Source organism: Hoplias malabaricus, chromosome 13 (assembly GCF_029633855.1).
Source record: "Hoplias malabaricus isolate fHopMal1 chromosome 13, fHopMal1.hap1, whole genome shotgun sequence".
In the NCBI taxonomy this organism is placed as follows: domain Eukaryota; kingdom Metazoa; phylum Chordata; class Actinopteri; order Characiformes; family Erythrinidae; genus Hoplias; species Hoplias malabaricus.
In genome coordinates, this window is record NC_089812.1 from 28,366,716 (window position 1) to 28,418,204 (window position 51,489).

Here is a 51,489-nt window from a genome sequence, read left to right on the forward strand (position 1 = left end):
ATTTCTGAAGCATGGACCATAAAATTAGCCTCAGATTTAAGTGGTTCTTGGGTGAGTTACAGGGAGGGAGATATAAAACTAATGTATAATTAGTCAAAAAATGTTTGATTTTACTTAATCAAACCGCTAACATGCAGAGTGTTTCATTGCAGTCAACCAAGCATTGCATCTTTGGCTCATAAGTGATCATAAGTTTGAGGTAGTGCTGTTTAGACTGAAATTATGCGTGAAATGAAAGCTAAAGGTTGTATTTTATTACAAAGAGAGCTGAGCCAGGCAGAGGTGGATACAGTATCCTATACTGCAGTAACAACAGTGCGGGGGCCTTAAAGTTGTTATCACGCTGGAGGAATGTATAGAACAATTACATTAAGTAGCCTGCTTAAAAACGTGAAAAAAAATGCTACTGAGAACACACTGTATTTACTTTTTTTTTTTTGTTTTTGTTTACATACACATCAATAAAATATATTGTACCAGTCAAACTGAATAAATCACTGTTTTCGGTGTGTACTATAACAAGCCTCCAAAATATCTCACCCATCTCATTCCAGGTTACCATTTAGCAGATGGGTGTGATTCTAGAAGTGTTAATGACTACGCAAGAGACAATGCCTAACAATGTAGCAAAACATAAATTAATTACAACACAGAGGGTCCATCTTAAAAATGGGACCCTTTGATCAATTCATTCATTTTTGAATCACTCTGCTTTTAGGTCCAGTTTTAACTATTTCTAACATTATATGATTCTCTTGTGGGAGGCAATGGCTGTGAGCAGAGAGTGCTGTGATCTAGAAGAGCAAAACCCATATCCAATACTTTTTCCACATATTTTTAAACCAGGAGCATTAAATTAGCTTAAGATTTAAGCAGTTGTAGGGTGCATTAGAGGGAGAAACAAAAAAAATCATGGTTTGTTATTGGGATTTATTGGAAAATATGAAATTCCTTAACAATCAGTCAAAATAGTTTTAATTTATTCAACCATAAGACTAACACTCTGAGTGTTTCAATGCAGTCAACTAAACCATGACTGTTTAGCTCAAGGTTATCATACAGTTGAGGTGGTGATGCTAAGATTCATATAAATTATGTATGAAATGAAAGCTAAAGATGTTTTTTATTACGATGAGTTGAGGAGCAGAGGATTGTGCAGTATCCTACACTCAATTAAAAAAAACTGCTAAATGGCTAAGTGTTTTTGAAGCTAAGAACCCTATCATTCCTACACTATGTGCAAATGTTTTGACAACCCGAATTCAGGTACTTTAAAGTACAACTACACAGAATCATTCATTTTTGCAAACAAATCTTCTATAATCACCATAGAAAAGCATGAAACAACATAAGGCATTTTCTTAAGGCCAAATGTCAAACAGTAGAGCAGTGATGAAGCACTATTCAATAACAATGGCATGAGATGACATGAATGTATTATCCAACAAAATTATCCTCATAGCCCTAATTGTTCCTAAAAACAATGATCATATATCCATTCTAAAACATTCCCAGAACAACCAAAGCCATTCGGCTGTGAAAGAGGAAGTTCTTTCTTTGGAATAATGGAGCTCATCCAATACCTTAGGGATGAGTTAGAAGCGCTTTTGTGATCCAGAAATAATCAGCCAATATCTAAACATGGTCAGTGCCAAGAAGGGGCAAGAAGGCTATAAAGCCCATGAGCACTGAACTGAGGAGGCATGGAACTGTTTTCTGGAGTGATGAAATATGATTACATTTGGGAGGTGATCCAACATCAGTACCCTGACCTCATTAATCTTTATATGACTGAATTCTATCAAATCCTCACAGAAATTTCCTAGTATCTACAAACCACATTTTCAGAACAGTTGGCATATTTTGTAAAATACAACAAAAAAGTATCTGATGTCTGCATTTCTTGTCATGTACTTAACTGACAAAAGCACAAAGAAAAGATTTCAGAATTTGCGTATAGTAAATACAGGAGGTCCTCGGGTTAGGTCAGTACCGAGTTACGATGTTTCGTGGTTACGACACATCTTCCAATTATTGTATAAAGCCTTGTTTCGACTTAAGTGGTTTTGCGTCGTAAACGTCATAACGTGAACTTCGTGTTTGGTGTGCGCGGCGGAAGAATACACGGTTACACGGCTCGAGACCGAGGAAGATAGGTGTTAGGATAGGATGCTTACAGTATGTACGTATGTTCCGACTTATACCGAAAATCATTTTACGACGCGACGTAGGAACGGATCAACATCGTAAGTCGAGGACCCCCTGTATCAACAAGCACCACAGCATGGGTGACTTGCATCTGGTAGAAGTTTTTCGATGATGTGGAGGCAAATACTGGGTTTTTGGAGAGACGTATGCTTCCATCAAGACTACATGTTATCCTGGTAAGTCCATGGTTATTTCAGCAAGACAATGTCAGGCCTCATTCTGTACTTGATGCAGTGTGTGTGCGCTTGACCGACTGCTGTCCAGGCCTGTCTTGTGGCACATCTTGGAAAGGAGAATAGGGCAATGGCAATAATGAACTGTTGAGAAGCTGAAGCCTTGTATCAAGTCAGAATTCACAAAAATTCCACTGACAAAACTTTAACAATAAATATCCTCGGTTATCAAAAGATTAAACAGAAAGGTGATATGCACCCGAACGCAGCCTTACCACTGTGTTATGTTACTGAGTCTGTCCCAACTTTTTTTGGAGTGTGTTGTAGACATCAATTTCTAAATGTGTTTATAATTACAAACACATTCAAGCTGTTGGAAATCATGTCTTTATGCTTTGATGAGTTATAAAACTTCAAGAATTTTTTTTTTTTTTTGCATTTTACAAAATGTTCCAGCTTTTCTGAAAATGGGGTTTGTGGTCTAAAGCATTCCTAGTGGAAAAGTAGAAGCTGCTGTGGACGCATAGACAAACACATCCTATTAATATACTGCGGAATGCGATGAGCAGATGTCCTGAAACTTTTGTCTATAAGGTTGAATGCTTCAAAATATGTATTTCTAATACTAACACTGTGTTCTCTGTCTGCTGTGATTTAAAGACAGACACATGTTCAAATCATTATGCCTCACATTTCAAAAAGGATGAAGAAACATACCAACATTTTTTGGACAGATTTGTATCTCAGACTGATTTTAAACTGGGTCTTTTGGTCCTAAAACTTCACTATATCAGAGACATGCATTTTTATGTGCTGGAGGGTTCTGGAACTTGGCCTGTGGCTTGGGCCATCTATCAGGGAAGGTAAACAACGTTCAGGGAATATTACCCTCATATAATATTGTCATATGATGCAACACTGGCGTTGACACTGGAAGTCTTTTTTTTATTATTTTTTAAAAATGCTCTGGCAGATCAGCTGAGAAACTCCACACTCTGTAAATCCCTGTCTGAGGCTATTATACACTATAAATCAGGAAATAAAGGGAGCACAGACAGTCTGTAACATGATGGAGGATTTTAAGAATATGTAAGCCGTCAGATCTGTAATGAAAGCCATATTTCACCAAATAACACTTTTGAATCCTGACATGAATCTGCACTAAAATAACGAAAACAGCCTTGAGCTTTACGCAGATTTGTTGACACAACAGCTTACCTAAGCATTTCTGTCTTTAAAGCGGTCACAGTTTGAGTTTGCACAGGAAACAACATCCAGTGCAGGCTGGTCATCATTAATTTACAATGGAAAGTGCTGACACTAGTAGAAGTGGACAATACGATCGAATACAGGGATGTAAACAGTCAACTCAGTTCATTCTAAAGCTGCTTAAAAGGGACACTAGGTAATATCTTCACCTTAAAATTACAGTTTCAAAATCATTGTGATGATTCACTGACACGTAAGAGGGAGAATACAGCTACAGTCTTTGCTACTCAGGATTCAGCATTTCAGAAGCAGCACTGTGTAAATTTAAAAGGAGGGTAGGAAACCACTGCACCCCCCCTTCCACCTTGATTTCTCTCCTTTAAAAATTAATAACACTCTGCAATGGTAGAGGGAGCACAGGAGCAGAAACATCCAATCTTACATAGTATTCCTTTAAAAGAAGCAAAAAGTAATTTAAATACCCAAAAATTACTAAATATGTGTGTGTGTGTGTGTGTGTGTGTGTATTAAATACTCCACAGTAATAAATCTAGTTCTCTCGCATGCAACACATCTCTTAAATTATATATAAACTATGTGCCCTGAATTCATTTTTATGTTTTTTGATAATGCTATGAAATGAAAATGCAGCAGTGTTAATAAATACAAAGTTGCCATTTGCTGTTGTTTGTTAATTTCATTTGTTTTCTTGAAAAAAAAAACTACAAATCTGAAGTGTGAAAATAAATAAAAAAGAAAATAGAATTGGCCAAAAAATAAAACAAATTTCATAGGGCCCTTTAAATATGCATCCAAACTGAAATAAAATCACAGTAGGACTTCCCAAAATGTGCTGCAGCCCCTCTGACTTTACCACTGGCTCTTGGCAGTCATACTTCAGAAACTGCAGGCTCTCTGACTGCTTTCTGTTTGGTTGAGTTTTTTTCTGATATCTTCAGCCCAGCATTTGGTGCACTGGGGCAGTGTAGTGCGATGCCACTGTCAATCATTGTGCAATTTGACCCACATTCACAGCTCAGAGCATGAAGCAGATTTTGTTGTTGTTGGGTTTATTTTATTTTGTTTTGAGCTTTTAATGTTATTAAACTTACTATGAAAAATATATTCAACATATCATGGCTTTAAGTCTGCATTTTATGAAGATTTTTTGGAAACCAAGTGTCCATACATTTTTGGCCATGTATTATGAACATGAAAACCATGACAGGCAACAATCCCCTTTTGATCGTATACCACAGGGTTTCCACTAGAACACCACAGTTCAGCACAATGTGCTCTTTTCACACCTCAATTCTTTCTTTATTTTTTTTTAAATGCTCACTTTCTAATGAATGGCTAAATTACAACTCATTACACTGATAAGAATCCCCTTGCATTTTATCAAATTATTTTTAACGAAGAGTTTCACTTTATCAGGAGATGCATGATGCTCCAGATAAATGTATACTCCTACATAGTAAATTGTCCAGACACCTGATTGTAAACAGCTATACCATTTAAGGTGGAACAGTTTGAAGTGAAGTGAACAGTTTGAAGTGAACGAGTGAAGCTTATGCAATACTTGTCTTAATGTTATTGGTTTCTTATTCGCAAGTAGAGAAAACCTTAAAATGGTACAGAGGTTTGCTAAACAAATGTGAAAAGAAATCCTCAAGGAATATGGAGTGAAAACAGGCTAATTTATACTGTTTCCAATTTAAGGTGGAATGGAAACTTGGTGTGAGACGATTTGGCCTCATAAAGGATTATTCTCATAACTGACTTATGCACAGAGAACTTCAAACCTCCATTTAAGGCGTAGGAAAAGAGAATATTCTAGAATTTCAAGCAAAGCTATTGCTTACCGTTTGAACACTTTTTTGTTCTTGTGGGGTTTTTTTTGTTTGTTTGTTTTTTATTTGTATTTTTTTCTATGACGACTTTTAAAGTGAAACAGGAAATTCGAACATGACTTGAACTTAGGCCCCGTATAATTAACGGTATTTACAGAATAACTCCATTAAGCGTTTCGGTGTTTGCACATTAATAAAATATATCAGGCTGTTTTTTCTTCCGTTTAACTGCAGTTGTTAATAAATGTGCTAATGTAAATCAGCAGATTTCATTAATGTCAATGTTGTATAAATCTGAATCATCCCAATGCATATTTTTAAAAAGAATACTCTTAATAACCTTCAGACAATCTCAACCATTTTATCAGCCCAGGTTGCCTTTTAGCAGATGAGTTTGATTCCTGGAGTGTTAATGATTACACAAGCATCGTGAGCCATCAGCTATTTTTGAACAGTGGAACACAGTATTCTTCAGAGGAATCTGCAGTAGAAAAATACATGAAGCCTTTTTCATTTGTTTTGTTTTTGAATCATCCACAAAACCTGATGAGGAGATGCAGGCTCCTGAATCTCCAGAGCTTTCATCATCCCAAATGAATGCATGGCCTTTAGAGACTGTAAATTCCTAGTTGTAAGAAGGTTCACAGAGATAGGGAGAAGGTGCTTGTCTGTGTTATTGTGTGTTTCTGATCTGATAAGGCAGGCTGGGGCGGAGGGCAAGGCTTTGAATTATCCCTTAACTAAAGGAACCGAAGGAGCACAGCAATGTTGCCACCTTGTGAGAGGAGTTTGCAACAGCAGATTAACTCAATCTTGCTCCAAGTATTACTTGAGAATCATGGAAAATGTAGTTCTACCCCAACTGGAGGGTTTTTTTTAAATCTGAATTAAAACTGTCACATTGTTTGTTATTACATGACAAAATCTTTCATTCCTTGCAAAACTTGAACCTCACAGTTTCATGTCAAGGGGTTTTGTTCCCACGCATTTGCCCTTGAAATGCGTCAGCTGCCATACACTAATTGAATAAATCTCTTATGTTTGGCATCAGCTCGGGTAATGGCCATCAACACGCACTCAAGCATATTTTCTTGCCGCCTTTCAAAATAGCACCTATCTAATAAAGAGACTTTGGAAGGTTTGAGTGCTTCTGGCAGAGTGTGAAAGAAACTCAAGGTCAAATAACAGTGAGCACACTGCAGATATCTGCCAGTTCATTGTACACAGGGCTTCTTGAGGACTGAGTGATGTGCAGAATGCCATGGAGTGAAAACTGATGTGTCATCGCCTACGATCATCAGAGGAGGGGGTTGGGGGCGGGGGGAAGAGATGAGAGGGCATTTCAGTCATGATTGAAACTCCCATCTGTAGGTGTAATGTGGAGCGAGACGAGGTACACTCCCAGAAAAAATGTACGGTTAATTTACATTATTGTCACTAAAGGTACAAACAGTGCGACAGTGGTGTTAAAGCCCAGTTGTGTTCCCTAAAGGTACATTACATTCTCTTCTCCAGATGGAGGGCTGAATAATTGCTCTATAATATTTTAATATAATCTTTCATTATAGAAATGTATTAAATAAATAAACACAAAACATACATCCTGGAGATAAAATTGGGCGTATGGAACGAATAGAATTTAAAAATCTACAGTTATAATAGAACAAGGTGCAATTATGTTCCCTAGTTAAAGGTACGGAATATGAAATCCTGAGGGTACCACCCCAGTGGCAGTGTTTCTAACAGTGTAGCAGAATGCAAGGGAATCCAGTAAAGAAAAGCCAAAACAAGATAGCAATCAGACTCTCAATACTGACCAACCTCACCTCAGCTCTGTGTCAAGTTTTGAAGGGCACATATTTTGAAGGAGTATTTCAGGGGGGTGGTAAATGTCACATTATCACAAAAAAACAAGGCTTCAGAACCATTGGAATCACTGTCTTCCCTGTGTGATTGATACATTGTCCGAGTCCAGAGTGGGCAAGGTTTTCATTTCACTTCTGTAATCTTCTGTAATCAGCTCAAACCAGCCCCTGGGGTGACAGGGCAGTAGAAGCAAAATTCTGAAAAGGATTTATACTGTCTACACCTGAATTTGCCTTATCTGTCCATGTCAGTTCACTAATCTCAGAAGGGCTCACAGAATCACACAGAAGGGCTCAGCTCTACATTATATGATTGTTTATAAACTTATAGCTGTGTCTGTGTCTATAATCTAAAAACTATATTCTGAATTGTAATCATTCTTAATGATAAAAGTTGACTTAATAATGCCACCCAACTTTAAGATCTCGAGGGAATGAGTTTGAGACACTGTTTTTGAGGCGGTTGGTGTGTTCTCACAGTGTCTGCATGGTTTTCCTCCAGGTGCTCTAGTTTCTTCACACAGATCAAAAACACATCGGTGGATTGTCTCTGTGAAACTGTCCACAGATGTGAGTGTGTGAGTGACTGGGTGAGAGTGTGGAACTGTGCGAGTGTGTGAGTGTCACTCAAAGTGATTGAATGATCTAATAATTGTTATTATTAACTTGTGTCTATTTTTTATTCACTTTTATCTTTTTTAAAATGATTAGAAAAAGAAAATTCTAGGGGGGGGGCATTAATTTAGAGAATAATAAGTGCAAATAATAAATGCAAAACAAAAAACACAGATAGCACAGGACTAACAATAATAATGAAAACAAGAAAACAAAGCCAAGCAAAATATAGAAAACTGATTAGCCATAATATTAAAATGACATTTAATTTCTACCCTCGTCCATTTTGTCAGCTCCACTGACCATACAAGAGCAATTTGTAGTTCTATAATTACAGACTGTAGTCCATGTGTTGCTCAGCATACTTTGTTTCACTTTGTTCATCAATGGTCAGGACCACCACAGAGCAGGTATGACTTCGGTGGTGGATCATCTGCTGCAGTGACACTGACTTGGTGGTGGTGTGTTAGCATGTGTTGTGCTGGTACAAGTGGATCAGACACAGCAGTGCTGTTGGACTTTTTAAACCCCTCAGGGTCACTGCTGGACTGAGGATATTTGACAGATCTTCAGTTCTTTAATACTTTATTCCACACACACACACACACACACACAAAGAGAAGAAGATAAAGTTCCTCAGTTTCTTTAGTTCTTTCTTTAGTCACACAGCCTTGGCAGAACAGATATTAGCCTCTTCTTGGATTAATAATTCATAAAGCCGAAATACAAATCCTGAACATGCCCTCAGAAGATTTGGGCTAAGACATCGGTCACACAAAGCTCCAGATATTCTTACACAGACAGAACTGTCCAGAACCTATCCAACCTGAAATGGTAAGGTATAGCATGTTCCTGAGTGACACATCTATTACTGCATTGATCATGCTCTACATAAAAGCAGAGAGAACTAACAGTATTTTATTTATGGTTTTCTCACAGATGAAACAGATGGAGTTTTGAGATATTGGCTATATGTAATGGCTTTCGATCACTGCATGATTCATACCCATGCTTCTCATAGCCTGCTCATTTCAAACAATAAGCCACATGTGGCCTTCTCCTAAAACATTATATTGTGCTCTTTTGTTCAGGGAACAGCTTCGTTCGATCCTCAGCATGACTGACTTTAAGTCAAACTTCACACCATTTAATCACACAGGTTTTAGACTCAGTGAACAGTGACTATAACTGAAAATCAAAAATTGAATTTCAACCTCGATCTAATCAGACGTTATGCTCCCTCTGTATCTCCCTCGCCATTTCTGCGTTGCTTGAGGGAAGCGTAATCATCCAGTGCAGGCTGATTTCTTTTGATTAGAAATGAAATGACTCAGTACACCTCTGAGGCTGGTCCTGAACAAGAGGGAAAGTGTTGTGAATAAAGAGTCCGGCACATTACGGCCTGTTCGACTTGAATTATAACACTTAAAAATGGGGGTTTCTTCAGGGTTCTCATCTTAAACCTAAAGTTTGAGCACCCCTGGGTAGAAAGTTTGTGTGGAGTTGCTCTGAGGAACTCTCTCTGAACTTCTCTGAGAAAATGAAGGATGCCTTGAACAGAATGGAAGGTGAACTCACTAAATATTTGAGAGTCTGATAGGTTGTCTGGTTGTTGAGGCTCCATTGTGATTTTCTGACAGGTTCCTCCAATTCTGATCGGGTAAAACGACTTGTAACTTGTACCTGATTTCCATTTTGACAGGAAATTAACCCCTTGACTCCAAGGCATGGGCGATGCCATTTCTGCAGCTTTATTGATTATTCTCATTGATTGCTGCTTCATTGATTATTCTCTCTTAATAATGTGATTACATCTTAACAATGTAATGTTGTGAGTGTATCTAAAGGCTTGTGCGTCTTTGGTACAGAGAAAGAGCACATGGTAGCACTCAGAGCTTTGATTCCACTCTCATTTATTTCAGTCTGCGCAGGCTGATATCTTCTACTGCAGATTTAACGTACGCAAAAAACTTTACCTCCATCCCACCAGTGGTGTGGCCACTAGGGGCCCTGCAGAAGAAGGCGATATAAAAGAATGGTGGTTTGTAATATACTCTTGGGTCAAAATTAACATCCAGACCACTGTCTAACCCTGTTCTATGGCGTCTGTACAAAGAAGCCTTCTTGACATGTTTTACATTTAAGAATGTACAGTACCTCTTTGTTAAGGTGGACTGCAATAAGAGAAAAGGGCTAATGAGTGGGTTAATTATAGAGCACTGTCTGAGGTGAGGATCATGATCCTTTACTGCCGCTCAATAACAGCAGTGTTGTTTTCCAGAACTGTCTAAAAATATGGAGACTTTGAGGCAGAGTCGCTTAAACCTTCCACAAAGTTCTCCTTTCAATGTCAGACGGTTGCTCAGATGTCACTGACAGGCTCGTTTGGCTTTACCTGAGGGACATTTTGTTTTCTCTCTGGTGTGTAGGATAGATAGGCAGACATTAGCAGAAGGCGTCACATTTCCACAGTCTTCCCAGAAATGGGTCAATGCTTATAAATTGAAGACTGGAGAGAGCCACCCGCTTCTCCAGCATCTCCCTGAAGGACAGGCGCCTCCTCTGCTCCACAACAGGGTTTGTCTGAGGTGTTTACTCCTGTGTGTGTGTGTGTGTGTGTGTGACAGGAATATATTACATTTTCATCCTTATAGGGACCACCAACTGGTCCACACAATGTAAATCCATACATTTTAATGTTAAGACATTATTTAAGGTTAGGGTTAAGGTGAAAGTAGTAGTACTTATGGAAGTATGGTAAGTCTCCATAGAATAAATGGAAGTTTAGGTAATGTGTGCGTGTCTGTGTGTTTGTGTGTGTTTATTGTTATTATTTTGTGTGTGTGTGTGACCAGGCGTCCTCACAAGTATAGGAGAATCTCACATTTTATCATATTGTGTGGACATTTTGGTGGTCATCACAATTTGTGTGTGTGTTTGTAAGAGGAAATGCGGTTTCTTTTGTATGTCTTTTTTATACCACACCGAACAGCTACAAAATTATCCAGCGATAGGTGACATGTATAACATTCATTACCGAGGCACCTATTCAGGGGTGAGATATTTAGACAGTAGGTGAACACCAAATGAGCTACACTCTGTGATTGTAGAGCTACAAAATGCAAATATGAATTGGCTAATAAGTGTAGAGACAATGAAGCTATTTTATTGTTTTGGCTGATTGCTGAATGTGCACAAGTCAAAATATTTAGTACATTGTGAAATGTTTTGCCACACAGTACATTCATTCATCCTGAAGTTCTACCGTTCCATGAACCCCCACCTCATCCCTCACTGCTCCCTCCCAAACTATACATTGTAACCTTCTTGTGCCCTTCTTCCTCAACCTCTCTCATTCCCAGCCACTGAGAGGTAATATAATAGTCCCTAATCATCAGTTACCCCATATCAACACTGCAGATATCAACCTGGCTTTCTTTGTGTGACCTCTTTAGCGGTAGCAGCGTAGCTTCCTTTCAGCTGAATCTTGGACTGTGCGGCCATTGTTGAGTCTTGATTTGAGGGATTCTGATTTTCTCTTCATCTGTCTGTTTTTCTTTCCTGTGTTGAAAGATGCTGGTGCCCTCTAGCCCGCACAACCAATTAAGGTGGACTCAAGATGGAGGAAAACAATGATGCAACAGTAATACATGCTGTAAATGGTTTTCAAGCTTAAATCTATAAACATACAATGATTCTTGGCACTGAGACTTATTTTTAGATTTCAGATGAATGAAGCACCAAAGCTCCAGGGTCCTTGCGTCCTGGGTTTGATCCCACCCTCAGGTTTGGTGTGTTCTCCCTGTGTCAGTGTTGGTTTCCTTCAAGTGCTCCGGATTCCTCCCACAGTCCTAAAACTCATGCTGGCAGGTGGATTACCATTTGATAAAACTGTCCACAGGTGTTGGTTACTGGGTGAGTGTTAAATTGATCCCACTGTGACCTTAGTCAGGATGAAGCCATTAATGACAAGTAAGCTAATAAAATAAAGGCAAATTTGTTTGAGTATTTTTATAAATTACTAATTATTCTCATCCTTGTTAAGAATGTGTAAAAGATAGTTCATAGTGTGATGTTCGGGGAATTTCTTTTCGTCATAGGAGCCTGATGAGCTTGATTTTTTTGACCGTTAATTTGGTTTTGAGTCACTTGTTAAATATCAGCTCATTTTGCAGCCAAAGCCTGTAATTATCCCATGGCATTTGCAGAATGTGCAGCCGGCAACTGAGTCATGTGCCTGAGTGTTTTTTCTCCAGCGTTCAGCTCCATTGCTCTATTCATCGTCTTTCCTAGTCCAACACGTTATCTGTCCAACCCGATCTGAAGTGTTATACCAACTATGGCTCCACTCACAACTTTATCGCCTCGTGGGATCTTGTCTTTTTCAGTCCAAGCTAGTAAAGTGAACATTAGATGTTTGACACCTCTTAATCCTTCCCAAGCCTCATTATCTAACCAGAAAAGAGAGAGAGTGCTCTTTGATAATGGCAGTGAATTAGTAGGGGACCCTCTCCACTGGCCCAGTCGGTGATGAAAACCTGATAAGGATGCCGGTCGCTGATAGGGACAGAGAAACGGGGACGAGGAAATGGGACACCTGGTTCGACATTTAGCATACAGAGAGGGGTTTGACTGCTTGAGATGTGAAACATGCGCTGACTGGATTACCATCTTCTCCACCTCCGTTTAGCACCCATTTACAATGTTGCCTTTCTCCCACGTTGCCGGAAAGATCTGCTGCTTGGAAAAAAAGGAGGAAACTTACTGTCAGTATCAAAAGCGTCACCAGCTCAGAGGGCTTTATAAGCTTGCGATGTTGTAGCTCTGGCACAGTTTGAGAATCCGTAGCTCACAGAGATTTGCGCTTTAAAGTTCTACTACACAATCTTCAGCAAACGAGACAGACTCCCCGCCAAAAAAAGGAGAAAAAAAATATCATGAAGCTGTGGTCCACCTTTGGCCTCATCCTGAAAGACATGTGTTCTATCTCCACTTTGCGAGAGGTTTTCCGTGAGTTTGTAGGAACCACCCTTTTCCTCTTCACCAGCCTTGCTTCTGTGGTGCTGTGGCCACATTTGGGTTCTCAGTCATGGGATACGTTTACTGCAGACCCTCTGGTGACAATGGAACCACTACACCAGTGTGTCCCAGATCCTCTTCATGTATCTTTGGCTTTTGGAGCCTCTGTTGCCCTCGCCTGCGTGTGCCTGGATGGGGTGCATCTGAATCCAGCCGTGACTTTGGCTCTGGTTGGGGGACTCAGGGTAAGCCCATGGAAGGCAGTCTTCTATATTGGGGCACAGCTGCTGGGAGCACTCACTGCATGTGGCCTGCTGCTGGTCATAGCTCCTGCCCCACTGAGGAGCAATTTGGGAATCAATGAGGTGAGAGGCTGTGGAGATGTATGTGCACTATATGGCCAAACATTTGTGGACACCTAGTCTTCCAGAAGTTCTTGTGAATTTAAGCCTATTAAGGTGCAGTTGCAGCTTTGGTTCCTCAGGGAGAGCATACAATTAGAAGCTGGAATCTTTAAGTGAATATTTGATTGCATTCGACCATGTTGTTCTTAGTTAGCAAGTAAAAAAACTATATTTATCTATAAATCTAACTATTTATTTATTTATGTATTTATTCATTCATTCATTCATTCATTCATTCAGGCTCATCAATATAAATGGACTTGTACAAATACCCCTAAAACAGCCTACTTAAACAGCAATGCCACAGTTTGTCAGATTTGCACCTCCAATTACCTCCACAAAACTCAGTAAAATATTGTTTATATTCTGTATTGTTGCAAAAAACAAGAGGAATAGTGATGAACAACTTTTGAGTAAAAATTAAGATGCAAACAGAAGTAAAACTCCTTATGCTAACAGTGTGCTTATGCTAACAGCTAATCTCCCAGTATCCATTGCTATTTGCAGTTACTGCAATTAGGAATTGCTCAAATGGGGGTGATATATTTACAGCAAATATACCCATAATGTTTTTCAGTTCACAGCAAGAAAACAGTAGTTTACTGTAATTTACCTGTAAAAGTACACCAGTTTACAGTGTACTGACGCATGGGTGGTTTGTTTCTCATACCAAACTCATTTTAAATGTTTAAATGGGCTGACTAGTGGCTGACTAATGGCTGACTAGTATGGCTCTAGAACCTGGATCAAACTTCTGGATTTGAAGACCTCTGCTCTAAAAATGATGTTCTGCAGTTCTCTATTGAACATTGTGATATTAAGCTCATGTGCAGCTGCTTGAGAGCAGCCCACTTCATTTTAAGTTGTCTATGGGGATTACACAAGATGTTTACTCAGATAAATTGTCTGTGTCTGTGTTGAATTCACAGTAGCTGCATTTTCTAAATGACATTTCACAAACTTTCAGACTGATGATGTATATAAAACATCAGCTACACGTTTGTCTTGTAACGGACTGGCAACATGTTCAGTGTGTGTTCCAGCTTTGCACCTGATTTTCCACATGGACACACAGATGACCTTCATCAGGATGAAACGGTTACAGAAATTCTTTCATTCATTTTCTGCAACTGTTTCATCCAATTCAAGGTCACACTGGGACTGGAGCCTACCGAGAATCACTGGGCTCAAGGTAGGATTAGACAATACGAAGGCCGGAAGACCATCCCAGGATATCACACAAGCGCAAATCTAGACAATTTTGAACAAACCATATCTGTTTTTGAGGAAATCCAAACACCCAAGGGAAACCTAAGCAGACAAGGGGAGAACACACCCCTCACAACTCCTCACAGACAGTGACGCAAGGCAAGGTTTAAACCCACAGCCCCATGACACCAGACTGGTTACAGTGACATTACCTGTTCAGTTGTAGGAAAAGAATGAATGAATGGATGGATGGACAATTGTTTATCAAGAGAACTAAGAGAACGTAACCTACCACAGAAAAAATTGCTGTTAACACTAGAGATGATAGAATATTCCTAGTGAACCTGGTGCTGATAATATTCCCCAGCTGCTACTTAAAGAAGTCTCCTTTCTGAAAGAACTGTGCTCTGTTTACGACCTATCGATCAGTGAGTGGATGAGAGAAGAGAGCGAGGTCAGGCTGGAGGAGAGGAAAATGGTGGTCTTGCCAAAAGTAAGGAGAGGAGGGTGAAGGTGTGCAGTGTGCGAGAGGGTAAAACAGGTGATTGAGATAGACAGGTGGAGATGGGGGAAAAAGAGGCGGCGGCTGTCAAATTACTAGAGGGAGCGAGGCTTTGAGGAGGTGAGAAAAGATGGCAGACTGGAAAAGTGTGGGGAAAAAATGAGCATGTTCTTGAGTGAATAAAACTAGGCCTCTGACAGAGAGGGAAAGGAGAAGCAGTTACCTGCCAAATGAGTGGGAGGAATGTCTCGGAAAATTGAGTTGACGTGACTGAAGAGACTATTAAGTGTGTGTTGATGAAAAATAAAGCAAATCTCTCTCTCTCTCTCTCTCTCTCTCTCTCTCTCTCCCTCAGCTGACCTCAGGAGTGCAGCTGTATCAGGGCTTCTCAGTAGAGATGGCTGTGACTTTTCAGCTGGTGCTCTGTGTGCTTGCCGTCACTCATCCCAAGTCAACGATCCCCCCACTGACCCCCGCAGTGCTGGGCCTGTCTGTCACTCTGGGACACCTCATTGCAGTAAGAGTAATAAATAAATAAATATATATATAAAACTTGTATATACAGTAATGTAAATATGGTTGTACATTTGTGCAATTATGCATTATACAAAGGAGTGATTATAATACTGCAAAGAAGCTGGAGGTTCAAGTTCAAAGTTTAAACTACAAGGTGTCCACTGTAGTTAGTGATCTCTGAAACTGTGGGGAAGAAGCTGTTGGCATGTCAGGTTGTCCTGGTTTTGATGGTCATGAGGGATGTGGCTGGAAAAGGTGATGTCCAGAAGGAGAGGGGTCAGCTGTAATTTTGCCAGTGTGCTTCATCACTCTGCTGTTGTAGAAGAAGATGAAGTGTTGGCAGGCTACAAGCAATGATCCTCTCTGCTGTCATGATTATTCGCTGGAGTTTGGCTCGTTCTCATGAGGCAGGGGAGCCAAACCTGATGATTATGGATGATGTGAGGATGGTCTGAGGAAGAACATTCTTTGCTGTGCTTTCATGGCTATGGAGACAGATTGCTGGATGGATTTCTAGATAGAGCCAGAACGAGAAAAACTTTAGTCACCAATGGTAAATTAATCACATACACAGTTCAGCCATAATGTTGCTAATTAATAACCTCCTTTTTTCTATAATAATTTTCCCATCTTTTTGTGTGATGGGACTTTTACAGTGATTTTGAAGCCCATTTTACCCTGTTCCTCATAGGTTAGGACTCCCAGAGGACCACAACTGAGCAGGTATTATTTGGGTGTTGAATCATCCTCAGCGCTGATGTAGTGGCAGTGTGTTCAGATTTGAACAATGTTATTTGAGCATGGTAAATTTAACCAGTGACCACAGATGAAGAACAAGAGGACGACTAACACAAACTGTGCTGCAACACATGAGCTAATGTCTCTGTCTTTGGATCGATAAATGGGTGCGACAAATTAGATGTAGTGTGGCCACTGAGTGGACACAGTGTTTAAAAACTCCAGCAACACTAACAAACCACAGCCACATCAGTGCAGTGCTGAGAATGACCCACCACCCATAGTAATACCTGCTGTGGGGGGTCCTGACCATTGTAGAACTAAGCAAAAGAGGATTAATAAAGCATGCAGAGTGACAGATGGGCTGATATTACAGAACTACAGTGGAATTAATAAAATAGATATTGACTGTTGAATGGAGGTATTTTTAATGCTTTTGGCTGATTGGTGTACACACATGCACAGTGCAGGTATATCAGAACACAAGTAAGAGGTGAGTTTTGTGTGCGTGTGTGTGTAGGGGGTTGGGTGTGGTATTGTTGATAAGTGTGAAGACATCAATATGTGCCATAATGAATACATACATATGACATATTTTAAAACACATTAAAAATTGTTTGCAGTCAGGTTTTGCCAAACACACAGTTGGATTGGATTGTGGTTAAACCCGTCAAAACATCAGCACTGTCCGACACATCAGATTCGGGTGGCACAGTGGCTTGGTGGTTAGCACGTTCGCCTCCCAACGCTGGGATCTTGGGTTCAAGTCCTATCTGGGTTCCCATATTCTCCCTGTGTCTGCGTGGGTATCCTCCAGGGTCTCCAGTCCAGTCCAAAAACATGAAGGTTAGGTGAATTGGCTTCTGTAATAACTGCCCTGGTGTGTGAATGAATGTCTGTATTTCTGAGTGAATGTGTATGGGCCCAGATACGGATTGGCGCTCTGTCCTGGGTGAAGCCCTAGCGCCTTCAATGTGGACGGTCGTTCCTGGCCGAGAGTACGCTGTATGCTTTTGGCTGCTGCTTCTCACCAGTGTGTGTGTGGCTTGAGTGTTGAATGGAATGGCGTTCTGAGCAAAGTTGATTGTCTAGAAAGGTTCTATATAAGTGCAACATTGTGAACTGCTGATACTTGTAGACAGCCGAAACACTGACTGACATATATAAGGTTTGTCTTTTTAACAGCGGGAAAATGGACTCAGTTAATTTCTTTCTTTTTATGTCTCTCATTTTCTTTTACTTTGAGCAGATTGGGTTCACAGGCTGTGGAATGAACCCTGCCCGCTCATTTGGTCCTGCTGTGCTGACACTGAACTTTAAAAACCACTGGGTGAGTAATTGGCCCATGGCCTTGGTTTCTGTCATATGTAGAAAAATAATCAGCAAAAAAAATATTTTGATAATAAGGACATTTACATTACATTAGAGCAGAGCCGAATGAGTGTGTGTCGCTCTGTGAAGGACTGGCGCCCCCTTCAGTGTGTATTCCTGCTTTGCGCTCAATGATTCTGGGTAGGCTCTGGACCCACCGCGACCCTGAGCTGGATATGGGGTTACCGACACTGAATGAATGAATGAATGAATGAATGAATAAAGCAGAGCTTTCAAAAAGGTGGTCCTCGGCTCACCACAAACATTGACCTTTGGCCCTCCTTAATCTACGAAGTTTTTTATAGCATCAATATATAGTTTAGGCAGGTGGTTTTAATGTTATGTCTGAATAGTATATCAGAAACAGCAGAACCGATGTGTCTAAAACACATGAACCAGCGCAATACACCACCACCCCATGGTGTCCTGACCACTGAGGAATAAGGTAAAATGAGGCTAACAAAGTATGCAGAGCAACAGATGGACTATAGTCTGTAATTGTAGAACTACAAAGTGCACCATGGACAGTGAGTATAGCAACCAAGAGCCTCACTGGTGTAGTTTATCACCTAAAGTCTTAAAGTGTTCAGATGCATGTAACCAATGTGATTTTAGGTTGCTGCATTTTGCAGTGTGTACTTAAAGGATCAGTGTGTGAAGTGTAGTGTGTGCTCTTGGTGCAGGTGTATTGGGCAGGGCCGTGTGTTGGGGCGGTGCTGGCCTGGTTGCTGTATGATCTGCTGCTCTATCCTCGCTGGACTGGACCCAGAGACTGGATCAAAGAATTCAGACATGTTTTCCTCACGGCTCCATCCAAACAGGCCACAAGGCCTCAGAGCAACACTCACAACACTCACATCTGATCCGGAACCTGGATCCTCACTGCTCTGAAAAACACAACACATTAAATTTACTCCTTTCAAATGTGTATTTTATTCACACATGATTGAAGTTCATCAACTCTTTCAATGTCTGTACGTTGGCAGTAGTTGTGTTAATGTAGTGTATCACACTGGGAACTGTATACACACATATACAAATCAAGAAAATACATTACTTCTGTCACACTGGGCCATTGTGCTTGTGGTGGAACAGTGCCACCAGTCACAGGACTGTGCAGTTACACTGAGAGCAAGCAGACAACACCCTTGAACAGGGGTAATAAATTAAAATGAACATTATTATTAAGGTCCAGTTAGAAAAAAGTCCAGAATTTAATGTATAACCTGCATTATGATCAGTGCCTTATCCTCTACATTAAAGTTGCCTTATAATTATAGCAGAATTTTATGTAGTTAACCACTGAATATCAAATCAAATTACATTTTCAATTACATTTCGATTTAATTCAACAACATTCATTCATAATTCTAAATAATAAATACTCCTTATATTATAAATAAATAAATTATCAATAAAATGTCCTTTTCTCATTTCAATAAAATTTACAAATAAAACAATGATGTTGAAAAATAAACACATATTTTAAATAAAGTACCTAATGACATTTGTAAGTGCAGTTGACTTTACTGCTTTCCCATAAGCAGCAATCTGATTGGCTCTTAATGCTGAAGGGTGAGACTTTATCCGGCAACATCAAGCTGTTTGGCTCTTTGTGCAGAAGGACAGGACTTTTGGTTCAACTCGTTCTTCCGGCTCCGACTCCGTTCATGTGTTTTTTGTGTAATGTTAGATTTAGCCTTTCTACCCTTTCTGTGTTTTTGAACATAAATATAGCAGAACAACATATGTGTTCATTGTACGTGTTTAAAACCAACATTACTCTTAGAATTATGCACAATTAGTACATTATCATTTGATGTTTTACTGCTGATGGACTGTTCCACCATGTTGAAAACTGTTTACGTCACAACTCGGGCAGTTTGTGCTGCATTGAAAATTTCAATGTGTCTGACTTCAGAGAGTGTTTCATATGGTGCCTCCTGGTGGGAAACTCGTTTAAACCCCACTTGAATGCAGCATAAATCCGTAAATAATATCCATGTTCAGTGTTATGAGAATTTCAACCAGTAATTGAAACCCTACTTTTAAAATTCCTTAAAAATGTTTTACCTCTCACAACACTGTTGTCCCGAAAGTGTCCCGAAAGACCTTTTATCATGACCTTAGGCTATTCTTAGTGGGGCCAGGACAGCGGTGTCTGGAGCCCTGCCCTGTGTGTCACTTATTCTAGTCACGTGTGATATGCAGAAACGAATGCAATTAGTCTACGAGTTTCCTGGAGCGCTAAACCTGAACCGTAATAATTAGAAGAGTCACACTACTTCAAACAAACGCTCTTTTGTAAAGTTTATCAGGTCTATGACTGAATAGGACAGTGTCTGGGTCCGGACCTGGACTGCAGCTCACCTATTCGTGACCCCTGGTCTAGAGGATAAGCATTAAAGGGCCTGTATCTTTCATTTTCTTGTGTATTATTTTTCACTGAAGTCCACTATCCAATGATCCCATGTCTAAATATGTTTGTGGGGTTTTGTGAACCTGAGTAGGGGGATTTAAATATATAAAGAAGGTAAATGATCAGGGACTTAACATACTTAGAACGTAAAACCACACCAGTGCAGTTGTCTCCAAGTGGACATCAGGGTAAAACACAAGAAATATAATGATATGGGCTCTTTAAATCAAGTCTACTTTGTGTCATAGACTGCTGTTCCTCGGCTTTCAAATTTGTCATTCAACCAAGATGCTTTTGTTTTTTAAGTAGTGTAAGGAAAGTATATAAATGAGTTCATTCACCTGCTCTGACTCAGACATTAGTGGAAGTTGATATGCGTCACTCACTTGTCTCTGGACTGTGGATTTATGCCCTTTTGTTACAGAGTCTGTTGTTCTACGCTGACTGTTTCTGAGGAATTTTGGCTTAATTGCGAGTGCTTTTGCACATGGACATCATTTATATTTGTATGTTTCTTCAGTGTGACCTCAATCAGCCAAGCGGTACTGCATGTCACTCAGAGTATGGTTGCAGTAAACACATCACCACACATTAAGAATGCATACAATCCTTCATTTCAAATCAGCTGTAAGAGTAACTACAGGAAACAGACCACACAGACTTTTCATGGCTGACTCTTCGTGGGTTGACTGTTATGATCATATACAATGACATTTCTGTCATAAGCCTTAGTGTTTTCCACTGAACACTGCTGTTGTACTATCATGCAAATGTTTCTTTTCTTAGAATATAATGATTTAGGTTTAAACACACTGCAGCTGTGGCTGATTCGGAGATTTGCTTCTTATGTCAGTGTTCCCTTTGATTTTAAATGAAGGCTGTATCATATAAACAACATTTAATTAATCTAAGGGAGATTTATGACTTTCATGTTTATGTATATTCACCAGTCCTTGCATTCATAATTAGTATTGAGGTTTAACAATATCTTAAGTAGTTTTGGTATCTATCTATCTATCTATCTATCTATCTATCTATCTACCTACCTAGAAGACTATGATCCAATCCCAGATCAGCTAAGCCAGATCATAAGAAAAAATGACTGCAAAGTTTTTAATAGTGTCAGTCACCATGGATTTTGTCTGCTTTTGCAGCATCACCTCTATCTATCTATCTATCTATCTATCTATCTATCTATCTACACAGCGTACTCTCGACCAGGAACGACCGTCCACCTGGAGGACTGCATCGGGCACTAGGATTTCACCCAGGACAGAGTGCCAATCCATATCTGGGCACACACACATTTACTCACACAAACAGACATTCATTCACATACACACTCATTCACTCACACACCAGGACATTTTATTAGAGAAGCCAATTCACCTACCCTCCATGTTTTTGGACCTAGAATATTGTAGCCTTCTCAGTAAACTCCACTCCATAACACTCCTCTCTTACTCCAAATGAAAGGTTCAGAAAAGCTCAAGAGGTATTTACTGCAGCAGTGAGATGGTTAAGTCACAGAGCAGAGTTTTAGCTGCGCTGAGGAAGTTTGGAGTAAAGGCATGGCAAATCTTAATCACTCTGGAAGAACTGACTGAGTGGGCATAGTAAGGTTTTATCACTCCAGGGAGGATCATGGTACAGACCTAGCAAGATGTAACTACCTGCCTTCAGACTCAGCATCACATCACTCAAGATTTTTTTTCTCATTCAATTTGTGCATTTACTGTGTTCATTTATTGTTTTTTTTTTAAATGGACGACAGGTTTGTTCTAATGTTAAGAGAAGCATAGGGAACAGAAGGTCCCAGTGTGATCCCCACAACCAGCAGGAATATCCACAGCTGAAGTGCCTATTGAACATTGCCCCAAAATGCTCCCTGAGCACAGATGCCCACTGCCCTAGGATTCTGTGTTCACTGCCCCTAATCACTAGCGTGTGTGTGTTTTCACTGCCAATGATGGTTTAAATAAAGAGGTCAAATTTCATTGTACTGTTTAACAATGACCGTAAAAACATGATTTCAGTGTGAGCAATGAAAAGCAATTTGTAATTCATTCATTTTAATGATGCTTAGAAATGCAGATCATTTAACCAATGGAAAAGTGATTTGGAAATTGATGATCAGAATCCTAATGATTTCCCATTCTTAACTGAGTTAGAAGAATCAATTAAAAACCTTAGAAAGTCTTTTTTCTGTGGCATTTTTAATGTGTATACCTCTGATCAGTATTAAATAATTCTGAAAAATTGTGAATGGCAGTTTTTTCTCCTGAATGAATAAGGAATAATTATATTAGATTATATATTTTTCTGTTCATATAAATATGTGGGCGACACGGTGGCGCAGCAGTCACACAGCTCCAGCGGCCTGGAGGTTGTGAGTTCGATTCCCACTCCAGGTGACTGTCTGTGAGGAGTTGGTGTGTTCTCCCCATGTCTGCGTGAGTTTCCTCCAGGTGCTCTGGTTTCCTCCCACAGTCCAAACAAACACATGTTGCAGGTGGATTGGCGACTCAAAAGTGTCCACAGGTGTGAGTGAATGTGTGTGTGTCTATGTTGCCCCGTGAAGGACTGGTGCCCCCTCCAGGGTGTATTCCTGCCTTGCGCCCAATGATTCCAGGTAGGCTCTGGACCCACCGTGACCCTGAATTGGATAAGCGGTTACAGATGATGAATATAAATATGTGGTCCTCGTTTTGAAGCTTTTTCCTCATTAAATGTTGCGTGGAATATAACAGATGTAATATCAGATGCTGTTTTTCTAAACAAAGGTCATTACCCATGAGTCTGTTATTCTCTAGTATTTAGAAGTTGATGAATGCATTCTTTTACTGAAATATTACTTTTCCTGAAATATCAGGAACAAGTATGTGACATATGGCTTGGTGTGCAAAGACTAGACATTTCTGTTCTTGTTCAAAAGTATCCCCTGAAAATAAAATGACTATCACAAAGTACTTGGAACTGAATATTCTACCTGTTGCTTGTAATTTTACCCAGAAGCTATTTGGCATCAATAACATCAGTGCCCAGTATTTCCATTTATATTTCACCCAGTCTTTTTTGGGTCAGAGTTTGCTTACATTTGGCAGTGAATGTGTTTATAGTAATACATAATCATGCAGGAAATGATGGAAGTCAGTTCAGTGCATTACCTTTTTCATATTTAAAATACGCAAAGGTTTTTCTCTATATATCTCTACTGGTCAGTAATACTCATACTTGTATGAGTGTGTTTGTGTATGATGTGTTTGTCTAATAATAAAGTAGCAACCCAACAGTCTTTTATCTTTGGGAAGCATGTTTCAGACTGCCACACAACATAATGTTTGCTACTGAAGATAGACAGTGTTCCTGTATCAACTTTACTTCCTGTCTCATCACCAGGAAGCTGTTTCCCCTCACCATGCTGCAGATGTTAGGGCAGACAAAGGATCGTGACACAAGCATCCAGTAATGAGCCGAACAAGTTTCTCAGAAGGAGGATGAGCACTTGAGGTCTCTGACTCTGGACAAAATGGAGGGAGTGAAAAGTGTCCTGTTTCTCTTCACACTGTTTTTAACTACAATAATTTTCCCACAGAAGATCAGTGGTTTTAACCTGGATTTGATTAACTACACTGAGTACACTGGTCCAGACGGGAGTTACTTTGGCTTCTCTGTTGACTTTTTTCAAGCAAAGAGCACAAAGTAAGTGCCATCAATGTACACCACAGCTTTAATGAACTTCCTAACTGGATTCTTATTACTGCAACTACAAACCTGGGGTCGTTACCTGTTTATTTATTTTGCATTGAATAGTTTTAAAATCTAATTATTTGCATACTGAAATATTTAGTAATTTACAGTTATTCTTGACAGATCTGACCTATTTGTTAATGTATAATTTACATTGCTCAATAATACAAATGCAGTTGACCTAATGCTACATTTATTTGATTAATTCATTACATTTATATGACGTTTGAAGCTGCATTTTTATGTAAAAAAAGCAATATATAAAATAAATGTATGGTTGCTTCTTCACAGTGCACAATTATATTTTTTCATCAAATACCAAAATTATAATAAAGATCTTTCAAAAAAAAGATGATATGGACTTCAGAATTCAACTTTGTGTCAGATTTATTTGTGTTTATGAGCTATGAGCGAGAAGCAAAATATAGGAAGCTTCTCAAGATGTCACCGCCTAGGTAGTTGATTATATAAATGCTGTTTCTGGAAATGTGGGATTTTGTGTAAAATGCAATAAAAATAAGAATCTCTGATTTATTTTTTCACTTGAATCTTTATTTTTAACTGACTCAATCATAAGGAACTAAATTTCAAAATTCTGTGTCTCTGTCACAGCTCCAGGGGCCTGGAGGTTGTGGGTTCGATTCCTGCTCCGGGTGACTGTCTGTGAGGAGTTGGTGTGTTCTCCCTGTGTCCGCGTGGGTATCCTCCGGGCACTCCGGTTTCCTCCCACAGTCCAAAAACACATGCTGGTAGGTGGATTGGTGACTCAAAAGTGTCCGTAGGTGTGAGTGAATGTGTGAGTGTGTGTGTTGCCCTGTGAAGGACTGGCGCCCCCTCCTGGGTGTATTCCTGCCTTGCGCCCAATGATTCCAGGTAGGCTCTGGACCCACCGCGACCCTGAACTGGATAAGCGGTTACAGATAATAAATGAAAACAAATTTAGAATTTGACACCTAAGGCACACTCCAATTAAGTTAGTACAGAGGAAATATATGAATAGAAATATACAGAAATTTTAAACAACACAATTTTTAAATATACAACACTGAGTGATCGGTGAACAAAAATGTTACGAAAGATGGATCACGACTCACCACTTTGTGAGAGGATCATGAAACAGTTCAAAATAAACATTTCTCACCAAAGGATTATGAAGAATGTAGATATATCACCATCCAGATTGTTACAATGTGAAAGGTAAAAATCATGAATTTGTCTGGAACCAAAAAGAACAGGGGTTGTAATTTCACGCTGAAATGTGACTAACCAAAATATGTTTGACCCAAACCCATATCTTCAAAGGTAGTTTATGAAATTTAGCTTTAGTTTTCAGAAAAGCATAAGAATATCATTGCTATTTGTAAAAACCTTAATTTTTTCTGCATTATTTGATGTGTCATTTATTACCTGAAGAATGGTACAATTTCTAAAAAAAAATCCTTGTTATATTCATTCATTCATTCATTCATTCATTATCTGTAATCGCTTATCCAGTTCAGGGTCGAGGTGGGCCTGGAGCCTACCCGGAATCATTGGATGCAAGGCAGGATCACACCCTGGAGGGGGCGCCAGTCCTTCACAGGGAGACACACACTCACACATTCACTCACACACTCACAGCTACGGACAATTTTGAGTCACTAATTCACCTACCAACGTGTGGTAGACAGTCACCCAGAGCAGGACTTGAACCCACAACTTCCAGGACCCTGGAGCAGTGTGACTGCAAAACTACCTTCTGCGCCATGTTATATTAACATACAATAAAGATTTCTGAGATTTTGTTATTATTGTTATGTGTGATATTTGTAAATATGTTTGGTATAGTGGTAACATTTAGTGAATGAATTCTTTCTTTGACACATCTCTGTATATGTTGCACTATATTTCTTGTGACAACTCTGTGAAGTTGTGACTGTGTGTTTATCAGAGGTTTCAGCCTTGATTAACAGTCATTTCTGCTCTGTAGTGGAGGTGTTGTAGTGGGCGCACCCAGAGATAATGCTGGAACTTCACCTAGTGGCTCAGTCTTCCTCTGCCCACGAACGTCCAACAATGGATCATGTCAGAAACTGACCTTTGATCAGACAGGTTAGTAAGAGATTTATGTGACATGCAAGACACTAATCTGGATTACTACATGATTCATATAGTGATCTCAAATTCATCTATATTCTTAAACATCAGATAGACTCTTCTTGTTACTGATCATACTTTGTCTTCTGCATTAGTCAGTATTATACCTGTTCCCTTCATCAGGTCGTAATTTAGTTGACTCCAGGACTGTCTAAAATCCAATATCATAAAATATAACATACAGTAATGAGGCACCTGAGATAATTAGATTAAAAAAGCTATTTATCTGAGAACAAATAAACAAAGAAACAGTAAGTGTTTATTTGCTAAAAAAAATAAACAAACAACAAATAACGCCCAACATTAGAACAAAACCAAATAACATTATTCCAGTGAGTGTGATACTCTTTGTGTGAATGTGTTGGTTTAACATTTTCCAAATCTCTTCTCGGTTATCATCCAATACCTAGTTTTACCGGTTATTAAATAATGATTTTAAATGCAATCTTTTCTTTTTTCATGCAGTCAAGGAGAATCGGAACAAAACATTGTTCATCAAACTCACTCACGCCTTCATTAATTCATTATCTATAAGCGCTTATCCAGTTCAGGGTCGCGGTGGGTCCAGAGCCTACCTGGAATCATTGGGAGCACGGCGCGAATACACCCTGGAGGGGGCACCAGTCCTTCACAGGGCTCATTCACACCTAATGCTTTATAAAAAAATCGATTTTTATTTGTATGTTATTATTATGTTTTTGTATTTACTGTGACTATATATAACTTTATACAAGCACCACGCTTACTGAGAAGACATGAGTTTAAATATATATCTTAGGTGCCTAGGACTTCTGCACAGTACTGTATGTTTTTGTATTTATTGTTACCATACATAATTTCTACAAGCACCAAGTTTAATGAGAATCTATATTAAATAATATAATAAAAATCTTCAGAGTCTAAGAACTGTGGCTTATACTGTATACCAGTAGTCAGCTTTGGGATTTTTGATATCACACCTTTGTGTTGTTTACTGTGCTGTCCACAGGTGATGACATCATCAAATTTAGTGACAGGGTCCTCAAGACCCACAAGTCCAACCAGTGGCTAGGGGCCACAGTGAGGTCCTATAACACGTTCATTTTGGTAAGTAGCTTTCACCTTGTATTAAATATTACTCTTAATAACGACAAGCTCATCCAACATTTCATCTGAAACAAAGAGTATGAACAGCTAGAGCTCCCAATTTTGTTGCAGTTACAGCCACTACTTTTGTGGAAAAAGTGATAGTTTCAGTGAAGATTTGATTGCATTTGACCATAGCAGTATTCATGAGGTCAGGAACTGATGTTGGGTAATTAGTTCTGGATCGGAAACATGATTCCAATCTATTGCACAGCTATTGAATGGAGCTCCATCACTCCAGAAAACACAGATCTTCCACTCCACAGCCCAATTTTGGGCACAGTGACTCAAATGGCTCAAATGCAGCAGCTCCAGAATACCCCATTTTGTGCCATGCAACGCTATGGAGAATATACAGCACAAGCTATGTGTATGCAGCCACTACACCTTAAAGGTAATGAATTGTTTAGAGCCTACAGTATTAATGTATATGTTTTTTTGAACTAGGCCTGTGCACCTTTGTTTCACTGGAATGTGATTTGGGGCGAGTTGGAATCTATGAACACACCAGTGGGGAACTGCCAGTTACTGGACACGAAGACCGGAGCAATGGCAAACTATGCCCCCTGCAGGGGAACAATGGTGGAGGAGAGTTACACCACAAACAAATACGGTAAGATTGATGACTGCTGTCTCTGAATGCTTTAGATTCATAAAAGAAAGTGCAAACCCTGATTGCATTTCAGCCACAGGAGAATTAGTGAGGTCAGGTATTGATGTGGGATAATTAGTTCTGGCTAAGAAACACCACTCCAACTCCCAAAGGCATTAAAGGGAGCTCCATCACTACAGCAAATGCACTTCCACTTCTCCACCAAGCCAATGACTGGGGCTTATTACCCTTCTAGCAGATGCCTGGCATTTAGCATAGGCTCATCTGCAGATGCTCCAGAGCATTCCATTCTATGGCTCAATGATTTTCTATTGAGATCATACCAAATGTTTACACAGTGGGTGTGCCTTAATATACCTGGATTCACTAATTAGAGCTTGTGTCTGGAAATGTTTGGACATAGTTTATTGCATTGCCAGCTGCTGCACTCTCATAACACATTTGGTGGAGGACAGAATATTTTCTCACTTTCAGCTCAGGACAGTCGCTACTGTGAAGCAGGTTTCAGCGCTGACATCACTAAGGTATAAAACACCCCCACCCCCTTCCTCTTTATTCCTGTGGGTGGTCCATAGAGACCATGTGTGATTCATTTTATAAATCCTTCCATGTTTTTGAAAACCCAGAGACTGCTTGTGTCAGGTATCTTTGTGAAGGTGACATTGAAGGAGGATGTGTGTTAAAATCATTGTTCGTCTTCTTGCTTTAGGATGGCACTGTGCTTCTTGGAGCTCCAGGGGGCTTTTTCTTCCAAGGTATGTTGCAGAGAGTTACAGAAGCAGGTTTCTTATGATATAGACAAATTACTGCAAATAAGCTTTCATCAAAATGTTATTTTATTTTTGTTTATTTGTATTTTTTTTCAGTAGGTTTTATTATTGACAGCAAGTCCTCCATTTTAGGACAAGATGGGTTTCAGATCATATATATATATATATATATATATATATATATATATATATATATAAACACTTCAGTAATTTTTCAAGGAGGTAGCTGCTGTGAGTGGAGCTCTAGCTACAGTATCTATAGAGTGAAGTAGGAGAGAATATTTCTGATGGTGTTTGTAAAAGAGATGGAGTCAGTGAATCAGTAGGTTGTTGGTGTTGGTTGTGTGTGGAGATGTAGCTACAGAATCTACAGAGTGAACAGAGTTCTCAATATTTGAAAGGCACTGTCTGTCTAAAGCACAGTGTGTTATTGTATTTTCCTGTGAATTCTAGAAGTTCACATCCATGCTTAACACTTTAGAGTAAGTTCCAGTAAATAGTTTCCCAGAATTCCCTGCATTCTTTACAGTAGTTAAATTAGAGAAAAAAAAAGAGGATTGTTCTTTATCAGGTTATACACATGGATTACCAGGCTATACACACCTAAGGAAAATATCATTTATAAATTAAAGTGTAAATGCATTAGAAATAACAGAAAAAGTGAGCGCAATGGTGAAGTAGATGAGTGTGTCTGTGATGCATCTTATGTAATAGGTGGATCAGTGAATCAGTAGGTTATTGATGCTGTGGGTGGTGATAAAACTACAGCATTTTAGATGAAGCTGAAGTTGCCACATCGTGACCTGGCAATTTCATTCATTGTCTGTAACCACCTATCCAGTTCAGGGTCGTGGGTCTGAAGGCTACTTGAAATCACTTGGACTCACCCTGGAGTGGGGTGCCAGTCCTTTGCAGGGTGACACACCCACACACACACACACATTCACTCACACACTCACACCTTTGGAGGAAACCAGAGCACCCGGAGGAAACCCACGTGGACACAGTGAGAACACACCAAACTCCTCACAGACAGTCACCCAGAGTGGGACTCGAATGCACATCCCCAGGACCCTGGAGCTGTGTGACAGCGATACCACATGTTGCGCCACGGGCCGCACCCTGGCAGTTTCAGCTTTACCTAAATATACTGTATAGATGTAGTAATCCATACGCTGGTAAGATAGCCTCTATAGAAGTCACTAGCGGACCTGAACATTGCTGTATATTGACAGTAATTTACTGATAACTGAGATGTGACTAAGCTATTTTAAATTTAAAATAATTTTCAATTGACTATTTAGCTGTAACACATGATCAGTTTTTAGAAATACAGCCAATTAACCAATATGTCATATGTACACCCTGGTTACTGTGAAGTACAGTAAAATTATTGTAATTTGCTGCACAGTACAAATCTGTATATTGCCCATACTTTGCAGTAGATTTCTGTGAATTCGTATTTAAAAAAAGATTTATATTCTTAAAACGAAAAGTGTGCATGACATAAAGATATATTTTGCCCTCACAATCTTATTCCAAACACAGGCAGGTGCTATACCTACAGAGCTCAGGCTTTAAAAAGGCTATACCCTATATACCTAATACCCAATAAACTACGTTATCAGGGGATTACTGGAGTGCATTATCTGCTCATTATTAGTTTCAGTTGCTTTGACTCCGTTCAGAGAAATTAGATGATCGTCTTCCTTCAAGAGCATAAATGTAAATAGAAAGGAAAGTAAAATATTGAACCTTGATCTTCTAGTTGGACCTTGGTTTATCCTCTGTGTCTTGATGTTTTGTTGTCTTCTACACTCTCGAGTTCAGTTGGTTTGAATTGGGCTGGGTTGTGTTTCAGGTCAGATCATCTCTATACGACTTCAAGAAATGTTGAACAGAGGCAAGCGATTCTCTGAGATGAACTATGGGCTAGGAAACACTAAATCAACAGAGATGTACTACGACTATGACATTTATTTGGGTGAGCCTCTGAAAATGTTTTTGCTAAAGTAACAACAGCATAATATTCCCATGATCTGGATGGAACTCTTTTTTTTTATGAATAAACTATTATTTGCTTAAAAACAGGATTTAGATAATGCTGAATAATGTAACATGTCATAGTACACAGCAATGTAGTGTTAACCCTTTATCACTTGGGACAAAGGGTTCATTCATTGTTCATACATTCATTTTCTTCATTGTCTGTAACCACTTATCCAGTTCAGAGTCATAGTGGGTCCATAACATACCTGGAATTACTGGGTTCAAGGCGACACAAACATACACACATTCATTCACACCTATGATCCACCTACCAACATGTGATTTTGGACCATGGGAGGAAACTGGAGCAGCCAGAGGAAACCCACGCCAGCACGGAGAGAACACCCTAGAGTGGAGCTCAAACCCACAAACGCACGCCTGGAGCTTTTTGAAAACGACACTACCTGTTTCACCACCTTGCCGCCCTGTCTCTTACCAAGCATGATTAATTATTAAATATGCCGTAAACCAAATATAATCCATAGTTGGATCCATGCTTGCCATTGGACTAATTATCTGCTATCTGTATAATTTTGCATTAATACTCATTTTGAAACTCTCACTAATGGCACTTTTCCACCGCATGATACCTATTCAGCTTGGCTAGGCTCTTTTGCTTTTCCACATGGCAAATCTGGTCCCTGGAACCAATGTTTTTTTTTTTAGTCCCTGCTTTGTGCAGTTGTGTGTAGGTCGTTATAAAATGACCTGTGTGAATCGTCTGCATTTGTGTATTTGAGGCTGTCTTTGCTATTTGGAATCCTCAGCTGTAGTTTTGACTGCTCATATCTCCACACGGACATCTTAGAGAGGTTAAATATCAATTTTCACTGGAGGGGATTTTTAATGTGTTTCCTTAAAACAAAACACAGATCTCCCTCACAGTTATGTGTTGGTAGGAACCTATTAGTGGTTCAGAAAGTAACTCAGAAATAATTAGATCATTTTTCCCAACAGTAACAAAATGAAGTTATTAGTAATAAATGCTGGATTTTTGCTACACTGCCTCTAAATTAAAACTTCCTTATCTGTCTCTCCTCTAGGTTACTCTGTGGCCACAGGTCAATTCACTAATGATGATGTCCCAGGTTAGGACTAGAACGAAAAAAATGACTGTAAATGTTCTTATACATAAATGTTCAGCAACGGACAGAGGATGACTGGAGATTATTTCATATTATATTATATTATATTATATTATATTATATTATATTATATTATATATTCTAAAACTGTTTCAAAGCACTTACCATCTGACATGCTGTTGTGTGTCATATTTACGGATTTCTTTAATACTCTGTTGTTGTTGCAGATTTTGTAGTGGGCGTCCCAAATGATCTGGATTCAGCTGGTTCTGTAAGTTATCTCCCACTGCTTGGCAATTCTGACATTTCTACTAATGGGTTCATTAATAATAAGTAGTATTTTAGTCATATCAAAACTATGATAACTATGGTAACTATGGTAACACACAGGAGGCTATATGATATCCCCCAAAGCCTTTAATGACTGCTAGGCAAGCCTAAGTAAACATGTATAAAGACTTATTCCAACATGTGTCAGTGGTCATGACCCTTTTGAGGGTAACTGAAACACAAATTTGAATTTATATTTTAAAAATGTACTGTACAGGTACATTATTGTTCACTAAATTTAGAAACAGGGTAAATGTACTTTTTAAGTTTAAAGTCCAGCTCTGTTCCCCCTTTAAACGGTGTGTATATTTCATTATGTTAATGTGCATTAAAGTTAGTATCATTTCCTATTATGTTACAATTTGGCAGATATGAGTTGTTTAAGAGTGGTATTTACAGTAATTGCAGTTGTATGTGCTGAAATTATATCTATGTATTATTTGCTGTCTTTGAAGGTGAAAATCTTCCCTGGAAATAATTATTTTCTTTATTTCACTAAGACCTTGAGTGGCTTTCAGGTGAGCAACTTCAGAATTTACTGCAATATAATATATCATAATTCACTAACAGTCTTAAATACTTAAAAGGAATGCTCAGATATTTATTTACACCAATCACCACTAACATTACAACCGCCTCACTGCTCTACATCTATTGTATGCTTTATTACCACTTTGTAGTTCTACACTTACAGACTGTAGTCCATAAATTGCTCTGCATACTTTCTTAGCCCACTTTTCGTCAGTGATCAACTGCCATAGTGTAGCTAGTATCGCATTGCCAGAAACTCTACAGAGAGACTCTCTTGTGTTTTTCACCACTAAATGTGGCAAAAAAACGCCTACTACTGCAAGAAAAGAAATTTGACTGACACGCAAATGGACCAATCACAAGTCTCCTATTTTGGCATAACGTATAGAAGCAATTCACGTTTGGCCAAAGAAGAACCAGTAAAAAAAGCGATACATGGAAGATAGCCAATCAAAATGCAACTGGCAGAATCCTGACGGTGAGGACAGGATAAAAGTATTAAACTCTCTGTCAACTTGTGGGCGGAGCATCTGTGGGTGAGACTACAGTGTAACTTCCAATGACTACTGATGATGGACTAGAGCAGTGGTTTCCAAAATGGTGGGTGCTATAGCCGTAGGCACGGCTCTCTAGCAGGGTGCAGCAAAACCATTGACTGAAATGATTGAAAGCATGTCACTTGTAATAATTCCAATGTTTTCTTAATAATTCCAAGCTGATTTCTTATATTATTTTGTTTTGTTAAGTAAGAAATTGTGGTTTTGTAAGAAATACAATATTTAAACATAAATTTGAGTGGAGTTTGGAAACATAAGACTTGTACTTATGTGTCGTAATGGGGGCAGAGCAGAAAAGGTTTGGGAAACCACTGGACTAGAGAACACCAAATGTGCATCAGCAGATGAGCTACTGTGTCTTTACATCTACAAGGTGGACCATAAACGGATGATTCTAATAGAGTGCACAGTGAGGGGGCACAGTATTTCAAAATCACCAGTGTTATTGCTGTGTCTGATCCAATCATACCAGCTCATATCTAACACATCACCCAACTAATACTTGCCATGTGGGGGTCCTAAGCATTGAAAAACAGTGTGAAACTATGCATAGCAACAGATGGACAACAGTCTTATTGTAGAAATACAAAGTGCTCCTGTATGGTCAATGGAGCTGATTACATGGACAAAGAATGTAGCTACAAGGAGGTGGCTTTAATGTATATTGCATAAGGATGGTTTGTAGGTGTGTGTACCTACTTAAAAATGTGTGTGTGCATGTGTGTTTGTGTTTGTCTTTCACAGGTAGCTTCGTATTTTGGTCACTCCGTAGCTGTGACTGACATCAACAATGACGGGTAATCCCATTCTGATCATTCTGAAAAATATTTACAGTAGTTTTACAGTAATTCTACAGCATGATATGACACCAGTGGCATTTTAAGCTGTATCTTGAATGACCAGTCCTTGTGCTGGTGCTGCTCTTCAGGTGGGATGATATCCTTGTGGGAGCTCCTCTATTTATGGAGCATCAATCCATTCATAAGCTGCGGGAGGTGGGCCAGGTATATGTTTACCTTCAGAAGGAAAGCTACAGAATCTCCCTCGTTCCTGACCAAACTCTGACAGGCATTCACACCTACGGTCGCTTCGGCAGCTCAATCGCTCCACTGGGAGACATCGACCATGACGGCTTCAACGGTAAGAAAACGAAAGCAGCAAAGCAAGACCCAATCACACCATTTAGAAGAACCTTATATCCAGAACAAATTGTGATATTTAGTCGTAATGCAGGGTTAGAAATCCTTTAATACATTGATCAGTCACATGATTAAAACCACTGACACATGAAGCGAATAACATTGATTATCTCACATTGATTATCTTCTGTGGGATTGGAGCAGATGGGCTTGTCTGCACACCCCTCACATGTCAGTGAGCCTTGGGAATCATTGCCCCTGTGGACGGTTCAGTGGTCTTCCTCCCATAGACCACTTTTTGGAGGGTACTAACCACTGCATGCTGGGGATGCGTTGACCAAAACAATATTAACATCATAATTAAGCCCTTATCACACTTGCCCATATTCCCTGCTTCCAGCACGTCAACTTTTAGGACATTTGTTCACTTGCGGATGAAAATGTCCAATTGACCCACAGGTGCTATTGTAATGAGATAATCAATTCTATTGATTTCACCTGCTAGAGGTTACAATCTTGCATCAAACTGGTGTAGCGTGGTGTTCCTTCCCACGCTGGGAATTTGAAATTGAACCCATCATGTGCAGGTCAGCATTGCCACCCACACGTTTAGACCAACTGTCAGTACAATGCTTTGAAAGTGGCAAAGCAACTCTATCTTCTGGAGTGTCAGAATTGACGAGATGTTCCAGATTTGGATCTTCAAGTGTAAAACCCTAAAGAGGATCTGGTTTACTTCTTCCAATCACATTTGTGTATTCAGGAATGGTTCCAAATCGTACCAGAATTTGAAAATCAAAACAAAACAGATTATGTAAGGATTCGAGTGATGACGTGCTGCCGAACTGTCACAGATCAGGTTATTGTGAGCTCTTTATTGATTTAAAGAGATGATTGATGGTGACAAGCACATGATTTTTGGCTCACAAGTGCCGCACAAATGTTCTTAGTTCAGGGGCTTTTAATTCTGTTCAGCTGAATTGCATTTATCATAACGGTCTGTTTCCCTCTTCAGAAGCATTAGCTTGAGTCACTGAATGACTGAGGGCTTGAACGAGATCATTTTTCTCGTTGTCAGGAATCTAGCTTTCCAAATGTAAATGTAATGTTGGCAAAGAGGGTTATTCAGATGTTCAGCTGTTTGTGCCAGCGACTGTACGCCTTCTGCTGCTGCTTTCTCATTTCATCTATCAGTGAAATCTTAATCAGTAGCTAAGAACAGGCTACGGCATCACACTTACACAACATGCTCCATGAAGCCTAGTCCGGGAACACAATACGAAATCCAGTGTAGCCTAGGACAAGGCTTAATCCCTGTCTGGGAAAGCACCACCTATAAAATGGGTTCTGGAGGATTAGGGTGGTCTTTATAGCTTCATATTAGGCCTCTGATGAGGATGTGTTTAAATATGAATACAAAATGCGCTTTATATATATATAAGACATGGAAGCCACAACAGTGTAAAAAACCCTCATGAAATGACTGTATGGCGTACCTGTCTGTACCTACCTACCTCCCGACCTGCCCACATTCACACACTCCACAGTCAGTACATGTACTTATTTGCACATGTGTGAGATGAAAGCTAGCGAGGTAGTTACACAAGAATGACACAGAAATGTACATAGCCTACAACAGCCTGAACCGCTAAAGAAGGAAAGAAAAGAAAGACGGAAATAAAACACAAGTTGCACTCTTGTCTCCAGCTCTCTCCCAGTGGATTCATATATAGTTGCTGTCAGGTGAATGTTTATGTGTTTTGGGGACGTGGCTTTAAAGGATCAGATTTGTATTGTTATTCACATAGTCAGTCTGGGTATCTGAGATTAGTTTTTTTAGGTTTGCCCTGGAGCTTTGAGGCTAATGTACTGCAGCAAGTACCATCAACCTCTGGGTAAATTACTTATGCTGTTGATTTCCATCACACATCTCTGAAACAAAATGTATAGCTTGTTTTCTGCCAACCTTTAGTCACAATTTCTATTTATTTGCTAGGTTTCACTTAAGAACTAAGGTTCTGTTCCAGTTTTTTTTTTTTTTTTTTTGCAGTATGTTAAATTCATAAAATGAGTAGTAATTGTGCATTAACCAAACACATCTGGTCTGATCAACAGAACAGGTGAGGTAATATGTGTGTGAATTTCTTAGAAGTCTTAGAATTCTAATATATTTCGTTTACAGACGTGGCCATAGGAGCCCCAGGCTCTGGTAAAGGGGGCTGGGTCTTCATCTACATGGGACAGAGTGATGGTTTGAACCCACAGTACATGCAGGTCATAGAGAGCCCTTTCCAAACACCAAAGCCAGCCTCAGCCTTTGGCTTCAGCATGAGAGGAGGCACGGACATAGATAACAACGGATACCCAGGTTTGTTCAATGAGCAGCAGTTGAATTGTCAACGTAATGTGTGTTCACAGAATCACAGAATATTACATTCATGACTACATTTCTGAAATAAAAAGCTCTGAAATGCCTTATACCATATGATTCCATATAGGCTCCACATCCACTGTTTCCCTGATTAGGATGAAGTTGTTACAGAAGATCAAATATTACATGTTTATTTTATTTTATTTATTTATTTTTAAAAGAAAATTTAATCTGGAAAAGCTTATAGAATTGCTTTGTTTTCATGAATTTGGGCCATTTTTGATCAAAAGCTTACTATGAAATTGAAAACGTTGATTTTTAAAAAAAAAATATTCATTTTTTTTATTTTATTATTATTATTATTATTATTATTATTATTATTATTATTATTATTATTATTATTATTATGTGTGAGTTTTTGGGTTTGATTTAAGCTGGATTATTCAATGATGCTTTGTCATATTTATAGCTTGACAATATGTTTATAAAGTTTAGATCCCAGTGATTGTTCTGTTGTGTATCATGTCTATACGTAAACCTGTTTCTGAGTTAAGACCACAAGTAAAACAATGAGCCTTTTCAGGAGGCACAGAGCTAATGAGGTGTTGAGCTGTTGGACTATTGTGAAGGTCTGAGCCAAAAGAAAAATATAAAAAATGTGGTACCTTTATGTTCCATCATTATTGAACCATCCAGCAGCATCAGTAGCGGCACTACATAGAAACCTCGTTACCTCAGTCCAGGAAACGCCTGAGTGCACAATACTCACCATTTTCTTCCATTTCATCCCCTCCCTAAGAACCTGTCCTGGCTAACAAAGACGTCAAGGCTTGTGCTCAAATGTAAAATCACAGCTGAAAGCAGCTTTTACTAAAAGCTTATTCCTCTTTGTCTCATGAGAGAGACTGAAGTTCATTTGCATGTCACTGCAAAACCACAGGTGGAAAACACAGCCTTAGACAGTGGTTCACTCCTCAGCTCATGGCTCTGGAGCCCATGACGGACAAGACAATGCTTTTTGACGTGTAACACCTTCGCCTCTCGAGAGCCATTTTTAGTCCTCTTTGTCTCACTCACTCCCAAACACATGGGAGGGGGCGGGGGACAATGGAAAGCCATAACTCTTTCAAGAGTTATGGCTTTCCATTGTCTCCATTAGACTTGTTATTTACCTATACACATATACTAGACATATACGCTTACGACAAGGTGGGCTTTTATCACTGCTCACAGATGGCTGCTGTTATTTTTTTTTTGGTGGCCAACCCTTTGGAAAGATCGTATATTTTTATATACACAACTTAACTGTTTTGTTTAGCTGTCTTCTTGTGTATTTGCTTTCCTGCCAGATCTCATTGTCGGGGCATGGGGAGTGGACAAAGTGTTTGTATACAGGTAATGTCTAAATATTCCCCAATATGGTATTTGGACACGAACAACGCCTCTTTTATAACTGCTTGTCTCTGTTTGAATTACTAGAACAAAGGCAGTGGTGAAGACCAAAGCCCAGCTTTATTCCTTCCCTGATTTTCTAAACCCAGAAGAAAAGTTCTGCAGGGCGGACAACACTCCTGTGTCCTGGTAAAGAGTAGCTCTCACACTTAAACATTTCAATGAATCACATTCTGATGTATAACTTGCACTGGAACGCATTTTTAGCACGCCTAAGAAAGCAGAGGTGGAGTATTGGTCAGATGTGGTGGGAGCTTACTGTGGAGTCACTTTGGCTTCTGGTCAGTAGCAGATTTCCTGGCTATTTTGCCATGATAACGTTAAATAGTAGTGTTCCATGTCCACACAGGAATCCATTCATATTATTGTAACTGTGAAAATGGGTGGAGTGATATTGTGGAAATGAGAGTTGTGTAATCTTGAAAATACATATATTCAGGTCTGGACGGAGGTGGGGTAAACATACATAGTTCACTTTCTGCAGTTTCAGGAACGTAGCAAAAATAACCTCTGTTCTCTCTCAGCGAAGCATCACAATAATTTTTAAGCTGTAATTTTAAGGTAAAAATACTACCTAGTGTTGCTTTAATGGACTTGAACACTGCTGGGGTCCTGGCACCCATTCCCTTCAGATACCGAGCGCCAACTGTACATTCACCAACCTCTGTAAAATGGTAGGCATTTATTATTTTAGTCAAATAATGTATTTTTTCCTTCCAGTTTCACAATTATGATGTGCATCAGTGTGTCCGGGTACAGAATTCCAGAGACGATTGGTAAGCAAGTCCTGTGTGATTAATTTATTTGTTCATTCTGTTTTTCAACTAGAGTAAGCATCTTATTGGCTAAGTTAAAAGCTGAATTTCAGCTGATGATTCTGATGCTGGTTGCTGGTGCATGAGGAAATAAAACACGTGAAGGAGAGTGCTGCAACCGAGGGAAATAGAGGGGGTGTGTATGGTGGTGGTGGTGCTGATGAGAGTGCGGTGTGTGGAAAATGGGGAACAGGTGTGAGTGATTAGTAAGCTGCTGACGCTGATAGAAAGGCATCAGTCAGGATGTGAAAAACACCCACATACCTCTCTAGTATTCACAGGTATAATCCTTACAGAGCTATATTACCTATAAAAGGCATGTGATTTTTATATAAATCACCCAATAGAGATATGATATTACATTCCTACAAAATAGGGCATTCTATCAACTAACTGCTACCCATTCAACTCATAGTAGTCCGTGTTAAAAGTTCAGAAGATCACATTTAAATCAGTATAAGACCAATGTAGGTTTAATGTACAAAGTCAGTATGTAACTATATGTAACAGTGTAGCAGGATTTGAACATTACAGAGAGAATGTATAACCCTACTAGGGCTTAACCAAGTTCAGTTTGATAAAACAAAACATTTAACTTAATAAGTGTAATCACACGCCAGGTTTCAGTCATTCTGAAGAATTCTTCCTAATATATCCTCCAGTGATGAACACAGAGCTACAGCTGGATAAACTGAAGCCGAATATGGCTAGACGGACTCTGCTACTGGAGAATGGCCAGCCGTACAGCCAATTTCAGTTCTCCATCCACAGATATAGAGAAAGGATCTGCAAGAACCTCACCGCATACCTACTGGTAGGTTTCCCTGAAAGTAAGTGTTTGGAAATGGGTAAATGTTTCTGTTGTAGTTAAGTCAGAAGAAAAGAGTAAGAATCAGGCTTCAGGCCTCTACACTGCACTGCACTACACTGCAAGGATCATACTGTAGTGAATGAAACCATCCATCCATTCATTATCTGTTAGCGCTTATCCAGTTCAGGGTCACGGTGGGTCCAGAGCCTACCTGGAATCATTGGGCGCAAGGCGGGAATACACCCTGGAGGGGGCACCAGTCCTTCACAGGGCAACACACACACTCACACCTACAGACACTTTTGAGTCACCAATCCATCTACCAACGTGTGTTTTTGGACTGTGGGAGGAAACTGGAGCACCCGGAGGAAACCCATGCAGACACAGGGAGAACACGGGAATGAAACCATCTCAATTTTAATACAGTTAAATGGTCTTTTGCTGATTATTGATTTCTTTTTGCCTTTTATAATGTTTGAATGGTGTAAAATCTGATAATTACAATTGATAAGGTCACTTTACACCACACAGCCAAAACATTAAAATGATCAAATTGTTTCTGCTCTCACTGTCCATTTTAATATCGCTACTGTCCAGAAGGTGCACCTTGTACTTCAACAATTATGGACTGGAGTATGCTTGTAGCAACAAACACCACCGTCAGTGCAGTGCTGAGAGTCATTCAGTACCCAATTTATACCTGTTCTGTGGCGGTCCTATGGGGTTAATGACCACTAAAGACCAGGCTGAATGAGGGCTAACAACAGATGGACTACAGTCTGTATCTGTATGGTCAGTGGAGTTGATTTAATGGGCAATGAGTGTAGAAACAAGGAGATTTAACCTAATGGCTGATTGGGGTATTCATAAAAAATGAAACATTTCCCAATTTATTTATTTAAATTTTTTTATACTGTTTTTTTATATTATTTTTTATACTAATGTTTATACTATTATTACTACTCTCACAATCAGAAAAAAATAGATATATATAATTTTCACATGCTATTTATAAATATACATTTTGCAGTGCAGTCAAGTCTTTTAAAATATAGAAAATATTCTTGAGCTAAACATTGTTTTGTCTCTGTTGAACAGATCCTAGGTCCTCTCTATTCAGGCTCTGCATTCTAAGTATCACAGGGTTAGTGCTGAGTAATACTGATAAAGCAGGATGCATGCTCATACTGATAACAACACTAGTGCAGTTCTTTATAGCTAATAACTTTATACTCCACCAAAACAGTGTATTTGCGTGGTAACTATGAAAACACAGATGCTTAAACCTCAGAAATATATTGCAGCATTCACCCGTGATGTTTGTCATATCACTAGCAGAGTCAGGTTAGGGTGGGCAGTCCAACAGCAGTGTTATATCCTTTTAACAACATGCAACAGAAACGTAAAGGTGCAGTAGGCATTATTCAGAGGAGCGTCTGTTTTTTTAACTGTAGTGTCCTGAATCCCCACCAATGCAATAGTGCATTAGTCAAGGCGCCCTATAGTGGTCAAGTGAGTAATAACAACAAAGACTGTCATTTCAGCCTGGTAAATGAAAGTAATTTTTGACCATTTGTGTTCATCAGTTAAAAAAAGGAATGTTTGAATAGTGTGAAAGGAAGCTGGTATTTTCAAATAAAGTAAAAACAAAAATGAAAACAGTTTTGTTTCAATAGCGAAAATATTCTCTGTATTCACAGGCGATTGGTTCCAAGACCCAGTACATATGCAAAGATCTGCACACAATGTACCTAGTACATTGAGAATACTGTGAATAGTTGTTATTCTGTACAGAAACAAAGAGTGTATACAGAAGAATAGAGAATTTTGAGACGCGATGTGAATAACGCTCAAGCAGCGAGTGCCAGAGAAACACTGAGGATGTGTGAGGATGAGGCTACAGCAGGGTATACCTACATATCACTTCATTCAGGGGGACACAGGGACTCTGTGTAGCAAATTATAATGTCATTTTGGAATTTTCTAAAATAATTTTTTGTTTATTATTTTTCTGGTTCATCAACTAATTGCATGTGAAACCCGTGGATATGGAGGACCAGCTGTTCTTATAAACTGCATCATTCACATCAGAATTACGTTTTGTTTTCTTTCTGTTATCTAAGACAAACTTCAAGGACAAGCTGAGCCCAATCTCCATCTCACTCAACTACAGTCTTGCAAACTCCACTGGTTCTATACTCCATGGACAAAATGTCATAGTGGCCCAGGTGGGATACATTGTTCTAATAGCATTGTTTAATTTTCATATAGTTTTCAACTGCAGCCAACAAAAATGAATCTCTCTCTCTTTCACTCTTTCTCTTTCTCTCTCTCTCTCTCTCTGTAGACACAAATCATACTTGACTGTGGTGATGATAACATCTGCATCCCCGACTTAAAACTGACCGCTGAGTCGTAAGGGTCAAAGCCTTTTTGTTGGAGAGATCCATTAAACCCTTTTTTTTTTATCTAGATGGCCATAGTAGAAAGGGGGCCTTTTTAAGCATATTCTAAAACTTAGGAGCTAAATGGATTTTAACACAATGTAAAATCATACTTATCTACAGACCCATTTCCTGTCTGAGCATACTCAGTCTGTTTTATCATTGCTTTTCCGTGTATCTCTAATAATACAGGGTGGGCCATTTATATGGATACACCTTAATAAAATGGGAATGGTTGGTCATATTAACTTCCTGTTTGTGGCACATTAGTATATGGGAGAAGGGAAACTTTTCAAGATGAGTGGTGGCCATGGTGGCCATTTTCAGCACCTGAAACTATGGATACTGGAAGCCTGTGCTAGCATTTCTCCTGCAGTGTTGCTCTCAGTGTGTGAAGAGGGTTGCATTGACAATCCAACACAATGGGCAGCATTTTGAACACATTTTATAAATGGTCAGAAACTTGTATATAACTCATGAAAGAATAAAGTTAAAACCAAGCACACCATTGTTTTTCTTGTGAAATTCCCAATAAGTTTGATGTGTCACATGACCCTCTTCCCATTGAAAAAACAAAAGTTGGATCCAAAATGGCTGACTTCAAAATGGCCACCATGGTCACCACCCACCTTGAAAAGACCCCCCCCCCTCCTATAGACTAATGTGCCACAAACAGGAAGTTAATATCACCTACCATTCCCATTTTAATAAGGTGTATCCATATAAATGGCCCACCCTGTTGTATGTATTTAGAAGAAGGAAAAACATTTTGCACTACAATGAAAGTTAATACAGAAAGTTTTTTGGAAGTCTTCTAATTTTTAAGAGTGGACATTCACATAATGTAACAGACAGCTGGATTTGATTTGACTGAGGCAATACTGTGAACTGACGTAAATTCCCCAAACAAGATTCTACAAATAGTGTGCATACTTGTTTTCCCTTGTGTGTCCTATCATCAGGGGCAGGCAGCCTCTACTGATCGGGGATGAAAACCCAGCTCTTCTGATCATAAATGCAGAGAATCAGGGAGAAGGGGCGTATGAGACAGAGCTGCATGTCCGACTGCCTGCTCGAACACACCTTCAGACCGTACTGAGTAACAAAGAGGTCAGAGCCTCATCATCGCTGCCTTAAACTAGATGTGATTCACAGTCATTCATTCATACTGTCACTGAGATGCCCATTTTTCAGGAACATCTACATTGTACACTCATTTTACCACAGAGGTGCACATATAGATTTATATTTGCTGACTGTAAGATCCCTGACCAGTGACAGAGCCACTCACCAGATAACACAATATAAACCTTTTGGGCAAGTGTCGAATATCAAACTACTTGAATCACCCTAGTATTATCTTTTAAAACATTTGCAACTAAGTTGTGACAGATTAAGTTAATTTTGAGCAAATAACCTAATATCATTTTGTAAATAAACAGATAATTACATTTTTTCACAGAGTTAGGTTACAGCACACCTCCTTCTGCACAATTTACATCCATATATTTTGCAGCAAACATAACTTGCTATTTTTTTTGCTTTTACACAAGTAAAACAACCAGGTCAATTACAGTTAGCTGTTAGGAATGGATGTTAACACCTAGATTCCACAGCAAATACAATAACATTGTAACATACGCTCTCACCAAATCTGTAACTGTGGTGGCATAATATAACATAATTGTACCATATTCTATGATAACTGAAGATTTTTAAATTGTGTGGATTTCCTATGATCAATTTAATCTCCATTGTTTTTATTATGTTCTTTTATAATGCACATTTCTTTAATGAGCATTTAGAAATACTCACCTCTCCTTCTGGAGAAGAGAAAGTAATGAACCTTTAGGGAACACAGCTGGACTTTAAAAGCACTGTTGAGCATTTAAAGGTACATTTACACAGTTTGTACCCTTACTGACAATAATGTACCTGTACCATACCTTTTTTCAGACAGTGTACTCTAATCATGCACTGTGTTATTGTATAATTATGTATTTGAATGTACAGCAAATATACAGCAATTTTTCACAGTGAGGTAACACAGGAAAATAGTCTGCAAGAAAAATGACAGTGCAGGGAATATGAAAACATAGTGGCAAGAGTGGTGTCTAACAGTTTGATTAATAAGAGAATTGGCCAAGGGAAAAACACTATTAACCTGACCGCCATTCCAGGCAGGCCTTTGATGATAGCTTTCAGACTGGATTACTGCTGGTGGAGGACACATTCCTCCATTTAGCTGCACACTCAGAAGGTACATGGCTAACTGATGGCCAGTGGAATAAAGATCACTGTAGGACTGCAAGCACACAAATGGGAAATAGCTGATGAAATTGCTAGTCATTGGTTGTAAAACTGCCTGCACTAAACTAACATATCAAAGAATAAATGATGACAGGACAGCTTTAAATGGGAGACATTATACCCCAGGGTGTTATGATAGCGCAACAGTGTGGCTGTCTTGGGTGAGAGTCTGTGAGGAGTCTAGTGTGTGTGTTCTAAACCCACCACGACACTAGACAAGATTAATTGGTAACAGAAAATTAACGTATATTATTCCCTTTTTCCCCACAATTTAGCACAGTTCTTTGGGATCTTATCTAAATATATGTGAAATATTTCGGTCATAATACCACAATTATCAAACAACATAGCACTAAACAGCCCTGTTCAGAACAAATGGATCCATATTTAATCAGTAACAATTATTTCCCTGCGCTCGTTTTGTTCGGTTTGACCTCATCTTGGCATCTTATAAAAACTCAGTTCCAGCACCATGATTGGGGAAACGCTGATGGGTCTGGTCCTTTGATTGGAGAGACTCTGGCAAAGAGATGGAACTCTGAAAGTACCTAATATCTATCAGCATTCCTCCTAACTCCAACTGTCCCCTATTTCCGGCCACTGCCATATATGGTGCAATTCCGCTCTCTCTCTTCGCCAATCGCATTGGGTTAAACAATAAAACATAAGATCAAGCCATAAGGGCATTTAAACATCAGTCTTGCAAGAAATCTCATATCTAAACAATATTTAAGTATCTCTAACAGTGTTGTAATTCTTTGTCTGCAAAACTGCATGTGGAACATAACACATTTCCATTTCGCGACAGATATTTCCCTCAGTGTAAAAGTTAGCTTAGCGGTTAGCTTCCTTTTCTCTGATGGGAAAATCTACCGCCATTGTAATGTTTACATGTAGAGTACGGATACTAACACAGGATAAACATGATCTCATTGTGAACCTCTCAAAACCACTGAATGTGGTAGCAACCGTCTCGTTTGACTGTCACAAGCAGGGGAGGTGAACAATGTTAGGGGGCGCCAATAATCTTAGCAGTATTGGCACCTACTTAAACAAAAACGTCTTTATATAAAAACATCTATACTGTTAAAGTCAAACAGGTCTTGGACATTAAACTACACACATATGTCTCCTGAAAAACGTTTATTTGAGTGACTAAAGTTCTTATATTTATTTACAGTTAGCTAGGATTCCTGATATTTTATTTTCAAGTGGCTGGAACTTGGGGTCCCTACGCTACATGAGACAAAGAACAAAATCAGAACTTGTTTTATCCACCACATTAATGAGCTAATGCACTCAAAATGTGACTTTTTAATAGCATACACTCTTTGTGGGAAAATAAATGTAGTAAATGCTGCAGTTAGCTTCAATTGTAAATGTGGCTACACCCTAAAACTTGGATTCAATTTTCAGGGCTTCACTCATCTGTTGTGTAGTCCGAAAAAAGACAACGGCTCAGTCCTTGTGGTGTGTGAACTGGGCAACCCGATGAAGGCTGGTCAGAAGGTAAAAGCAACATTTTTTATACATTTGCATGGTGTGTTTTCATCTTTTCCTCTCAGATCACTTTGACATGCACACTTTCTGGAACGTTGTGTCAAAGCTCTCTTTGAACTGTTCCTAGCTGCAGGCCGGTCTGTTCTTCAGTGTGGGTGGGCTGGAGGAGGTCGAGACCCATGTGTCCTTCCATTTACAAATTAAAAGGCAAGACCATAGTTTTATCCAACATAAGTCTTTGAAGGTTCCTCCACACCCATTAGCTTGTGCGAGTTCTGTTGGTTTAGCGTATAACATACGCTTGCAAACGAGAGCAGCACTGCTTTGAATGTTTGTACTTTTCCTCCTACATTGTCTGCAGCAAGAACAGTCAGAACCCAGACAGCAACCCAGTGGAAGTTAAGATTAATGTTCAGGCTGTGGCTTCTTTGGAGATGCGTGGGTGAGTGAGTTAAACTGTTGTATCTTTTACAAGCTTTTCATCTCCACCTGCAGTTTTAGTAACAGTAGGGAGCCGGAGGTGGTGGAATCTGAAGCAAATAACTCTCTAAATTTTCTGGTTATTATAAATACACAAACAGAGATAATGGGCCATAGTGAATCAGAAAAAAACACCAAATCCCAGATAGCTCTCTATTGGAAGAGTTCCGTATTTGTCTGCAGAAACCCTAATTTCACTCAGTATGTAGTAGATATTATGAGAGGGGAGCAGTTTAAGTCTACAATCCAGTGATGTTTATGATGCTTTGGCATTTTATTGCATTTCATTAAATGCAATAAAAAAAAGAAATATTGTTATTATTATTTGAAAGAATCTCACAAACAGCTTGAACATACACTTGTGCTGTAAAACTGCAGTTAGGTTTGAGGTGTTATGAGTGGATAAACTAGATGCTACTCACTGTAACTACAGATTAATAGGTGGAAGTAAAATAAATGTTTTTTTTTCAGTGTCTCCTATCCCACTGAATGTGTCCTGCCGATTGCCAAATGGAAGCCAAAGCCTTATCCAAAGGAATTAGAGGATGTTGGACCACTTGTTGAACATGTGTATGAGGTATCACAACACTTAAATTCGCTGTCAGTAAATGTATTTAAAAAAACATTTGTACATTCATTATGCTGTTGAATTTATTTCTGATCATGAATTTACGTTGTTATTAACTCACTAATTACCCACTATTAATATCTTATTCTGTGTTCCATTTGGAATTAGGGGCTAATAATTAGTAGAGTACATACTTTTATCAACTATAAGTCATTAAATGTCATATTCTGTCCTGTTGCTTTACAATTAATTACTGTGTTATTTGTTCACAGTCATTAGAAGTCATACGTAATCTGGTCAGGGTGTAAAGAATGCTCTGGTCAGGTGTTGCAATCCTAAGTGATGCTTCGTTTACCACGGGATGCACCATACCTTTTGGTCAAAGAAAAATTGAGCATAGTCTCTCAGAATTCCAAATAAAGCATGATTTTTCCTACAGAAGGATGATAGACCTTCGGTGATAGTCTATAGATCAGTGTTAACTAACAGATTATGAACAAACAGGCCCAATTAATATGTTCCCATTTTTATTTTTTATGTGAGCATGCTCATATATATGCTTTATTACCATAAAGGGTTACCTCTTTGTCCAAAAACGTGTGGAATTTTGTCACTGGATTGTGTAGACGCTATTGAAACAGATTAAAGAGAGTTAAGAGAGTTATTTGCTGTTCTACGGGGAGTCATGAGGAATTCCCATCTAAACCACTTTCTGGCCACTTTTATGCTTTGTGAGAGGGGGCAGAGACACCTATAAGCAGTTCTCTGGCTGCCACTCCATCATGCTTTAGTGCCTCTCCTGAGTAATGGTGAGCCAGTTAAGTGTGGAGGTTGTATTCTGTCCTCTGTGCTCTCAGTTAAGGAATAAAGGGCCCAGTGCAGTGAACGCCAGGCTGCAGCTTCATTTCCCTGTGCAGCAGAATGGCTTCTATCTTCTCTACGTGTTCGCCAATGCCTCAGAGGAGCTCCTCTCCTGCAGCACCAACTACACCCTTGACCCACAAAGAGTAAGAGAGCCATCTACTGACCATAGCCTTCTACTGACTGTTTGAGAATTAATCAGGGCTAAGGGGTAAACAGTACAGTCATAAAGAACGTTTTGGGTGCACCGCAAACCTCAATAGAGCATCGCTATATAAAACCAAGAACACACAGTGTCATTTGATATAACCTCTTTGTGGAGCAGTCTCTTAATGTATGTCAGAAATAGTAACCCCAATTTCTAAATATCAGTGAGTGCTCTGATCCATTTTACTGTAATTCAGATGTCGAAACTGAGGATGACGTTACACCTGAGCTATTCATGTTCCAGTTAAACATTCAGAAATCCCTTTGCCCTAGACTTTCATTGTTAGCTTGTTCCTTGTTAGCATTGTTAACAATACCAGTTGATTAAAGTGCATTGTGCGATATTTTACACATCCAAGAATATAATAAACAGAATGATACTAATGCTTTTACACACTCTTGATATGCGGTCAGCCATCTTGGATTATGAACTTGTCTTGCATTTCATTTGAACTTGGCAGTTGGATTTTCTGGGTTCTAAGTAGGAAATATCAACTGTAATGTCCCCAAAAAGTCGTTATTTCCTACTTAGAACATCAGGGGAGCCTCAACAACTTTGAGTTCACAATCCAAGATGGCTGCCGGCATATTAACAATGTGTAGAAACCGTGTCATCGCTAACAATGCTAGCTGGGAATAAGCTAACAATGAAAACCTAGGGCATGGAGTTTTCTGAATGTTTACTCGAGCACAAGTGTTTACTCGAGTGCGGTGAGGCTCCCCAGACTTTCTAAGTAGAAAATCTGAATTGGGGAGGTGTTCCAGTTGATATTTCATACTAGGATTTCAGAAATTCCGATATCCGAGTTTAAAAAGACAGCATCGTGACTAGATTTGTATGTGAGTGAGTACATTATGAGTGAGTGTGTGTTACAAGCCAGTAAAAACATCCAAAACAGATTAGTCCTAATGAGGCAAAGCCTGTATAATCCTCAGAATCCCTGTAAGACTTGTTAACCCCTTCAGTTACCTCAGATAAAGTATTTTGATTTGAAGCAGGCTGTTCTACAGTAGAGCAGGTCTTTCCACTGACTTCTTGTAGAAACACCTTGAAAACACTCAAAATGTATTCTTTAATATGAGTTTTTATGGTTTATGTTTCTTTATTGTGAGTTGTTAAAATATTATTGCTACTGTTCTTGTCTACAGTTAGTGCCAGTGAGACAAGAGTTAATTGGATTCACTCCGGAAACCACTCACCAAGTGAAAAAACAAGAGGTCCTGCAGCAGCAGGAGCTGAATGACATGCAGCATAGAGAAACTGTCCATGTGGTAAAAAGCACTGTTTACTTTCTTCATTCCAACTTTTGTTGAGAACAGTGTGGAGAATTTAGGTTTGCTATTTATTATTCTAGGGACATAGAGTTTTCCAATATCTTGTTTACTGGAGCTTTGCCTACTCCTTTAGCTTCTGACCTACTGTGAGAAATGTAATTCAAATCAACACCAACAGAGGGGGCTAGAATATAAAATATCATTTCCTCCAGCAGCAGGAGGACTTTTGATTTGTAGATTGGATTTTCAGCATCTCACAAATAAACTTTTAACATAGAAAATATTATTTGACTTCAATTATTATTTTAATATTATTTTTTCCCTCCAAATTAATATCTTAAGACCAACTCAACTAATGTGTTGTTAAGATGACAGAGGTGTGTTTCCTCCTGCAGAACTGCTCGAGTGAAGAGTCATGTGTGGTGTTCAGCTGTGAAGCTCCAGAACTGCAGAGAGATGGCAGAGCAATAGTGAGGGTGGCGGCCAGACTGTGGGTCAACACCTTCTTACAGGTGAGAGAGAGAGCATTGCAGGCCAGGGGATTACAGCAGTGACTGTTGGGGATGGGAATTGTGTCAAATCTCTCTCTCTCTCTCTCTCTCTCTCTCTCTCTCTCTCTCTCTCTCTCTCTCTCTCTCTCTCTCTCTCTTCCCCAGAGGCCATATGTGAATTATGTACTGCTGTCCTCTGCTTATTATGAGGTAGTGAATGTGCCTTCCAGGATCCAGCCAAGAAACTTGCCTAGTGGACAAGCAGAGGTAAGCCTTCTTGTTGAGATACAATCAAATTAATTTAGAGTGGTATAGCATGAAGTGGTGCATTGTAAATGTAATGTAATGGCTCAGATTTCTCCATGATGGTGGTGTCAATTGGAGATTATGTTTTGCTGCTGTATATCACCCCATCAGGGTTTGATTTCAAAAATACATTTACAGCCAAATCTGTTTCAAAAATCTATTGTAAACCAGTGCCATACTTCACACTGAGTATTCCCTTAGGTTTTATGAGATAAGGGGTTGAGTGATGATCAAAGTAACCTTTTGTCATTGGTCTGAGACAGACTAACACTACTGTAGTATGGAGGGGTCAAGACGGTCAGAAGCAGTTGCCAGTGTGGTGGATTTTGGTGTCTGTTATTGCTGGGCTCCTGCTCCTGGCTATGCTGAACATCATCTTTTGGAAGGTACCAACATGTTTTGAACATTAGAGGGCGCTGTGTCATGCTTGTAGACATGAGCATGAATGCCAAACGCAAGAAAACTTTTGCTTGCTACATAGGATTAAAAATGATCAGAAATAAGGTTGTTATTGTGGAATCTTAACACGTATCTCTTTGCAGATGGGTTTCTTCAAGCGAAACCGTCCTCCGGCTGATGATGATGATAATGATGATGTTGATGATAATGGTGACTATGATGATAATCTTGCTACAACCTGTGAAATCAGAGCAAATAATGACTCCTGAATTGTTTGGTGATGTAATTGAATTGACAGTGTTTTCCTCTAAGTGTGCTGAGCTGTATACTAACATTGAAATAACAGGGGGAGACACAATGTGATGAATGAATTCAGAATAACGCTCCCTGTGCTAGTCGTCACCGTCCAGTCTTGGTAGAATCATATGAAAGGAGCATTAGCGAGTAGAAATTGGCAACACCTAACCAATCTGGACAACAGCAATAAAAACTAAAAGAGAAGTATTGTACAAGATGTGTTGGATACTTAGTGTATTTTTATGATTTTCAAACTACTGTTGTGTAATCTTTGTACCCTTTTAAATCTCATATTTTATTTTTACAAATTTCTGTATTTTCATCAATTCTTAACCACACTGCAAAATAAATTAGCAGATAAATAGCATTCACCTTAACCTTTGATACATTTGAATTACTGCGAAAACCGGATTATTATTATTATTATTATTATTATTAAACTTATTATTAAACATCTGTTACACAAAGAACCATTTTGCCTGATTTCAATTATTTGAAGAAAATATATTGTATATCCACTGTTTTATTATCATTAAATGGTTTATAGTTGGCACGGTAGCGCAGCAGGTAGTGTCACAGTCACACAGCTCCAGGGGCCTGGAGGTTGTGGGTTCGTTTCCAGCTCCGGGTGACTGTCTGTGAGGAGTTGGTGTGTTCTCCCCGTGTCCGCGTGGGTTTCCTCCGGGTGCTCCGGTTTCCTCCCACAGTCCAAAAAC

General features: G+C 39.2%; 2 protein-coding genes across 2 annotated transcripts; both read left to right on the forward strand.

The window, feature by feature from the left end:
• The first annotated feature begins 12,766 nt into the window (after nucleotides 1–12,766).
• Nucleotides 12,767–22,325, forward strand: LOC136665083 (aquaporin-5). Its single transcript, XM_066642643.1, has 4 exons — nucleotides 12,767–13,307; nucleotides 15,413–15,574; nucleotides 17,561–17,641; nucleotides 18,366–22,325. The coding sequence occupies exons 1-4, from the start codon at nucleotides 12,861–12,863 to the stop codon at nucleotides 18,543–18,545; spliced, it is 870 nt and encodes a 289-aa protein (XP_066498740.1). The 5' UTR covers nucleotides 12,767–12,860; the 3' UTR covers nucleotides 18,546–22,325.
• A 1,296-nt stretch (nucleotides 22,326–23,621) lies between these two features.
• itga2b (integrin, alpha 2b) lies at nucleotides 23,622–51,178 on the forward strand. The gene is made up of 30 exons (XM_066642642.1): nucleotides 23,622–23,803; nucleotides 25,821–25,942; nucleotides 26,976–27,073; nucleotides 27,560–27,725; nucleotides 28,200–28,249; nucleotides 28,435–28,480; nucleotides 30,357–30,479; nucleotides 31,588–31,632; nucleotides 31,857–31,900; nucleotides 32,415–32,477; nucleotides 33,792–33,844; nucleotides 33,976–34,187; nucleotides 36,369–36,554; nucleotides 37,907–37,952; nucleotides 38,037–38,138; nucleotides 38,730–38,785; nucleotides 39,487–39,638; nucleotides 41,759–41,863; nucleotides 41,983–42,050; nucleotides 43,042–43,189; nucleotides 45,806–45,898; nucleotides 46,017–46,096; nucleotides 46,251–46,331; nucleotides 46,841–46,946; nucleotides 47,795–47,944; nucleotides 49,155–49,277; nucleotides 49,676–49,792; nucleotides 49,937–50,038; nucleotides 50,341–50,463; nucleotides 50,620–51,178. Exons 1-30 carry the CDS (start codon nucleotides 23,631–23,633, stop codon nucleotides 50,743–50,745), a joined length of 3,159 nt encoding a protein of 1,052 aa, XP_066498739.1. The 5' UTR covers nucleotides 23,622–23,630; the 3' UTR covers nucleotides 50,746–51,178.
• Nucleotides 51,179–51,489: the final 311 nt, after the last annotated feature.

Bases quoted from the DNA above. Each gene is read 5' to 3' on its own strand.
- LOC136665083 (XM_066642643.1), top strand. From the start codon at position 12,861: ATGAAGCTGTGGTCCACCTTTGGCCTCATCCTGAAAGACATGTGTTCT. The intron at 15,575-17,560 runs GTAAGAGTAATA...TACTTTGAGCAG, and splicing joins CTCTGGGACACCTCATTGCA to ATTGGGTTCACAGGCTGTGG. The intron at 17,642-18,365 runs GTGAGTAATTGG...CTCTTGGTGCAG, and splicing joins TGAACTTTAAAAACCACTGG to GTGTATTGGGCAGGGCCGTG.
- itga2b (XM_066642642.1), top strand. From the start codon at position 23,631: ATGGAGGGAGTGAAAAGTGTCCTGTTTCTCTTCACACTGTTTTTAACT. The intron at 31,901-32,414 runs GTAAGTTATCTC...CTGTCTTTGAAG, and splicing joins ATCTGGATTCAGCTGGTTCT to GTGAAAATCTTCCCTGGAAA. The intron at 34,188-36,368 runs GTAAGAAAACGA...TTTCGTTTACAG, and splicing joins CGACCATGACGGCTTCAACG to ACGTGGCCATAGGAGCCCCA.